The sequence below is a fragment of the Ambystoma mexicanum genome, chromosome 3q (genome assembly GCF_040938575.1).
Source record: "Ambystoma mexicanum isolate Mex_15411 chromosome 3q, UKY_AmexF1_1, whole genome shotgun sequence".
Taxonomy (NCBI): Eukaryota; Metazoa; Chordata; class Amphibia; order Caudata; family Ambystomatidae; genus Ambystoma; species Ambystoma mexicanum.
The window spans coordinates 508,739,182-508,811,270 of NC_090926.1; positions in this window are offsets into that span (position 1 = coordinate 508,739,182).

Consider the following 72,089-nt stretch of genomic DNA (forward strand, 5'->3'; position numbering starts at 1 on the left):
ATACAAGAGGCTGTTTATCCATATCTTTCAAAGACAACTGTCCTCTGTATTTACTGCAACACACCACTCTGCAGGGGGAAGCAATTCTGAAGTGCTTTGGAAGCTATAATCAAGGAGCATGAGAAACACTGCCTCTACCATAGAAATAACACATGTGCAACATCTTTCCCTGCCCACCTGCCCCTCAATATTGTTGCTTGGTGCCTGTTCCCTCATTTCTCTCCCCAGTTTACGTTCTAACCTCTCCTGCAGAAGAAGAAAAAATACATCAAACAGCAAAAGGAAGGTTTCTGTATGATCCACCTTTCATAGTTAAAACATAGAACTACAAAAATCTTATAGACTCCATTTATTTTACATTTCTCAGTAAAGTACATAAAATCCACAAGATTTTCCAACATTTGTGTTATGCTAATGGGAATAATGTGACGTTCATCCTCCGTTCCAGGGATTGGAACAGGGATAACGGCCTGGCAGCCCAAGTTATCGGCCCTAGAGGAGTGAGGTTGGATAATGAGGGCTCTGGACCATTATCCCCCATTCCAGCACATGCAATGGGGGATAAAGACCATTAGCACCCCGGGATTCCAAAGCGGTAACCCGGGGTGCTAAAGAAATATAGGATTTTGCGCTGTCCCAGTGTAGGAAGGAAGGTGGCCACCATGGAAAGTGAAGGTCGGGCTCTGTACAGAGCCCCTCTTCCCTTTCCATGGCAGCCTGCAGAAGGTGAAGAGAGAACCCTATGACCATATTACCACATGCACAATTATTTTCCCCTTTCAAATGTATACCACTTTTGAATAGCTTTACCACATAGCCGGTCCCAGGTGGACATAGCCACTTTAATCCCATCTGTTATCCTGCGTTGTCATGGCCAGTAGCCAGTTTGTCCAGGTCATGAGCTTATGCCATGACCTAGACAATCTGGCCACTGCCCATGACCACAGGCTATACCTCAGTCACCAAAAGTGTATGAATATGTTTTTGTACTTACATTATGACACTAGTCAAAAAATAAAACACAGGCACATTTGCATAACCATGCCAATGCTCCTTACATGAGTTTGCTGGAAATCAGCCCATGTTTTATCTTTTTAAAAAGTATCAAAAAATGTATGTACATACAATAGTCATATAACTTAGCCCCTACTTGACAAATCCCATTTAGACTTTCCATAAACATTCAAGGTTGAGTCTATAATCTTTCTGGAACCTTTTATCCACATTTGTCAAATGGCAACAAAGTTAAAAGCCATTTAAAAAATGTTGAGACCCCGCGTATGAATTACCCGTTCTTGTCCAAATCCCCCAAAACTTTATAAAAACATTTATATCTAGATCTAAAATGTTTTTTGCAAACTTTTGTCTAGATTTGTCCAAAGGCTCCACATTTATAAGCCTTCGAAATATTGTCAGACCACCCTCTAATGTTTCCCCCTCTTGACAGAATCCCACCAAACTTTGCAAAACCATTCAGAATCAGGTCTAGAATATAATTCCAATATCATGCCATTTAATTGAGTGGCGCCAAAGTTATAAGCCATCCAAAAACTTCTTTTCAACAACCCTGTAATGCAGAAATAGGCATAGATGCCCCCGAACATTTAAAGTGTTTGCAGACATCACAGGACTGCACCTGATCATCTGTACTGTTTGCGAAATACGAGGATGAAAAACACCAATACTTTGTCTTCTTACGGCCATATCCCATCCTCATCACCCCTCACCTGCCCAGACATTTTTTGATAAGTTTGACAAGTGCAATGTTGTGTTTTTTCATATGTTTTTACCACAATTTACGCGGAATCCACTGTCCGTGAATTCAACATGGCAGGCATTTCCAAAAATGTATGCAATTCACGCTTTGCAATATGGGCGCATCCGATGTCCTCGGACATCACGTTGTCCTCTTGGCCTATCAGATACCCATCCACGGACTCAACAGGGAAATGAGTCCGCGGACCAAACCCAGACATCAGTAATTATTTTTTTTACCTGCTTTTATTCTGTTTTAAAGAAAACTATGGGACAGATTTACACCAACTTTACAAAAGCACACTTTCCGGACCAGGCCGCCGTTCCTGCTGCACATCTGGTGAAAATCCGCCCAGTGGTTTAGGCTGTAGGCATGAGCACATTTTATTTCCCATTGCGTCTATGGAAGAAAAGAAAATTGGGACCATCTATATCTTTGCCCCCCCCCCTTGACGAAACCTCACCAAACTTACCAAAAAAAAAATCAGAGAGGGCAAATTTTGGTAAGGATTCGTCCAGGGGGAGTCACAATGTGGTGAATGCTTCAGTCAGTCACCCCTTCACAGCACCTTCTTTGGCTGGTGAATAGGGATGGCCTGAAGCAAGGCATCTTGCAGGGCTATCTTTAGGCTAGTTGAATAGCTGGCTGTGTGCTGGTTGCATGCTGCAGCCTGTCCTCACCTGATCACTGTTGCTTGACCCCTCTTCTTACCTTAAGTGTAGCCCGTCCACCACAGCGGCCCATCTGCACTCACTGCGCACCCAGTATTTAAAACAAATGTTCTGGGTGGCCCGCTGCCTGAATGGGGGTATGCCCATTGTCACTGTCACACCCATGGCTCTTTAATATCTTCTGGGTGGGCCCCATTGGCTCAGGGGCCCACCTGCACTCGCCACAGCACCTGCAGTATCCTTTATAATTTTCAGGGCAACACCATTAGTGTGGGGGCTGCCCCCATCACTGGGCAGCCCGCATAGCCATCTTCACTTCGGACAGTGGACCCGTTTTACTGGGCATTCCACCATGCTCACCACTTCCCTCCCCATTGTCATCTTGGCTGCTTGCAGCGTCCCCATTAAATGGGGTTGCCAGGTGTTTCACTGCCGTATTGTTGGGGATTATGAGCCACCCCCTCTGCAAAGCGTCTCAAGATACAGGGGCAAGCAACTGCATTCACCCAGGCTGCTCAGCTGGGGAGTATGGGCTATTCTTCACTGGGGCTGTTAGATGTAGGTGTCTGGGACTTCCTCCTCTGCCTCGTCACCCGTGGGCCATCAAGGGCATGGCTGGGTAGCCTGGCCTGGGCTGCCTCACGCACCTGCCCCTTCTGGGACACCTGGTTTCGTAAATCAGGAATCCACTTTGAGATTTGTCTACCACCTGGTTGTAAATGTCTCCCACAAATGGATTTCAAATAGGTTTCCATTGAATTTGGTGAAATCTTAAACGAGGCAGAAAAAAGAGCACGTTGCTGGTCCCTGATTTATAAACGGAATTCATATCTGTCTACTTTATTAGTGGGTCAGACCATGCACCTGGTGTCAGCTCATCTTGCATTAGCAGAATCTCAGGTCTAACAAAGGATGTTATTCCACAACTTAACAACATTTTCTTTACACACTCCCAAAAATGAGATTTTCTCTCATAGGTCTAGTTTTTTCACACAACCGTCAAATTGGAAAGGCAACATGTTTATTCTTGCACTTCTCACACTACAGTTAAACCAATACACATCAAAACAAATCTGATGGAAACTTAGGCAAGGTACAGTTTCGTAGAATGTACTACCATTTTGTTAATAGTTCCTAGGTTACATTCTGTTTTGTGTGCGTTTCTTTTCAAGTGCAACACACCTTGAAATTCCCATTCATATGCTGAGATACTTCTCTACCCACCGATTGCTGACCATTCTCTACGCTCAGTGTATAGTGTGTGTGTGTGTGAGTGTGTGTGTGTGATTTGCTACTCTTCCTGATGCAAGTGAAGCAAAACATGCAGTTTCACTCTACGGGTACATCGTTTGTAAAGTCAGAAATCCTTTTGTGAACAAGATCCACTCTCTTGCTTCACTGTAGGAGGCAGAAAGCAGACACCCGTGTTCTATGTGACAGTCCAGTTTAAACTGGAAGTGCTTTTTACCATAAACCTACAATTGTTTTAATCATAATTAAAAAGTCAACAAAAGTGACCAAAAAATTAAATATTAGACCAGTAGCAAGCAATAGATTAAGTTGGAGGCCACTAGTGACCACAAACAAATACCACTACCAGTCATGATCGATACATTAAATTACAGGATAGTAGCAATCAAAATATGAAAACACTTGCTGGTAGGCTAAATAGATTGATTGATGAGTCAATTCTGGTCAATGCTTATATTAGATAGGTTGAGTGTTGCTGGTCAGAGAAACCAGGTGAAGGAGGGAAGACCAGAGGAACTCGATGATGGCTTTCCAGAGCACTCCTCACAGACTAAAAAGGTTTCAAAACGTTCTACTTATTATAGACTTAAAGACTAAGGGTGGGGTCTTAGTGGCAGGATATTAAACTGCCACCTAGTAATGGCCAAGTAATGGCCTGAGGCGAAGCCAAGAGCAATATGTTGCAGAAGTGTCATTATCCCAAGCTATAATGAGCCCTCCCGAGGGCAGTAAGGCAATTAACACATTGTGATGCTATGAAATCAAGTGTTGGAGTTTTGGTGGTGAAAATAAAAATAACAGTTTGAAAATGAGAAAGCAAATTGATAAACTTAAGAAGTGAAATGTGTTTTGAAATTCAAATGTTGCCTTAAGTTAAGCATTTCGATAGCAAACTTTGATAACCTGCAGAGGATCTAAAATGAGCATGCATTAGTGGGATTGGACAAGTACACACTTTCTTTTTTTTTTATTATTAATTGGTTGGTTGATAATCAACCTTTCAATTTAATATATAACACAATTAATCACATTGGGCATCAAAATGAAATTTTAAAACAAAATAGAATCAAGCTCAAAATCAGTACTCAGCAAAAACCTACAAACCCACTACTTCAACATTCGATTATTTCACAACAACAGCAAAAGGTGGTAAAATCACAATTCATATATATACATCATCTGAGTTATCATCTAAAAAATCAATCCAAAATAGGTTCAAATTACCACATCGTTAAAACCACTAGTAATCCACCTATGAAGGGGACGTTAGTTACATAACACATATCATCTTATTTAGGGGAAGTTTAGGCTATACATTCAGTTATCTCAATATTTAGTGCTAACAAAAATTGGACAGTAGCTATACGAACAGCTTGGAGAGGTGAAAAGAATATTCTAAACCAAAGTACATCTTTAGTTAGGCAATTATAATTTTCATACAGTTTTAAAAAAAATGTACAGCGTAAATCCTTTAGTGAGGAGCAACCTACTATCAAATGTTTTAAAGTTTCCTCGCACTCTGGTAATTGACAAAACCAACAAATATTTTCTTGTTTTGTTATTTGACCTCTTCGAGATAAAATTTCTCTAGTGGGCCATAAATTGAGTCTAAATCGGAGATAGTTGTTTCTAAAACGGTGCAAGGGAAATTTGAGTAAATAAGAGGCTGTAACTCTCATTCTTTTCGTACCAAAAGGCAGACCGCTGTAATCTTTATACTGCGAGCAAAACTCTAAAGTGCAAATCCAGTCATGCTCATATAGTTTTCTCTGGGCACGATTGGGATTGGTTAAAAGCAGTTCAATAGTAATGTCGGCTTCTACTAAAAGATTGGTAACAACATTTCTCCACTTATTGGGAAAAAAATGTGTGGATTTCAACATGTATATAGCCAATATATAAGATAGATCTGAACAATTTATGCACAGCAAAAATTTCCTCATTAAGGAACACAATTTCCATGCGTAAAACACAAACATTGAAAGAGTTCCTAACTCATATCGTATCAAAGGACCTGGAGTTGAATTCGGTAACTTAAACACTGCTCGCCAAAATCTTTCCTCGAATCGATCCCAAAACACACGGTCCCTTGGTAATTTAGTTTCAGAGCCGTATGTTATTATTGGTAGAACTTTTTGGGCATAGTATAAAAGTATCTGAGAAAATGTAAATTTACCAAATTTATGCAAAAGGACTTTAGCTTGGCATGTTAATGTTTGCAGTTTTTGTTTTATATACTGCACATAGGGAATATCACACTTCAGATTGTTAATAATCACTCCTAAATATTTGTATTGTGGGGTGATAGAGATGAGCTCTTCCTGGAAAGTCCAGATGGACAATTTTAGGGGGCGACATTTTTTATTATGACATTGCATGATCTGTGTTTTGCTTAAATTAATAGCCATATGATTTCTTTGAACATACAGCGAAAGACCTTGTATCAGCCACTGTAGACCAGACGGCGTTTTAGAGATTAAAATAAGATCATTCGCATATAATAACCATGCAATTTGATGAGACCCAAGTTTTGGAGCATCTGAGTTGATATCAATAAAATTCTTACCCATGGCCAGTATAAACAGGTTAAAAATAGTAGCCGCCAGAATACAGCCCTGTTTCAGACCTCTTGCTGTCGGAATTTTAGTAGTTAGATGCCCAGCTAAAGTAGTTCTTATCTGAATTGCAGTATTTGTATGGAGAAGCTCAATCAGTTTAATTAGTGAACCGGGGCAGCCCATTTTAATCAATTTACTAATTAGCAGATGTCTATCAATTGAATCAAAGGCCTCTTTAAAATCTACGAAAGCTAGAAACAAGGGCTGATTAAGGCATTCACACTTAGCTTTAATCGCATTGATTGCTGTAATATTTATTGCCGTGCCTTTTCCTGCAACAAATCCGGTTTGGAATACATCGGCATTACCAGAGGTTTCTATCCATGCTCGCAAGTCTCTAAGAATCAACCGGGCAAAGATCTTGCCCGGTGTATCAAGAAGGGCAATCAGTCTATAATTTGAGGGGTCTTGTCTATTACCCTTCTTGAACACCGGGACAAAAATAGAGAGGGACCATGATTTAGGCAATTGTTGATTGTGGCGTAGAGTTGATATAAAATCTTTGCCCATAGGTTCGGATCTTGCTTCATCATATAATTAGATATCCCATCTGGACCAGGGGCACGCGATCTACTAGATTTAGTAATATAGAATAAGATGTCTGCTACTGAGAATTGCAAAGTAAAAACTCCTGGATCACACTGACTAAGTGGTGAAATTGTAGTCTCAGGACAGGCATACAAATTTGTGTAATGTTCGACCCATTGAGCCTCTGCTACATCATTGATTTGTAATGAAATCTGCATATTAGGGTTGGTCTTATTAATTAGAGCCCATATTTGCGCAGAGTTTTTTGATCCCATCTTTTGGAGCATATGTTCTCCATCAGTTTGGTAAAGAATAGATCGATGGGCCTTCATCCAATTTTTATGTTTTGTTTTCAATGATTTAAGGGCTTGCCATTTCACTTGGGTGGGCAAAGACAAAACTACCTTTTTTTCCCTTCTAAACCAGGACTTTTGTCGCTGTACTTCCCTGTCAAAAGAATGCAAGGGAGAGTACTTTGTCTTCACCTTGTTTGTTGTAGCAAATGTGTGCAATAAGTCACTATACTCTAGTGACTTGTTGGTTCCTAATGTCTTCTCATACACAATTGTTTGTTCAAATACCCTGGCGAATTTCGCCAAATTGTGTTCAGTCCAGTGTAATCTATTCATACCTTTGTTTACTAATAAGGGGTGGTATGTATTATATATCTCCTCTTTTCCCTTTGAAGCCTTACAGTGCCATTTCACATTCAATATGTTATGATCACTGTCCTCAGTAGAGATCACACAAAACAACTTAATATCAGAGAATAATTCACGATTAACATAAATGAAATCAATAATGGCACCAGAGTGACCTCTTTTCCATGTGTGCTGTGGCGGGCTATCGGCCGGGCATGAACCATTTAACATAACCAAGTTTTTTGGCTCAATAAAGGTGTTCCAGGAGACCAGTCTGCTATCCATGCGATTATGGGGAGCATCCAGACAGTGCAAATTTAAGTCACCCGCCAGGATAACATGTGGGTATATAGGGAGTTTAATAATCTCTAACCATAACTCTTCCAGATCTTTAAGAAATGATTTGGTGGACATTGCAGCTGGATTCCAATATATATTTACTATCGCATATTTTTTTTCTCTTATTGTGATAACTATCAATTGAGTATATCGATTTGGCGCAGACTGGTGTTCTAGAACAACTTCTGAGGACTTGCTTAAGGCCACAAGGAGACCGGACATGGGCCGACCTTTCACAGATCGTATTGCAGGATTAAAAACTATTTCAAAGTTATCCCACACCGGCCGCTCCGTAAGCCAAGTTTCTTGAAATAAAATAATATCATGCTGCGATAACTCATTGAAACCATTCCTCAGTAAGTGCCCGTGTCCTCGAGTATTCCAGCTTATCATAGACAAAAATGGTAGGGGATGTTGCAAAGTAAGTTACGACTGCTTTGATACAGATTGAGGCATTGGATGATAATTTTGATTAATCGACTGAGCACATAAGCCCTGTCTCTGATTAGAAACATATGTCTGCGTTGATGGGTTTTGCACCGCAGAAATAGGAACTTGATTTGTCACAGCAGTGAGAAGCTCGAACCCTAATTCATATATTTCTCGTTTAGCAAGCCAGAAAGTGTTTAACACAACTCGTGAGGACACCCAGAACCGTGCAACAGAGAGATCGTTATCGAAGATAAATTCCACCAAATCAATATCGGAGGATTGCAGATCGTCTAACGCAGGAATTTCAGGTAGTATTGCAAGTATACTAGTGCGGTTTAAATCATACTTCGCGTAAGGTATATCTCTGCATCGAATAATCAATGGATATAGCGATTGTTTGGGTGATATTTTCAAGTTTTTTGATGGTAAAGACGGAAACCTATTAGAGTGCAGCCAGCTTGTACCCAGTGAGTGGTTTTGTTGTTGAGGATGTATATCGACCCTTGCAACAGGGCCAGCCGGATAACGGCTCAAATCATTTAATTGTGAATGCATAATGTGCTGGTCAGCCTCTAACTTCGTATGTAATGTAGCATTTTTGTTCAAGTTGGTCATATATTCTTCCACTGCGGTTTTAATTACTTGTTATATTGGCATTTCAGATACATCAAATGTGGGTTGTTTGGTGGTGGGTGTATTAGCAGAATTAATAGGAATTTTAAGGGGAGCAGACATTTTCTTTAAAGAAGAAAGCTCAGGGATCAAGGGCGTAAAGAGTGACTGTGCCACGTGATTCTTTTCTGTATGGACTGTTATATGGGGTATCTCTCGAATATTAGGATCCTTCAGCATCTCTACTTGGGCATTCAAGGGTCTTTATTTAGTCATATAGTAGTCAATCTCCTTTCTGATTTCGTTCCGTCTGGCTTCAACATTCTTATCTGAGATCCTCTCGGGAGAACAAGGTGATGAAGCTGCAAGGGTAGCACCCTTTTTTACTTGTACCGCTGCACTTTGGAGTACTAAGGGAGATGAAGCTTGTGTGTTCACCGCCCTATCATGTTCAGCAGCCTCAACCAGCGCGTCTAATGGATCATAAGCTACTATCTGGGCCGGGCATGTCATAAGCTGGTTACTAGCTTTCTTAGCATTAGCCAAGGCGCTATATTTTTTTTGTACTGCTTCCGCAGCCATGGTGGTGTGCTTCCTAGGCAAGGATAGGGCTTTAATGAAGGCTTTAGTTGCTGAGGTTGTCGTTTTTGTTATGTCTTTACCATTTTTTGTTTTTTTACAAACCAAGTTCTGTTTTGGTTTAGATATTATTTCGGGTGGCTTAGATCCATTAAGTGAGAATATGTTAAACACTTGTTTGTCTCCAGGAACTACAGGGTCCGACAAAGTTTTGTCTTTTGGTTTTTCAATGTTTTGGGGCAGTGAAAAATCGTCGTGAATTACATTCGGGAAGGCAGGTAAAGGCTTAAACTTTATAGCTTGTGATTGTGTAATAGGATCGGTAGGCGATTTATCAAAAATCAGTGATTTGTCAGGATTTGATTTTGTTTTTTTTCGGATATTCGTTTCAATGCTATGTTTAAGCGTTGCTTGCCAATGTAATAATTTCTCAATCTGTTTATCGTGTACCTGCAGTTTTCGGTAGAGCGTTTCAAACAGCTTAAAAAGAGAAGAAATGGCCAAATTCATGGCATGCAACATGGTCTCAATCAAAATGGACGGGGAAATAACTGAAGGCAAAATAGGGTCATCAGATGGTCTGACCGAAATGTCAGGGATACGTCTGGGAGTGGGAGCAGCAAATGAAGCGACCAAACTATGTGCTGCGTCTGAATATATGAATGAGACTTCAGGTAGCTCTAATGAATTCCGACAATCATCCCCTTCCAAAAAGGAAGAGTTCGAGCTTAACTCAATTACTGAAGGCTGAGGATCCGATGAACCAGCGCAGCTTTTGATCAGGGGGAGTGGCGGGGGAACATGGCAATCATGTGATAATGAACTCCCCCCCCCGGCAGGACCTATGGAGTTCTGACATAGTGTTTGAGGCTCTTGGTTTCTATTGGAATTGGTGTTGGACCCTGGGGATCCAGATGCTTCACATATTACAGGCATAGGGTGAAGCTCTTTTTAAAGGGGGATTACGCCCTCTTTAATAAGAGTGTTATCAGAAACTCCCAAAGAATTTTTTACATTCGAGCCTTGGGCGTTCGTAGTGAACTTAAAACAAGGGTCAATTGGTTTACCAGTGAAGTCACAGGATAAGGGTTTAGACTCAAAGAAGTAACGTTTTATATCAGCTGGAGATGTATGCCTATTGAGGTTCGAGGCACTAACAGGGTGATGCCTCCGGGGCGTACTGCCCATTTGTTTTCGCTTGTGGGTTTCGGCATTTTCCTGAACCAAAATTGGGCCATTCGGCATTGTACTTCTTAAGGTACGCATGTCACCTTATAGTAATACTGTTGCAGAGTAAAAATACAATTAGATAAGAATTATGATTAAACAAGTAGATGTTAAAACAGGGTAAGTAAGTGCTGCTTAAAAGAGATGGTCCAAGAATAGGATAAAAAGTTTAAAAATGGAGAGTGGAGCTGGATTCTTGCAAATACGCCAAACAGTACCTTAATTATTTGCTTGGTCAGAATTTGCATATAAGAATCTTCGCCGTCTAGGGAACGCCCGATGGCTTAAGGAGCAGCCTTAGTCCGTCTCTCCTCCCCCAAGACCGGCTAAACTGATAGATGAATTTAATTCTCTTAAAGGAAGTTAAACAAACCGTGGATGATCCGAAATGGGGACAACAGATGGCAAATACTTGACTGCTGACGGTAAAATATCACGGCCAACAGCCGACCACGCCGAACAGCCAAACAGCACCAGCTCTTACTGCCTCCAGGGCTTAACGCCGCAAGGGTGGTTCTGCCGGCAATTTGTGCTTGCTTCAAGTCACGTGCTCCATCACGTGTGCACGCTAGGCTCCGCCCCCTCCAGGGAACGGGACTCGCAGCAAGAGCAGCACGCTCGCAGTGCTGCTGTCAGGGTGAGCAGGAGCACACAAAGTCAAGTGGTCAGGATGCAAAGGACTCCCACCAAGTAACAATAACAGCGCCGCACGGGCGGTTCTGCCGGCAATTTGTGCTTGCTTCAAGTCACATGATCCGTCACGTGTGCACGCTAGGCTTCGCCCCCTCCAGGGAACGGGACTCGCAGCAAGAGCAGCAAGCTTGCAGTGCTGCTGTCAGGGGGAGCAGGAGCACACAAAGTCAAGTTTTCAGGATGCAAAGGACTCCCACCAAGTAACAATAACAGTGCAGCACGGGCAGTTCTGCCGGCAATTTGTGCTTGCTTCAAGTCACGTGATCCGTCACGTGTGCACGCTAGGCTTCGCCCCCTCCAGGGAACGGGACTCGCAGCAAGAGCAGCACGCTCGCAGTGCTGCTGTCAGGGGGAGCAGGAGCACACAAAGTCAAGTGGTCAGGATGCAAAGGACTCCCACCAAGTAACAATAACAGCTTTCTCTATAAAGAAGTGAGCGCATGTTTCTATGTTTTAGCTTTCTCTTTGGTATGCTACATAGGATGTTGCATTGCAAAAACATGTCCACCTTGAGTGGAGGTTTCTAGTGGAAAGACTTCTTGACTGGAAATTGCATTTTTGTTTTCATGTCTACTTTTGAAGTTAAAATGTTAAAATGTTCAGAATGCAGTCAATACAAGTAGGTATTGAATGCATGCTGAACATTTTGTGTGGCTAAACGGAGACCAATAATAATCTGCATCCATCTATCTAGATAGATAGATTGCCTCTTAGAAGTGCTCTGTTGCTTCTTGAAACTGTCTGTGCTCAATACATCGAATGATAATAATAATAATAATAATAATAATAATAATAATAATAATAATAATAATAATAATAATAATAATAATCAATTATTGGATAAGGACTGGCGAGAAAGCATCAACATATAGATTGACGACTCACCTACCTTGGAATCACAAAAAATTAAACGAGATACAACCATTTATCAAATTATCGCCATCAAAAAAAGCCCGAAACTTGTTTTTGAGAGCTAGACTGAATCTATTACCTACAAACGAAATCCTCTCTATACGGGGGATAGATGCAGACTTTGTGGTTTTGCTGAAACGAAAGAGTCTATCCGCCACTTACTCTTGTGTTGCCCTGGTACCCTCAAGCCGAGATCGCTCTACTTGAAGCATTTATTCTCAAACTTTGCGCTGCAGGTTGAAGACGTTTTCTGGTCAAGACTGATGACGGGAGAAAAAACAGCTGGATGTTGGCAACATACAACATCCTACAAGATGATTTAAATAAAACTTCCCCTCACAAAAGGACCTGGTGCCTGAGCAAATGGTTAATTGATGTATTGAGTGATGATTCTTGGTGTAAATTTTATCCTCAAACTTCTGTTCTCTTCTATGAAATTGAGCTACTTCTTCAATTGTAAAAATCGTAAAGATTAAAACACATTTAATTAAAAAAAAAATAATAATAATAAAATAATCAAAATAATAATAATAATAATAATAATAATCATAATAATAATAATATACATTTCCACACCACATTTTGCATAATTACTTTTTAAGACCCTCAGGATATTACTGGCTACCTGACCTTTGGAAACGCCTCCGCTTTCCCTGGATTTCAGCACCCTCATACATGAGATGGTTGATGAAATTGGACCGGAAGGACCGGTCTCAACACGAGGAAAGAAATGCGAGGTCCCATAGAGAACCATGTTTCAAGGCCCTAGGATACACGGTTTCTGGGATGCATGCACACAATGCAACACAATGAACTGCACCATGCCAGGGTGAGACGACAGGTGGAAAGAGAGCACAGAAGGTGCCAGTATGCAGCAGCTCACCTATTCTCACCTGCCCCCGATGTCTGCTCTGAGATATGTCAGCCAGCCACAAGCAGCCATTGTCACTGCAGTTTACTTCAGAGTGCAAAGCACATCAAGCGATAAGCGAATTGGAACAGCAACCTACAGGATCATTGATTTTCAACAAGTTTGCCCACAGAAACCGTTCGAAGTTAATCAACATGTTCTGTAAAGTACAATGTTACATTTCTGCTGTATGAAACGTAATTACAAAACGTGACTACTGTTATCTCTGAATATGTCTAGAAGTGCTGTAAATTTTAAGCACAGTAGGGATAGCAGCTTAAAACCAAAAGTATGTAATTCTTTCGTCAAGAGCATAATTCTCAAGGGTACCTATTGTTGATGAAATAACTGGAAAAGCTGATGAGCTTGAGACTGGAAAACTGACCAAGGAATGCTGGCGATACATTCAGGAGATGTTTCATATAAGAAAGTCATTGTGCTTTAAGGATGTGGTTATGGAGAGAGTTACATCTGTATAAATATATTAAAGGGGCGTACGCATGTATAACAATATGAAGCATATTTAACACATGACATACCATTATGCTCATTCATGATACCTTAGATGCCTGAAAAGATGTGTTGAGTCTCCTGTACACTGAATATCACCAACATGTTTTCTCGTCATGGTGTAACCCTGCTTAAATGGAAATGTGTCATTGCCACCAATGACATGCTGTTTGTGGTTCCATGCTTAGTTCTATACGGGTTTTAAATCCCTGCTTGTATGCTTGCTTCATTTGGAAAGACATTGATGAACTGGTTGGACAACAATACATTCCTGGGTCCCATCGCTTGGACCAAAACAGCTGAACATGGTGGCACACTTGCCAACATTCAACTCGTGGGAGAATTTGTCTGTGTCACTGGAACGTGTGTCAAAAGAGAACAAAAAAGAATTCAATCAAAACTCTGACATAGATACATATATGATTTATTATGCAATAATTCAAGTGACTCCTGTTGAGTATATTTTTAAATTTGTCATGTTCGCGATCATCTGTTGAGTTGGGTACTTTGCAGACAGAACTGTATTCCATTAAGTCCAGAATATCGCCTTTGAGACTAATAAACGTACTTGATTGTGGTTAGTGAGTAACTTGAACGTTTTCAAATTGAAGGGCCCAAGAAGGTAATTACGCTGGTGGATCACAGGGGTGTTGTCTTTATAGCTAAAGGATTCACTGAATCAGAGCTATGATGAAGCACTGCAAGGAAATTATCAATCCGTCACACTGTGAACTTGACCAATGTACTTCACTGGTATGTAAGTGAGTGTATTTCTAAGGTAAAGTGCATTTTGTTTATCAACTCTGATCCATCAGAAGAGGGAGAAATGTAATGAACACATGTTTTACAGGAAATATTCGCTGAAATGTATTACAATGAGCTCTATCTGAAAGTTGCAACTTTCTTAAGCATGATAATGTAAGTTTCCATTATTACAGCTAACAAACATCAAAACCATCAGGGATCTTTTTAAGACATGTGTATCACATGTGCAAAGGGCGGTCTAAAATGTCCAACGTGCCCCAAATAGTTTTGAGGGCGCTCATTGCAGACAGAGCTGTCCTTATTGGACGTGCCTCGTGCTATTTAGTGAATTCCCATTGAATGTCTGCATGCTTTGTATCAGAAAACGTTCACTTGCAAGCTGGTTTTAACTCTGAATTCTGGGATTGTAGTCCTGAATTTCCCCATTGTACAGCCTGTATTACAACTCACAAATTGAAAAGATAAAAACAGGATTGGATTACTGTTTTCCGAATGGAATGGATGATGTAGGCAAATATGACTGGGCGGTGGTGAACAGCTCACGTCAAGTGTACACTCTGCTAGTGGTGAAGTGGGTTCTTAGGGAATCTCCATGCACCCGAAAGAGTGGGGGGAGGTGGTCACCTTGCAAGAGAGTGCTGGTCTATCATCTGATTTGATTTGATTAAAATTATTTGTATAGCACAACACCCAAATAGAATACAGAGGAAATACATTGTGTCTTGTAGCAGGTGATATTGGAGGAGCAATTGCAGAGGAATGGATTGACATTTAGTTAGAACAAAATTCAGGGGGGCCACGTTTTAAAATACTGTAGGATCTGTCAGACATACATCTAATACCAACCAAAAGGGACAGACCTATCTACACATTTTTCATGCATTACACAGAACTAACTCAATCAAAACTTAATTATATGTACCAAGACTTCCAATACCTACGAAGGGATAGGACAAAAAAGGGACAGAAGACACATCTATCTGTCCCTAAGCCCCCACCCCTGACCCTAGGGGTCGGTGATGGGTCACTTATCTATGAAAGAATAGAATAAAACACGTCAGAGTAATCTATTGTGGACAAGCCACAGGTGTAAATGTGCATGTTTTGGTACAAACAAAATTATTCATTAATTCATACAACTCAGGGTCCATTTTATACACCTCAGCCCTATAACAATGCCATCAGGAAAAAAACAACTTAAAAACAAGTGAGTGTCTTAGGGTAGACCCCGCAAATCTATTCTCCCTGGATCATACCACACTATTCATATTAAAAAGGTGTGCCATCCAACGTATATTAGCTACAGGGCACAATTTCCATTAAGACATAGTAAGATAAGAGAGGTCCCATTCTCTCCAAACAACAGTCTGGTTTGTATTATTTTCAAACTTATTCCAAAGAATGGGATTGTCGACCTCTTTCAATGCCCTAACTGCATAATGGCCATCTTCATCAGGACCGTCTTCTAAGGTCCTAGTGTTGTCATATCACTAGGACCAAGTCCAAACATGTTTATTTAGTAAGATGGCACTTGCGTGTTGCTGTCTTCAATGTAGGGGACGAGGCAGTGTTTATCACCTACTTATTGGACAATTACTGTGTGGACCCATATCCACGTATAAAACTTGAAATGTATGACCCCTGCTCTTTTCTCTGCGCTGTCTGTGCCTCGTCCACCAGCTGCGTCTAGACTTAACATGTAGTTACACTGTTAGTGAAAAAATGTGTTTCTAGGTTTCATGTAAAGACTAGTCAGGAGGTCATAGATCGAAGCTTGAATGGAAGATTTTTCCAAAGTTTAGTTCCAGGGTCAGATAATAATTGATCCCCCTAGTAGTTCTATGAGAGGGGGGAATAGTTAAAAGATGTAACTGGTTGAGTGAAGAGGGTGTGATTTTTGGTAAAAGTGAATTGTATCTTTTAACTAAGTGACAGTTTCTCAGCAACTACCGTCTGTAAAAGCAAATGGAAACAAGAGCAGCACATTTCTTAGTGTGGTGCTTTGATGAAATGACTTCTGCCCTTCAGGGCTACAAGAAAGAGTAATGACTAAACTGCTAGGTGAGCCATCACAGGTCTGCAAAATAAGAGCAATCCCAATCATAAAGCTCAATTAGGCACAGGGAATGGATATGACTCCTTCGACTTTCCTGTTAACGTTGACCCAGGGCAGGCTAAACTCTTAAGAGGGCTATAGAAGTGATCCAATATAAATCCAAATGGGAAAGTACAACAGTAAAAAATAAAGGAATGTTCAATCAAGTTTTTAAAGAAATATATATACTTTAATTAAACACACCATATGCAAAAACAACTAAAACCTCACTACAAAAAAACGACCCCTGTGGGAAAAACACGCGAGAGATAAAAAGATATTGCACTCTGGTAATGAAACTGGAGTGAATGGCAATCTCCAACCAATATGTTTGTAAAAGGATATGCCTTTTATGAGAAAATGGTTCAAAATGACCTAGCCAGCATCTAGGGTCCAAATATGCACCAGACAGCAGTTCAGAATCAATAATACCTTCTTGCTGTTCTTGGCTGGTTTGACAACATCAAACCAGACTTCTTTGCATTGCATAAGTGGTTTGAAGCAGGTGCTGTGTTCACAGTATTCCAGACAAGGAGTAAGGGTCCACCAGGGTCTGTGCAGTGACACAAGGTTGTCTTTTTGACTTTATTAGTCTCTTTTAAAAACTCACAGACCCAGTACAAACTATCTTAAATAGAGTTCTGGTAAGGGTTAATACTAATCCCTTTTTGTCTGTTTCTCTTGGAGCATTGTTTCACTCCCTTTTCATTAAGATGTGGCTGGTGGCAGTGGTAACCACCCTATTTTTCCTACCACAGTTATCTTAAAGGCCTTGGTATTGTTTTCGGCTATCTCGGTAGCGTCGAACTTAAACCTGCTAGACCATAAACGTTTTTATAAGGTTCTGACTGGGTTTAGTCACCATTTATTTTTGTAAAAGTCTTTCTTGTGTTTTACTCGGCCCGGCAAACCAGGTTTGGCTCCTTTGTTCACCGTCGTTTCACAGGCTTCTGCAGAGAAGCCCTCCTTAGGCGCCTATATGCCTGGGGGGCACAGGATGTGAGGGAGGGGTTTAGGACTCCCTGCACAGGGTCTCCTTGGAGGCCCATGTCACACTCTGATCTGATTGGCTGTGGTGACTGTCCCGGCGTGATTGTGTGATTGACAGCCAGGCTGTGCGAATGGGGGAAAACTGCATAAAAAGCAGGTCTCTGGGGCTCAAAAGACAGAGCCACCACTGGAACGAGAGACCCGAAGAGGAGCTGACAGAAGAGGACCCCTACCACGACTGAACCTCCTGGTGAAGCCCTGCTGTAGGTCTGAATCTTCATACTCCAACGACAGGGAAGATCTGCAAGGAATCTTCTCCCCTTGAGCTGGTGGGAACAACCAGTTTTCCAAACTGCTCGCGAGGCCTCCCTCCTCTGGTCGAAATTTGCTGTACAGAGCTACAGTGAACTGGATATCCAGGAGGAACTGACCCTGCTTGCGTTTTAATGACTGCACCTTTTATTTGTTGCTTTGCTCTGCTGCTGGTTTCTTCCCTGGGCAGTGCAGGACCCTCCAGTCTTCCTCCTTCGTGTCAGTACGACAGCCGCTTCAGGAACTGTGAGCTTGCAGGACCTGCCAGGAACATTCGCCTCAGCTACAGCCTTCCTCTCCATTTAAGGTACTGTTCAAATCTGGTTGTTCGTTTCGTTCAGCCGCGGTGAAAGTGAGTGAAACCTTTCGCCAATCCGAGGGCTTGTCCTTTTCCATTCTTTAAGCTAACTTTTCTGCCGACCATCTTCGTTCCGAGCTCTAGGCAAAAACTTAACCGCAAACTACCCTGAACTGTGTGATCTTGAGCAAAGACTTTGGTCCATTGACTTTGGGCCAGGCACACTTTAATATGATTTCCTCTCTGTAGGTCTTTTTTCTAGATTGCCCTGCTTACTTACTTGTTGGTTCTTCACAATTATTGTCTAACTTTGTCTTTCTCTCCCTTTTAAATTGCTGGAGTGCCATTTTGCTCACACTTCCTTTTGAGCCTAACTTGTCCAGAATCTATTGGGTGTGGTGTAGTGTATTAAGAGTGTGATTTTTCAACTGCATGACTTTAGTGAAATGTTTTACAACTGATGTGAAAATACATGTATATTCTTTTACTCAGAAGCCTTGAGTCAGTGTTTGTTTGAATCATAGTAATTGCTGTCCTTTGTGTAACTATTGATACTGCTCACTTACTCTTGAGATAAGTCTGGCTGCTCAGCCATCGCTACCACTTTACTGTGTAGTACAGTCTTGTACCAAAGGTGAATTTGTACTGTCACTTGTAGTCCTAATTGTGTGTGGTGTTCCCAAAGGGTACTGCATATATTTCTGCCTAACACTGGTGTACAGCGGTGAGGATCACGTATATTGATTAGACTTAGAGTGCTGCTATTACCGTGGATCAACTAACCACAAGGCTAAACATCACTAAAAAGCAATATTAATCATGTCTGATATGGAAAGCTACAGTCAGGAGACCCTCCTTAGTTAAACTGTGGATTATCTGAAAAATAAATCTGTGTAGAGAAAGGAATCTCTCTGTCAAAGGCAAACAGTCTGAATTAATTGAAAGGATGTTAGAGAAACAAAGTCTGGAGGGTGGGTCTGAAATACCTGACCCCTCAGCAAATGTGGAAAATAATGAGGATGATAATTTGTCTATTATTGATGAGTTAGAAGAGGCAGAGGTGTCTCACAATGTAGGCCTCACTGCTCCCTTACCTGCTCATCAACCTCAACTTTTGTCCACTGGGATCCCTACAAGTCCTTCACTCAGTCCTGGATTCATTGCTCTAGAAAAGATGAGATTTGTATTGGAATTTACATGTTTAAATGCTCAAACTGAACAAAAGCATCAATACCTTAAGCTCAGATAAATGGAGATGAAACATGCATTAGAAAAGAAAAGGTTGTCTATTGAAAATGCTTCTCTCCCAGAGTCTCCTAGATCTTCCAGGACTAAGAGACCCCATATGCCTAAAGAAATTGTGGGTATGTATGAGGTTAAGCTTGATATTTTCGATTGGTTGCCAATGTTTAAATATAACCATGGGATTCAAGGTCTTATAGGGAATCAGTTGCTTCCCTGGCTCTTCTCTAGGCTACCCTCTGTTGCATCTGATGTTGTGATGGAGTTGGGGGAGGTGGATAGGATGGATTATGAGTGTATGAAGCTAGCTTTAACTGCTAGATTTGGGAAGACTCCTTCCCAGTAACTTAAGAGGTGTAGGACCCTCAAAAAGCATGATGGTACCCCTTGGGCTACCTGGGTATGTGAATGCTTGAACAACTTAGATGGTTGGGTTAAGGGTTACAGAGTAAACACTTATGAAGGTATGAGGAATCTTGTTATGTTGGAGTCAATTTATGATGCCTGCTCTCCTGAGCTCAGACAGCACTTGGCTGATTCAAAGGAGATAGATCCCAAGAAGTTAGCTAAGGCTGCTGACTTGTGGGTTGCCAACAGGGCTACTCACAAGGATTCTGGGGCAACTCAGAAGAAGGATGAGGGAAAGTAGCCAAAGAAACATGACAAGGAGAATTTGAATACCTCCAATCCAAAAGAGGGCCACAAACACCAACATGAGGGTAAACCACAAGGGAAACCAAATCAGGCTAGTGCACCATCTGGACCCAAACCAGGTGGCAGTCAGAACAAACCCCCATTCATCAAAGCATTTGGGAAATGTTATGTCTGTGGGTCAACTGACCATGTGAAAGGGGATCCCAGATGTAAGGGTAAACCTTCAGGGGTCCACACTGTCGCCTTAGCCTTCTCCCCAGAGGAAGAAATACCTATGGCAAGTGGAAACTTTCACCTACTGGCTGATGAACCCATGAAAGTCTCAGCTAGTGTTTCTTTAGTGTTCCTGGGCTTGTGTGAACAACAGAATTTAGATGTCTATAATTCCATCTCAGATAATACTAAAGAGTGTTATAAAGATAGTATTCTTGTGAATGGCCAGGAGACTCCTGCCATCAGAGACACTGGAGCCAGCATAACTGTGGTGGATGAATCATTTTTCAAGGGGGAGTATGTTGCTAAGGCACACAAACATCTCACCAAGTTAGCTGGATGACCTGTGCAAATGCTTCCCCAGTTACCAACTCTCATCCAGTGCAATGATATGACTGTCAAAATACCTGTTAGTATGCAGAGTGAAGTGCCTGGGAGAGTCCTGTTGGGTAATGACCTGAAAACTCTTGGAGTTGTGTCTAGTACCCCCAGGCCTCCCAGTAAAAGGAAACAAGAGCTCACTAGGCCCACAAGGAGGAGGACCTTAAGAGGTTCTCCAGAGGAGTTAATAGAGGAAACTATCACTCTCACTCCACAGGAGTTTCTCACTGCTATTTCTGGAAAGAAAGAGGCAAAGGGGAAACACAAGACCTCAAGGAAAACATCAGACAGCACCCCTGTGCTATCAACAACGACATCCCCAAGACTCATCCACCTGCTGAGGCAGAGTGTGAGGTACAACCATGTGTGGTTGATCCAGTTTCTGAAGAGTCAGATCTGGAGGAAGACACCGTTTTGGTTGGAGATCTTGACCCTGTTGACTATCCTGAGTTGCAGTCTTTACTGTCAGAAGGTGGACCCAACAGGGCTGACTTCAACAGAGGACAAAGGCAGTGTCCTACTCTCGAAGGTCTTCGACAACAGACTGCTTCTCAACTTGATGGTCAAGAAGTTGGAAAGCACAGGATAAGCTGGGAAGATGGCCTCTTCTACAGTGAACCAACTGAGTCTATCCCTGGGGACTGCACAATAATTGTAGTGCCCCTTGCCAACAGACTCCAGTTCCTACAGTTGGCCCATGAGATACCTTTGGCTGGTCATTTGAGTTTCAAAAAGACCAAGGGAAGGCTCTCCTTATACTTCTACTGGCCTAAAATGGGTTCAGAAGTTGACACATTCTGTAGGAGCTGTCACACTTGCCAAACCTCTGGCAAGAGTGGAGCCAAGGATGTGGCACCCCTTGTGCCTCTCGCAGTGGAGGGAGTTCCTTTTGAGAGGGTGGGCATCGACATTGTTGGTCCCCTTGACCCTCCCACATCTTCAGGGAACAGGTTTATCCTGGTTGTAGTATACCATGCTATAAGATACCCAGAAGCAGTTTAAGTGATATCCCAGAGGGGATCCAATGTTATGTCCCACTACATGCAAGCCATGTGGAAAAACGGTGGTGTCGCTTACACGTTCTCTACAGCCTATCATCAACAGACAAATGGATTGGTAGAGATGTTTAATTGAACTATGAAGAGCATGATAGATGCTTTAAGGGAACCCCTTAAAAGAAAGTGGGACCTTCTACTTCCATGCCTTCTCTTTGCTTATAGAGAAGTCCCTCAGGAGGGTGTTGGATACAGTCCCTTTGACCTTCTTTATGGCCATCCAGTCAGAGGTCGATTGGCCCTGATTAAGGAGGGGTTAGAGAGTGTTCCTTCCTCCAAGCCAGTCAGAGTGACTGACTATGTGATAGGTCTCCGGAGGAGAATTTCACACATGATGGCAGAAGCTAGTGATAACTTAAAAGCAGGTCAGGCTCTGGTCAAACATTGGCATGACCAGAAGGCCAGCATTGTTGAGTTTACTCAAGACCAGCTTGTATTAGTTATGGTGCCAATAAGGCAGGGGGCCTTGCAGGACAAATGGATAGGACCCTTAAAGGTTGTGGGCAAACTTGGAGAGGTGAACTATTTGGTGGATTTAGGCAGACCTAAGGAGGCTCCCAGAGTCTTTCACACCAACCGTTTGAAGGCATATGTCTCGAGACCAGAAGTGAGAGCTTTGCTTCTGGCTTCAGCTCAAGAGGAGTAGGAGAGTGAACCTCTACCTGGCCTCCTCAGAGGCCAACCATTGGATGAGAATATAGAAGGAGTCAATATCTCTTCTTAGCTGCCATATGAACAACAGGAGGAGTGCAAAGTTCTGTTAAATCAGTTTGCCTCCCTGTTTTCACTTTCACCAGGCCTGACCCCTTGGGGCCAGCATGATATTCTCACTGGTGACTGTCTACCTGTGAAAAGCAGAGGTTACAGAATGTCAGAACATGTGAGATCCCACATCGGAGAGGTTAACACGATGCTTGATATCAGGGTTAACGAGCCCTCTGCAAGTCCTTGGTCTAGTCCAATTGTTCTAGTACCAAAGGCAGGATCCAAGGAGGTGAGATTCTGTGTGGACTATAGAGCTCTAAATGCAGTCACTAAGTCGGATGCCCATCCTTTGCCAAGGACAGATGAACTGGTGGATAGACTTGGTTCAGCTAAGTACCTTAATACATTTGATCTGACGTCAGGCTATTGGAAAATAGCTCTGACAGACCATGCCAAGGAGAAAACTGCATTCTCAACCCCAGCAGGCCTCTACCAGTTTAAGGTTATGCCTTTTGGACTGAAGAGTGTGTCGGGGGGAAATTCTGCCGGGGTCGGCCGGACCGTCCGCAGACCTCCAGGCAGGGAGGCCCCAACTCCTCCCGTGTGTATCCCAGATAAGATGAGATAGAGTATGAGACGCACACAAGGAGCAAGGTGACTCTGCTGTTTATTAGACAAAACGGCAGGGATGGGTCAAGGAGCGCACGCGTTCGTCCTGACACACACTCAATGGTGGGGCTCGCAGGCCCTTTTTACTGTAGTATGACGCGCTACTTGCGTCACTTCAGAAAGTTAACAAAAAACCTATCGCCACTCTTAATTGGGTGTTCGAGTGGTAGGGTTAGTATAGCACACATATAGAGAAAGATATTAGTGGACAAGGTGTAGTCAGGTGGTATATCTGGGTTGTCCCTACAATTAGATACATGAAAATTGTTACATGAAGGCTCCTGAGGATTGGCTAAATGTGCTGGCGTCAGTGATAAGAGCCCCAAGTTCTGATTGGTGCACCCGTGAGCTTCCCAGCCTGGGACCACCGTCGTTCCCAGCTCTCGGTGTACCTGTAAGTTGCAACAATGTTTCACTATGGGTACATGCAGACAATGTGAGGACTTATTCATAGCTAGACGGGGTACCGTTCCCACTGTTGCAGATGTCCATTGAGCCTTTCAAGTGTATCTGCCAGTGTCTCGTAGCGAGGGATCCAGACGCCTCTGTTCTCCAGGGTTTGGCATCTCGTCAGGTTCGGCTTGATCACGTGGGGAGGGACCGTGAAAGAGGCATAATTCTGCACAATTAATATTGTTTTTCTACTGTGCGTCTGGTTTAATTTGTCGGTGTGACTTTAACGTTGGTGCGCGGAGTGCGAGGTTGCAACATCGTGCCTTTGATGATTTGCTCTTGGAACGTGGGTTTGCAATATTGCGACCTTGGCTGGTTGCTTCGCCAAGCTCATTCTGTAGGATCAGCAACTGACTCTTGTCTTGTTGATGTTCACGGGAGCTCTTGTTTGAGGCCTACTTTGGCCCGGTGCATAAGTTGTCCGTTTGGTGCACAGGTGCTTTAAGTTATAGGAGCATATAATTCCATAATCGGTATTGTCTTTATTATATTTTTCATCGTTGTACCTGATTTCAAAGAGAAGCGTGAGCAAGCTAGTAAAAGTTCATGACGCGTCTTGCGTTTCTGCATTCTGAAAACCTATATAAAAATAATAAAGATGCACGTCCGTGAATATGCCTGTCGCCTACGTCATAGCACTGAGTATATTCTTCGTGAAGGTTGGTGTGGGAATGTCCAGTGTGTATATTTGTACAGATGTGCTTCCCGTTGTCTAGGTCGTCATGGCATCTCTAACGACGTGTAGATTTTAGTCTAGTTGATCCGTGCCGCAGGTGTCGGCATGGCCAGTGCGGGCTGCTGGGCAGGCAGATGGACACACCCGTATGTTCCTGTACCAGGGTATCTGGTCGTCTGGTAAATGGGCAAACTCTTCTCGTGGCGGGTGTTTGGGTCGTGACCCTCTAGGCCAAGCGCGAGAGGTGAAGGACGGGAGCCTGGTTTTCCATTCTCCCACTTCAGTCCCCCCTCTGGTCGACTTGTCGACCACAAACATATCCTTCTCGTTATCTCCTCTTACTCGCCATATCTTAGTTATTCCTCCGAGATGTCCATAGTGGTTTACATGATCTTCAAATGACCAATACATATATTCACAGGTACCCCCAGGAGTACAGTATACCCATCTTCCTATGTAGCTCCTGGGGTTTCTTGGGTTCTCGGTCTTTACTGACGGTGGGTCTAGATGGTTGGTAATTATTTGGGTGCGCAGCTTCTCCCTTTCCTGTATAATTACACCTGTATGCTGGCCGTCATCTGCTGGCATCAAGGGGTGCATTCCCACCATTTCCAGCAATTCGTCAGTAGTGCGTGCCTTTCGTGCCTTCCAAAATCTAATTATGATCAGGGTAGCTCCAGCCAATATAGTACAGCCCACTATTATTTTCAGTCCATCTGACAGCCAGGATGGCATCCATGACCATAATAGTGAAAACCAGCTCTCATCCTTGTTCACACCATTGCTTTCATCCGTCATTTTGGAGTGCATCTGAGCTAATTGTGAAACTGCTTCTGTCAGTGTACCATTGTCAGCATCATTGGCAGGTATGAACGTGCAGCATGATTGTCCTATCTTTGCACAAACTCCTCCTTCCATTGCTGTGAGAAGGTCCAATACATATCTGTTCTGTAGTGCTACCATCCTTACAGCTCGCAGCTCCTCTTTTATTGCGTTGAACCCATTTACTGTAGAATTGATGGTCATCATTAGTTCCCATCTAGTTATTTGGAGCCATTTTGCGTTTGCGTAAGCCTGTAATCCCGGGTGTATTATTGAGGAGAAGAACATTGCTGCTCTGCTGAATAGTCTGTGTTCTGGCGGTATTGATGTTAGTGCCGTTTCCGACCTTCCCCACAGGTAATTTCCTGTCAGCGGCTCTCCTTGTCTTTTTCTTCTATTTAGGACAGTGCCATTGCTGTTGGTCCTGTTCACTTGCTCCTCCTGGAGTGGTGCAGATCTCTTTCTTCTCTTATCCCCTTCATTCATTTTAGGAAATTTCGCCACATCAACGTGCTTCTTAGGTACCACTAATGATGGTACATTGACGTGTACCATTGTGCACACACCATTCCACAGGGGAGGCAGTGTATGGTATGCCTTTTCTCCACAGGCCCAATAATGATCCATTATTACTGCTGTTCCTGCTCCCCCCTCAGGTAACTCCGTCACACTTGCGCAATTGGTGTTATACCCTACGTCCACCTCTCCTTTATGCTGGTAACCTACCTTGGGCGCAATCAACGGTAGTATCGTTATTGGGTCTTCATCTTCTTCTACCCATGTGAGCATTGGTACATACTTGATCCACGTCGTCCAACATCGGTGATTGTGTGTCTCGATGGTTGAGATAGTTTCTTTTGTTACCATGTTGCTGCCAATCACTCCTATCTCCCAGCTGTTATCCAGATACACCTTTCCTATTATCGTCAGTAGCGGCCTCTCCCAGCATCCTTGTTTACCCGGAATTTCAGTGGCGTACCAATCACATGGTAGATACTGCAGTGTTACTTTCTGTGTTTCTCCTTTTGCAGGGCCACTTGTTATATATTTGAATGCTTCAGCATGTAAACTGGTCTTGTGATAACTCAAGTAGGTCTTGAGGAAGTTGTTTTCATATGGGTATGAGTCTCGTGTTTTCCATGTCATGTGCACTACAGTTCCTTGAAATCTTCCTTTTGTCTGGAACAGTGCCAAGTATATTATGCACTGTGCTACCTTCTCATTTATTTCTGTGGCAACAAATGTTCGTGAAGCACTCATGGCGTATGGTATTAATGAGCAGACGTAGCAGCTATCCTCAGTTGTCTGCTTACCAATGCGGGTCATGTGTTGGTACCATATATTGTTTGTGACGTGTGCTGAATCTTGTACATAATTATCAATACCTTTATTGTCTGAGTATGTGCTGCGTTTAACTCTATTTTTCTTTGGTGCAATGTTACTACTACCACCTGACGTAACACCTGTTGCAGCAAGGAACGGGGGTATATTAGGTTTGGGTGCAGCAACAAAATTGATAGCACAGCTATACTGCCATACAGAAGCAGCCAAAAATCCGGTGACTATCAAAATCCCTATTATTTTTATTACAATTGCTAATCTCACCGGCATTTTGCTCTTACCTTGCTGCAGTCCTGGCAGCTTATTCTTGCGACGTTAAAGTTGCCCGCCTAAAAATTCTCAGAAATGCTTGTTTTAAATGTTAGTTTTGTTTTGTTTAAGCTCTCCCTATCAAATAGTCATTCAGTGCCCAGGCGAAGAGCTGCTCCCATGCTACTCTAAGTGATTGGTCTCTTAAGACCGGCAAGTATGGGCGGAGGTGGGGCATGTAATATTCTATGGCCAGGAGGAAGGCTGTGTAGTAAACACGTGCCCTTCTTCTTTTTAGGTATGTTGGCCTTTTTATTTCGTATACAAATTGGTGTGACAATTCTTCTGGGTAGTTATCGTCTGGGAGTACCATCTACGCCTGGACAGTGGACTTTGTTAGTTAGCTTTCTACTTAATAATACAATAATACGCAGTTCCTGTATGTGCGAGAGAAAAAAGAGAACATTCACGTGTTTACATGTGTATTTGTGCGGCCAATGTCTTTCAGTTTATGTTTACAACTGTCCTGGGGGGGGGATGGCGTAATTATTTTTACTCTTTGAACGTGTGACCATGGGGTGGGCAGTGTAGTGATCACCCCTTTCTTCGTCAGTTGTTGTCTCTGGGGTGTCTGGGTAGTGAGATGGTAAGGGGACAATTGGGTCGTTGTCTGTGGTAGAACTTCCTTCCGCTGTCAGGGATGTTGTTGCTGTTGTTCCAATGGACCTGTCGTTGGCGCTGGGGCGGGTCTGCAGTTTGTATATCTTTACATCATGTAGGTGGTTCCAAGCACGCTTATCCTTTAGTTTTACTGCTCTTGTTGATACGTCTTCTACCAGATGTGGACCGGTGAACCTTTTGTCGTTCCACCTTCTATTGAAATTGCGAAGTAGCACGTGGTCACCTTTGGCAATTTTGCACAAGTTCTCTTTTTCTAATTCTGTACTGGCGCCTTCTTCTTTATCTCTGGTGGACCCGCCCCGCGTGCGCTCGAGCTGTTGAGACACAAACACAACACTAGTAATCAAAGATGACACATATTGATACATTTCATCACCTAGTATACTCGCTGAACTTTCGTGGTCAGTAAATGCCCTTGACGTTGGCGTTAGAGGAAGGCGCATTTGACGTCCAGTAACCACCTCGTGTGGGGTGAGGTGGTGGTCGGACCCTGGCCTGTTCCTCAGCTCGAACAATGCTAACGGAAGGCAATACAACCAACTTTTCTTTGTTGTTTGTTGTATCTTTGCAATTGCCTCCTTCAATAAGCCATTTAGGCGTTCACATACGCCGTTAGCCTGTGGGTGATATGCACATGCAAATTTGTGCTTTATGCTCAGCAGGGCTGTGATATGTTGGAACATTTCGTTTGCGAAATGTGGGCCATTATCTGATCTTAATACTTCGCACACTCCCCACCTGGGGAAGACCTCTCTTACTATGAATTTGGCTGCTCTAAATGCATCTGGGTGTGAACAGGGCCCTGCTTCAATCCACCTAGAAAATGGGCATACTACTACAATCATGTATCTATTACCTTGACATATGTTGATCATATCAACATAGTAAATGTGGAGGTGCCGAAAGGGTCCTTCTGGCCGGGGTATGGTACCTCTTATCACTTTTAGGGTATGACCGGCCGTAAACTGTTGGCATGTGAGACAATTGCTGATAAAATTTGAAACATGAGAATTTAACTCGGGACAGAACCAATCATCTCTAATTCGTGCTGCAATTATTTCCTTGCCTGTATGGGCTGGGTGATGTAATTGGCTCAGGGCGGTATTTAAAAGTGCCAATGGTATTACAACTTTCCCAGTACCACTCTGGCGCCATAGTGCGTCGGTTGGTGACATTGTACATCCTCTTTTTACCCATATTTCCTTTTCGGCCATTGGTGCTGCTGCTTGTAATTCCATAATCTGTGTGGCTGGGAGGTGGGTATACCCTTCTCTTATTAACATCTCCCTAGCCATTCCCCTCAATCTCCCTCTCTGTGAGTCTGTGGGGTCCCATATCTCACCAAAGTATGCAGCATATTTCGCATGTGCGTCTGCTGCTGCATTCCCTTTTGATACATGGTCTTCACCATTGGTGTGTGCGGTGCATTTTACTAAGGCTAGCTCTTGGGGGTCGTTTATTACTTCAATTACTTCAGCCAACAAGAGGGCATGTTGCACTGGAGTGCCGTCAGCTCTCCTAAACCCTCTTCTCCTCCATTTTGTTAGCCCTGAATGGACAGTGGATGTAACATATGCACTGTCGGAATATATTGTTACACGTTTGTTAAAACTTTCTTTCAATGCCAATATTAGTGCAACTAGTTCAGCGGCTTGAGCAGAGTAATGCTGCGGTAACTGTACACATTTCATGGCCACACACACCGGAGCCTCCATCATTTTTACCACTGCTGCCCCAGTTCTCCGTATCCCATCTCCTTGATCAATAGTTGATGACCCATCAATAAACAAAAGCTCACCTCCCTCTAGTGCATTCTCTTCAACTTTTCTAGTACATGAATATATTTCATTTAGTTGGGTGCAGTCGTGGGCGTAATCTCCCTCCTCAATTATTTCTGCTAGAAATTTTGCAGGGTTAACAGTGCTACATCTAACAATCGCTAGTTCAGCCCTAGACAAAATGATCTCATAACCTGATGCCCTTTGTGTCGTTAGTGTGGACTTGGGTTTATTCAATATTGCAAATAATGCATGTTCCACAAACAGTGTAGTTGGACACCCCATGGTTATTGCTGATGCCTTTTCTACTGCAAAAGCAGCTGCAGCGAGGCCTTGTTCGCAAGGGAAGTGGCCTAACATCACGGGGTCTAAGTGACCGCTATAAAATGCTACTGGTTTATAGCCCATGCTTGTTTTTTGGGCCAATACTGCTTTCATTACTGCTGAGTCGCAATGTGAAAATATAAAAAATCGTCGCTCATAGTCTGGGGATGCCAGTACTGGAGCTGTTGATATCGCGTCCTTCAATTCGTCAAATGCCTCCCTCATTTCCATAGTCCACCCCAACCTTTTCTCCCCTTTATTTGCTTCCTTCAACCCCTCAAGCAGGGGTCCTATGTATGAGCTGTAATCAAATACCCATGCTCTACAGTAGTTGCATAGCCCCAGAAATTGCTGCAGTTCTCTCACAGTCTGTGGCATGGGAGTGCTTGAGATGGCCTGTGCTCTTTGTGGTGCAATCTTTCTTCCATATTGGGATATCAGTTGGCCAATGTAGAGTACCTGTTCCTGACAGTATTGTATTTTTTCCATGTCTACCTTATACCCTTTTTCAGCCAATATAGTCAACATTTTTAACGAGTCCTCTCTGCATTTACTTTCATTTATACTGCAAATTATTATGTCATCCACATATTGTAACACTGTGCTTTCCACCTCAACGTTACCCAGATCCATCTGTATCACTCTATTGAAAATTGAGGGTGATTCACAATACCCTTGTGGTAACCTGGTATGTTTCCATTTAGTATTTCGGTAAGTGAAACTTGTTAGATCTTGTGAGTCGGGGTGTAGTGGTATTGAGAAAAAAGCATTTTTAAGATCTATTACTGTAAATCGTGATGCCTCTGCTGGAATGCCACACAATATTGTGGCCGGGTTTGCTGTTACTGGATATTCTGCTTCCACTATGTTGTTCAAGGGCCTTAGGTCCTGTATGAAGCGCCAAGACCCCCCTTTAGCCTTGCGCACTGGGTACACAGCCGTGTTACATGGTGATTCTGAGGGGACCAATATGCCATTGTTTATAAGGGCCGTTATAGTTTCATATATGCCCTCATCTGCCTCTTTTGACAGTGGGTACTGTTTTACTCTTGGTAGTATTGCACCTTTTTTCAATTTTATCCGTACACCCCCTATGCTTTTAATGCATCCTACGTCATAAGGGCTAATGGTCCATAATGATTTGGGCACCTTTGACATATCCTCCTTAAAGAAGGGGACTGGGGTGCATGCAGGTGCTTCAAGTGCCATAGCAATTTTCTGCGCTATATGTTTGTGAGCCACTCGTAACCATATTTCTACACTCATCATGAACACCATTTCCCACTCCTCTTTTTCTTCTGAAAACAGTTCCTCATCTGACACCTGGGTCAACCTACATCCTTCTGCTAGTGCTATCACTGCCCTCCATGCTCTTCCTTCTTTGTCTTGGGCGTGCACAGCAATATACTCGGCTGTTGTAATAATGCTTTCAATGTCTATTGCAAACACCTTTCCTTCTTGTTCATTAACGGGTGTTTCTGGTCGGAACAGGTAAGCTGCTGGCCTCCTCCATATTTTCCCTTCTATCCCTGGCATCCATGCAATTGCCATGTCTGTCCCATACTGGAATATTTCGCCATCTATTGGTTCCGCCCTAATCGCTGTCTGCCCACAGTATGCTTGCATAATCTGTCGTGCTGCTAGCATGTTAATCCCTGGAGTAGAGCAAATTATACCATCCTCTGTAAAGGAGATTGTCATATTTAACCTATTCATTATGTCCCTCCCCAGTATATTTACTGGTGAGGCACTATAATACAAGAGTGGAACTGACAGATCGTAATCTCCGATAGATAAGGGAACGTTATCAGTAAAAGGAACCAATCCTTTAGCCCCAGAAAATCCTTGGGTGTTCATGGCTTCGCCTGACATCTTAAATTTACCTTCCCTTATGCAAGACCGGGTTGCCCCGGTGTCAACAAGGAAAGATAATTTTTTGTCACCTATCGTTACCTCTATGCGTGGCTCCTCCGCACTATTAGGTGTTACTGACAGGATGGGACACACCAAGGCCGTCTGTGGGCTGTCCTATTGGGGGTACAATGATTGGCCATTTCCTGTGTAAGGGTTGTGTCCCAATACCGTCACCCTACCCAATTGTGTTTGTTCATTTTGGGGTTGTTGTGTTATCACTACTTGTTGTTGTGGCAGTGGCTGTTGTTGTGTTAATTGCTGTTGCTGCAGTGGCTGTTGTTGTGTTAATTGCTGTTGCTGCAGTGGCTGTTGTTGTGTTAATTGCTGTTGTTGCAGTGGCTGTTGTTGTGTTAATTGCTGTTGCTGCATGCCCTGCTGTTCTTGTGGTGGCCTAGGTTGTGCCTGCTCATTCCATGCTGGTGTTCCTGGCCTGACCCTACACGTGCGTGACATGTGTCCTAGTAGTCCACAACTCCAACACACGGGTGGTTCTCTGTTTTGCCATGGAAAGCTCCCTGTGTTGTCCTGGTATACCTGTTGCCCTGTGGGGTATGAACTTCCAACTCCCCCCACCTGCTGTTGGGTATTATATCCGTATCCTCTCCCTCTCATAAATCCTCCTCTCCCTCTGTTATAACCATAATACCCAGCTCCTTGCATCTGGTACCCTCCTCCCACGTTTTGTGCGTGTAATTGTAGTGGCGGCATTTGCTGTATTATACTTTGTCGAGGTGCTATTAGAGCTGGGTCTTGTGCAACCACTATTTGCGTGGGGCTTTGGGCCATTGTTGTGGGCGCAGTTATTAGTGCCCCCTCCATTGTATATTTAGTTAGTTTTTTCTGTACTAGTTTGGCCTCTTCCGTTTTCCTGTCCTCTTCCTTTTGTTTCATTTTTCCTTGCCATATCCTGCAGTGATGTACTATTGTCAGCTGTATTTCAGGCCATGGTTTTACTTCCATTCCCACTACTTTCTTTAGTTGTTTCTGTACTCCTTCTGGGAGCCCTTGTACTAGTATATGATAAAATATGGCTGGTGTTTTATCCCATTGTTCTCTCGTTTCCATGCGCCACTTTTCTTGAATATCCTGTATATAATCAACGGGATCTTCATTCTCACGCATCTTACGGGAAGTGATTGCTCCTATGTCTGATGTGTCTGGGTACTGTACTCTCAGTGCCTGCCATAGCGCATGTCTGCAGTTTGCAAATGGCGCCCCATCATGCGATGTGTTCGTTATTGTTATCCCATGGAATCCCGCTCTCTTCCAGATGTCGTCCGCTCTATCCCCTAATATTGATATTAACAGGCCTTTCACATCTCCTACTGCTAGTTTCTGCCCTGCGGTATGTTTTTCCATTTCATATATCCACTTACCCGCACCTCCACTTAGTGATGGGAGCCTATATTTTATATTTTCTTTATCCGTATGCTTCCATGGTACATACTGCGGTCTAACCCCTCCTCTCTCCAACAGTGGCATTAAGTTGTGTCTTGTGTCACCCTTTATGTTCCATAATATTGAGTCCTCACACCCCTCCTCCTCCCCTATTTCCCTTACCACATCAAATTCTTCCTTGCTACCCCTCCTCCTACCTACCTCTCCTTCCCTTCCCCTTGTTTCGTCATCCTCTGTGCTTAATATGGGTATGCTTATCTGTCTGTCTTGCCTGCGGCTAGGGAGGTCTCTAAGCCGGCACGCATAGGGAGTCACTTCGTCCATGAATGGCGCAAGCTTTATTTTGCGCAGCGTGCGTGTGGTGGTTGAGCATGTAGGGTGCGATGGGGGAGGGCGTGATGGAGATGGGGATGGTGTGGCTTCATGGGTTTGTTTTTCCACTAGTTGTTGCACCCTCTCCTCACTTTGTTCCAGCTCCTCCCTTCTCTTACGGATCCATGGCGAGTCTATATTGGTTCTAGTGAGGTACAGCTTATCTAAGCTTTCCCTTTCACTCTTTCTTCCTACCCTTTCTACTCCTTCTTCCTCCTCACTGCAAAAATCAGTCATAGATGGTATCCCCCACTCTGTTCTTTTCCCCTTTACTGTTACTGTTTCTAAGTCTATTAGCTCCATTTCTCCTCTTCCTTTGTTACCAACTGTTCCCCCGGGTGTTGATGTTGTTGCTACTTCTCTACTTCTATATACATCCCCCCATCTTTCACTCTCCTTATTTCTCCCTCCTCTTTCCCCTTCACTCCTCTCCTCCACTTCCCTACTATTTTCCTCCCTTTTCCTTTTTAATTCCTCCATCACTTCGTTGCTCATCTGTTCCAATATTCTTTCATCTTCTTTCTTTCTTTCCCATTTCACCCTTTCTCTTTCTATTGCTTTCTCTTCTTCATATTTCTTAGCTGCCTCTGATACTACCCTCCTCCTCCATATTTCCAATTCCCTTTCCTTTTCCTCTTCTTCCTTCTTTTTTTCTCTCAATACTACTCTTGACACCCTTTCTGCTGCTGCTCTTACCCTTCCATCTTCTATCCTTTGCTCCTCATTTCGTTCCCTTAATTTGTCCAATTCGTTTTTACCCTCTTTCCTTTTCCTCACTCTCTCTTTTTCCCCCTTCTCAAGCTGTGTTAGTAATTCATTCTGCTCATCCCTTAGTTTTGCCAATTTTTCCTCCAAAATCTCTTCTCTTTGTATTAGTAGCTCCTCCCCCTTCATCTCACTCTCCCTTCTACTATCCTCACCTGTTCTCTTTACAGCCTCCCTTTCTTCTCCCGTTAGTGAACCCCGTAATTTTAATAATATCTGTGCAGCTACCCACTCATCATGTCCTATCTCTACAATCTGTTCTTCTCCAATCCTCCCCTCCCCCACTATCTTCCTGTGAGCCACATATGGTGGAGGGCTGTAAGCCGGGTTCGAGTATCCTTCAGCCGCCCTTAACTGTCCTTCCATTTCTCCTAGTTCTCTTAAAGGGTACAACCCTTCTCTCTCTGTTTTCACTCCCGGTGTTATGGGTATCTCGTTGCTCGGTTCCTTTTTTATGTCTTCTAAAGTGTCAATCTTTTCTCTTCCCTCTCCTTCATTCTCCGCATTCTTTTTCCTTTCACACCCCTTTTCCCCATCCGTTCCCTCTTTCATAATCTCCTTTACTTCCGGTGTTTCTCCCACAGAGAACATTCCATTTGGTCCTGGTCGGGATCCCTGGAACATCCTCCATAAGTTAAACACCTCCATATGGCTCGCCAACTTCTTCCCCTTGTATGTATTGTGCAGATGGTTTAGCAATGAATGTTGGGCATATGGATTGAAACTACCATTAGGCGGCCATGGTGTTAACATTTTGTTATCCGTCCCCTGGGTCCACTCTATGCTGTACTTAATTAATTTCTCCCTATGGGGTGGCAGTGTTGTGCATATGTGTTGTAGTGGGGTAGTGAGGGTGTTCCCCCACCCTCCCGACCCTGTCCCATATGACATAGTCATGCCCCACTTGTTACTCCTCCCTTCGCTATCAGTTTGCAATTTACAACCTTATATTGTTTACTGGCCCCGTAAGTGTGGGGACTTACGACAATCCTTTACAAAGTATGCAATAATAATAAAAAACAAGAAATAATAAAACACAAATATGTATAATTTTGTATTGTATATTCCTTCCCCTACGGCCCCCTGCGGCCGAAGCGCACGCAGCCCCCTGTGACTGCGTACCCCTTACAACGATCTTATACAGTCGTCCTTTATTCCTCGTTCTCCTCCCCCTTTTACATTTGCCGTTGCTGGCGTTCTCCGTGCTCAGCCACGCCCCTCTCCCCTTCTCCTCTTCCAATCCACTCGTTTATTGCTTATCTTCGTACCCGCTCCCTCATCATTTTTCTCTTCCCCACCACTTTCAAAACTCAATGTTCCTTGTGCTCGTGATATCCTATAAAATCCCTACTGGTGACGTCACCGATGTCTCTACGCTACTAGTACAGTCTCATTATTAGTTTCAAAATACACTTGCAATTTACCCCCGCTAACCCTACAGCTGTCTTCCTGTCTCTCCTGGAACAAGGTAATCTCATCAATAATATAATTGGACTGCACACGCTGCGTCGCCTCGCGTGTGATACGCCCCTCAACAGGAGGGCTTAACCAGCCAATTATCTTCCGTATTTGGCAACTATGCAACTAGCTACCCCCTACAGGGAAACGTCATCTACCTATCGAGTTTCTTGCTCGAACAATAGGAAACCTCATCTACCTATCGAGTTTCTTGCTCGACCAATAGGGAACCTCATCTACTCATTGATCAATAAATGCCAAATCGTAGGAAACCACACACGCCCACCCCTACACGTTAGTCGCGATTTAGGCCAATCAGTGTCTACGAGCGGCCACACGTGATGTTTCGTGCTCCGCCCCCCTCTTTCACGTCACTGCTCTCGCACTCTTTTCACTCCCTTTCATTCCATTGCCAACACTATATTGTCAAACCTTCGCCGCGCACCTGTGTAACACCTCCCTCATTTAATTCCTCCCCCCTCCCTCACAATTTCGCATTGCTCGTTGTGTGTGTCATGCTCACCAAGTTCTCTCGATGCAGGGCCGCTCGACTGCGTGCACCCCTCCAAGCGGCTCGCCACCTCCCCTCGTCTGGACCACGTCTGGACACTCGCCAACCGCGGGCGGGATACTTCTCAACCGGCTCCCGAGGGCCAATATCCGGATTGCGCTGTCCGGTCTTCTCGCAGCTCCGCGATGGTCCTGTAGTCCTCAGAAGGGGGCAACGGCAGAGGGGGCCGCGCCGCCGGGCCTCCTCGCAACGGGAGTGCCTGGAAAAAGTAAAAATAAAAGTCGATCTTAAACAGATCTCAGCAGTGCCTCCAACTTGTCGGGGGGAAATTCTGCCGGGGTCGGCCGGACCGTCCGCAGACCTCCAGGCAGGGAGGCCCCAACTCCTCCCGTGTGTATCCCAGATAAGATGAGATAGAGTATGAGACGCACACAAGGAGCAAGGTGACTCTGCTGTTTATTAGACAAAACGGCAGGGATGGGTCAAGGAGCGCACGCGTTCGTCCTGACACACACTCAATTGTGGGGCTCGCAGGCCCTTTTTACTGTAGTATGACGCGCTACTTGCGTCACTTCAGAAAGTTAACAAAAAACCTATCGCCACTCTTAATTGGGTGTTCGAGTGGTAGGGTTAGTATAGCACACATATAGAGAAAGATATTAGTGGACAAGGTGTAGTCAGGTGGTATATCTGGGTTGTCCCTACAATTAGATACATGAAAATTGTTACATGAAGGCTCCTGAGGATTGGCTAAATGTGCTGGCGTCAGTGATAAGAGCCCCAAGTTCTGATTGGTGCACCCGTGAGCTTCCCAGCCTGGGACCACCGTCGTTCCCAGCTCTCGGTGTACCTGTAAGTTGCAACAATTTTTCACTATGGGTACATGCAGACAATGTGAGGACTTATTCATAGCTAGACGGGGTACCGTTCCCACTGTTGCAGATGTCCATTGAGCCTTTCAAGTGTATCTGCCAGTGTCTCGTAGCGAGGGATCCAGACGCCTCTGTTCTCCAGGGTTTGGCATCTCGTCAGGTTCGGCTTGATCACGTGGGGAGGGACCGTGAAAGAGGCATAATTCTGCACAATTAATATTGTTTTTCTACTGTGCGTCTGGTTTAATTTGTCGGTGTGACTTTAACGTTGGTGCGCGGAGTGCGAGGTTGCAACATCGTGCCTTTGATGATTTGCTCTTGGAACGTGGGTTTGCAATATTGCGACCTTGGCTGGTTGCTTCGCCAAGCTCATTCTGTAGGATCAGCAACTGACTCTTGTCTTGTTGATGTTCACGGGAGCTCTTGTTTGAGGCCTACTTTGGCCCGGTGCATAAGTTGTCCGTTTGGTGCACAGGTGCTTTAAGTTATAGGAGCATATAATTCCATAATCGGTATTGTCTTTATTATATTTTTCATCGTTGTACCTGATTTCAAAGAGAAGCGTGAGCAAGCTAGTAAAAGTTCATGACGCGTCTTGCGTTTCTGCATTCTGAAAACCTATATAAAAATAATAAAGATGCACGTCCGTGAATATGCCTGTCGCCTACGTCATAGCACTGAGTATATTCTTCGTGTAGGTTGGTGTGGGAATGTCCAGTGTGTATATTTGTACAGATGTGCTTCCCGTTGTCTAGGTCGTCATGGCATCTCTAACGACGTGTAGATTTTAGTCTAGTTGATCCGTGCCGCAGGTGTCGGCATGGCCAGTGCGGGCTGCTGGGCAGGCAGATGGACACACCCGTATGTTCCTGTACCAGGGTATCTGGTCGTCTGGTAAATGGGCAAACTCTTCTCGTGGCGGGTGTTTGGGTCGTGACCCTCTAGGCCAAGCGCGAGAGGTGAAGGACGGGAGCCTGGTTTTCCATTCTCCCACTTCAAGTGCATCTGCTACATTCCAAAGGATGGTCAATCAAGTTTTAAATGGGATGTAGGACTTCTGCATGGCATACTTGGATGACATTGCAGTGTTCAGCCCTACATGGAAAGACCATATTGATCACTTAGGATATGTTTTGCAGGCTCTTGAGCAGGCCCATTTCACCATAAAGGCAAGCAAATGTCAAATTGTTCAGAGCAAGTGGTCTACCTTGGTCATGAGGTAGGAGGAGGTGAAATAAGGCCATTGCCTAGCAAAGTACAATCTGTACAAAACTGGGCCACCCCTACTACTCAAACCCAATTGAGTAGGAAACTGAAGGAACCAGAAACAAGGCGGGCAACCATAGAGCGTGAATGTTTTGCCATTGTGTGGTCTCTGAAGAAGTTTAGGCCATACTTGTATGGATCTACTTTTGTGATTCAGACAGACCACCAACCCTTGCGATGATTAATGCAAATGAAAGGGGAAAACCCAAAACTTCTGAGATGGTCAATATGCCTGCAAGAGTTTGATTTCACCATTGAGCACAGAGCAGGATGTCACCACCAAAATGCTGATGGTCTCTCTAGGATGTTCTTAACCGACTAGTGGTAGAGATTCATCCAGGAGTGGATTCAATCCTCCTGTCCCTTAGTCTGGGGCAGGAGGCGAGTGTTAGGAAGACTTCTCCAAAATGGCTAATTTGTTTTTCAACTGGTAAGAGTGTGAGCCACTTTTACATGTGTTTTGCTCTGTGTTTTTAACATTTTCTTGTGTTCTTAGACTGTGGAGCCTCACATAGTCCATAGGCATCATCTTTTTAATGTGTGTTACACAGCACGTTCAGTGCAGTGACACAGGGTTATCTTTTTGACTTCCCAACTCCGACTCCATTTTCTGGGACTGACTCCTGTCTCCCAGAACATGTAAAATTGCCATTGACTTTATTAGTCTCTTTTAAAAACTCACAGACCCAGTAAATATGTTAAATAGAGTTCTGGAAAGGGTTAATATGTATCCCTTTTTGTATTTTTCTCTTGGAGCATTGTTTCGCTCCCTTTCCATTAAGACTTGGCTAGTGTCAGTGGTAACTACCCTTTTTTTCCTACCGCAGTTATCTTAAATAGCCTTGGTATTGTTTTATCTATCTTGGTAGCCTTGATCTTAACCCCGCTAGACCATACACATTTTCATACAGTTCCACCCGGGTTTAGTCGTCATTTATTTTTGTAAAAGTCTTTCTCATGTTTTACACTGCGGGCCAAACCAGATTTGGTTCCTTAGTTCGCCGTCCTTTTGTGGGGTTCTGCACATAAGCCCTCCTTGATCGCATGTATGTCTGGGGGGACAGGATGTGAGGGAGGGGTTAGGACTCCCTGCACAGGGTCTCCTTGGAGACCCATGTCGAACTCTGATATGATTGGCTGTGGTGACTGTCCCGGCGGGACAGCCACCCTCCTGTGTGATTGACAGCCAGGCTGTGTAAATGGGGGAATACTGCATAAAAAGCAGGTTTCTGGGGCTGGAAAGGCAGAGTCACCACTAGAACGAGAGAACCGAAGAGGAGCTGACAGAGGAGGACCCCTACCATGACTGAACCTCCCGCTGAAGCCCTGCTGCAGGTCCGAATCTTCATACTCCAACGACAGGGAAGATCTGCAAGGAATCTTCTCCCCTTGAGCTGGTGAGAACAACAAGTTTACCAAACTGCTCGGCAAGCCTCCCTTTTCTGGTCGAATTTGCTGTACCGAGCTAGAGTGAACCTGATAGCCAGTAGGAACGGACCTTGCTTGCGTTTTAAGGAGCGCACCTTTTATTTGTTGCTTTGCTCTGCTGCTGGTTTCTTCCCTGGGCAGTGCAGGACCCTCCAGTCTTCCTACTTCGTATCAGTATGACAATCGCTTCAGGAACTGTGAGCCTGCAGGACCCACCAGGAACGTCTGCCTCAGCTACAGCCTTCCTCTCCATTTAAGGTACTGTTCAAATCTGGTTGTTTGTTTTGTCCAGCTGTAGTGAAAGTGTGTGAAACCTTTCGCCAATCCGAGGGTTTGTCCTTCTCCATTCTTCAAGCTACCTTTTCTGCCGACCAATTTCATTCGAAACTCTTGGCAATGACTTAACCGCAACCTACCCTGAACTGTGTGATCTTGAGCAAAGACTTTGGTCTATTGAGTTTGGATCAGGGCCATTTAATTTGATTTCCTCACTGCAGTACCTTTTTCTAGATTGCCCTGCTTACTTACTTGTTTTTGCTGCTCAATTCTTGTCTAACTTTGTCTGTCCCTCCTTTTTAATTGCTGGAGTGCTATTTTGCTCACACTTCATTTTGAGCCTAACTTGTCCAAAATCTCTTGGGTGTGATTTAGTGTATTAAGAGTGTGATTTTTCAACTGCTTGACTTCAGTGAAATGTTTTATAACTGCTGTGCAAATAAATGTATATTCATTTACTCAGAAACCTTGAGTCAGTGTTTGTTTGAATCATAGTAATTACTATCCTTTGTGTAACTATTGATACTGCTCACTTGATCTTGAGATAAGTCTGGCTGCTCAGCCATCTCTACCACTTTACTGTGCAGTACAGGCTTGTACCAAAGTTGAATTTATACTGTCACTGTAGTCCTATTTGTGTGTGGTGTTCCCAAAGGGCTCTGCATATAATTCTGCCTAACTGTTAGGAAAGATTTCTTAATTGTAGGTAAGTTTCCTTCCATGTGGTAACCCCTAATCGTTTTGCTGTTGTTTTCACCCTGATCTAGACTTTGCCAGAGAAGTGCAGCCTTCCGCCGTACTCCTCTGGGCTTTCGCTCCATTCTTACGGGGAAACTGACATGCCCTTAAAACAGTCAGTACCGGGAAATGTTGTTTTCCGTAGTTCTTTTATCATGTTGCAGCTTTCGCACAACATGACACGAGAGTGCACTGTAAGCTAAATTACTGCTCTCTTGGGTCTCTAGTCACTCTACAGGCCCTAGACACTCTATTTGGATTGTTAACGAACGGTGCAAGTGAATCACGGACGGGACTGGTGGCAGCGATGTTTCTTTGTGTTTTGAGCTCCTTTTGGCTGTTTAAGCGCGTGTCCCGCCCTTAGCCCAATATGGTGGCTTGGCTCCCAAAATGGCCAGACCACAAGGCTCTTTGTCCTGTCCGTTGACCGTATTGACCCTTCACCTTCCCCAGGTCGAGCCGACCCGGGGCGATCCTTATTTCGGCATGTACTTTCCCGCGAAACACAGATGCTTTCGCGGGCTTCTGCATGCCTTGTGTGCGCCTCCAGGATGTGGGCTGGGATGCCAGAGATTCTAGTGTGTCTTGAATGCCTGGGAGCACCGTGGTCCGTGATAGGTCCACGTATGGTGTGAGTGTTTTGTGAGCAGATCTCCCATTGGGTCCTCTCCGTTTTGGTGTGAAGGGAACTCTGGATAAGAGGAGGCTGGAAACACCACTACCATGTCGATCTCCTGAGTTCTCACGAACGACGGATACTGGAGCCAAGTATCCTGCAACTAAGAGGCTTAACCGAGGAATCGCTGGTGACCCGCTGAAGGACTGCTCCTCTGCACTGCTGTCGCCCTGTGAAACCATTCTGCCTCTGATCAAACAAGAAGGCCTGTACTGGTACTTCGACCCTTTGGAATAGTGGGAACAACTATTCTCGGCATCTTCATCATCTCCTGCAAGTAAGCCTTCGGAAGCATCTCTGGGTCATCCAGTGGACTGACCAGCTTACCCAGGATTCTTGCTCTGTAACTGCCGTCAGGTTGCTGCTGTATTCCGAGTCCTTGAAACTCTCACACGATTCGTACACTTGGCATTCCCAGGTCTGAAGTGAGAAGTGTACATTGGGCTGAAATACACACAGCCACTTTGTTGCCCTGCTGTGGTAGCAATCTGTGCTGGTTCACTGTGTTTGGGACATTCTCAACTCTAACTTCTGCTGCCGCGGAATCTACACGACGCCGAGACGTCCCATGCTCGTATCTGAACCTGCCAGCACTGAAACTGACGCGGAGAAGCCTGGGTCTGCCTGCATCGGGGACCGGTGAGTAGCAACGCTAGGAACTGGTCGCCCTCCTGCAGTAGCCCGTAGCTTTTCCTCGCTGTGTTAAACAGCACACCTTTTTCGCATTTGCACTCTGCTTCTGCCCGCAAGTGGAGGCCGCGCTTGAGTAGCAGAGATCTGTTCGCTCTCCTTTGTTCACCACTCTGAACTGCCTGACTTCCTTGAAGAGACTCCCCTTGGCCTATCGGCACCAGCGTACGCAGGTACTTTTGAGCACAAGGCTCCACTCTTCGTAGGGCCCGGACTTACTTCTAGTTAGGTGGCCTCTGAAGGCGAACTGGGTCTAACGATTACTTGCACTGCCTGTTTTCCTCCCCATCTAGGTGGTCTGCATATTTCGTGCTTTGAACTCTTTAGACCCTTCGGTAATTGTATATATATTGTATTTGATTGTGATGTGTTGGTTCACTTGAGTTTTATCGTGATTCTTTGCTATGGTCAATATTACAAAGACCTTGTAATAAATGTGTCTATATTTTTAATATAACACCTGCTTGGAGTAATGTGTAAGCAACCTTGCTTTGTGTGCTCATTGCGGGCTTTCAGTCACCCTCACCCCTCTTGAGACCTAGTCTTGACCGCTGCGATCACTACCTTGATTGGTCTGGCTTGTCCAGAGGTTACCCTGTTCCAAGAAACTAGGCTGGCCTTCTGAACCTCTGCGCCTCCAGGACAGAGTTCAGAAATCCATCTTAACACTAACACACCAGGAGGGATCCTTCACCTACAGTGAGTTCCTTTGAACTCGAGACTGGAGTAGCTGGCAAAGAGACAGGACTTGCCCCATCAGCAAGTCACTGCAAATGCACCCTGGAGATGGCGAGGGAGCAAAGCCTGCCTCTATCTTGGATCACCAGTCTTCTTCTGGAAGTCTCAATATCCAAAGATGAATCAAAGGAATGGGGGAACCCGCTCTTTTATAGGGAAAATTCTGCATTTGATAGGACAAAAACAATCGTGCTTTAACAGGTTAAATTCCTGTTTGTGACAAGTGGTCATTCCGTTTTTGCATCATACCCAAAGTGCTTATTGCTAAAGAAGTGGGGGACACAGCAAAAAGACAGAGCTACAGAGAGAAACTAAATAATTGAACCCCAACTGTCCTGAACTCCCTCTCGCTACACTAACTCTGGCCCCTTCTCTTACCCATAGCATCAAAGTCCATTCGGTATGCAGCACCCTGGTGTGAGGCTTGAACCTTTTTATATTCTGTCCCTTTATTCTTGTTTCCTAGGAACCATCCCAAAAATGTTCTGGCCCACATGCTGACTTGTGTATAATTCAATCAGATGTGGATTTTTAATAATTATGTAAACCCTCTACCACCATACCATAGTGTTATGGCCTATATTTCCAGATTACCCTGCAACCCAGTGGGGGTGGTTACCATAATCATAAGACATTTGGAAAAGAGGTGTCAACTTAAATGCCTCCTCTGCACTGCAGTGATATGGCTGTCACAGCAACTGTCAAACAGGGCACATATTACTTCTCAACCTGCTCTGTGCCACTGGATAGCATGAGCTGCAGATCAGGAGACTGATGCAGCTGGTCACCGGTGTATATTATACTTTTGGCATGACCCTTACTGAAAGGGAGGTCTAATTTCCCAGCAACCTTTTCTGAGATGGACTGCCCTGCATGATATTATTAAATAATAAACATCAAAAGAGGCTGGATTTCAATACCTTTGAAAATTGCAATGTCTCACATGCCCCTCCAGCCAAAAAGGATGAGAACCACTGTGCCATAAGGTAACCCTGAGATTACTGAATCTGGTGCTAACACCATAGTCACCTCAGTAGCTGAGATGGCACAACAGGGCACTTCAGGCCTGGACTGGGAGTTACCATGAGACTTGTCACATGCACTCTCCAGCTATGGAACCTCAGGGTCTAGGGCCTTAAGCAGTTTCTGCTTTGCTGTTTTCAGTATGTTGACCAGTAAACCCCCTTACCAGATAGTTTGGTCCTGGTATGGACTGCCATACCGTAACCCATTGTCGACTGATAGCTATGATACTCACAACAGTATCTCACAAAGTGGTAGACTTTTCCCCATTTGTGGAAATAAGGCCATAATATTTCTTAGTGTTGACGGGAATTAGAGCATCCTTAAAGGACTTAGTACCATTCCCACTCAGAGCAAAGGAACCTCCAGCCACACCATGGAGTAGTTGGACCCCATCTTTTAAGATGCCCACATTGACTAGGGCCTCCTCCATACGACCAACAGTCACCATGGTCTCTTTGGTTGTCCTCTTACAGGCCATATCTCCTTTTCTATGTGTCATTTGCCCACAAAGAAACAAACTCTGGGTATTGAGGGTGGGGCTGCCTCTGTGGTCGAGGTGCAGTACCTCTTTTATTCTGTGGGAGTTTACGAACCATGAGACTGGGATTTATATTATTGTTTTGGGGCCCTTTTCTGGAAGGATAGTCAGAACATCTTCCCTTTCCCTCCCTGTGTTAACCGTTATGAAATGCCCTGCAATCTGACTTGGTTGCAGTTGCATCAGCCTTTTCTTGGGCTTATATATCTGTCTATAGCCTATATATGCTGCCTTTGGTCTTTGATACTTTGTTCCACGAAATGCTGTTGTAACTCCATCTCACAATTATTAACGATTGTCTTGCAGACTACACATTTCTACATGCACTTAACTATGTCAAGGTTGTTACCCATGACAGATTAATTCCAATACACCAAGGAATGTTGTGTAAACCCCTCTAATGTTGTATTATCCTTCTTTTTGAGCTCTCTTCAGCTCATAAAGTACAGCGCTTTAATTTTTTCAATAATGGGCCTTTCCTCAGGAGCTAACTGAATGTGAACATCAGTTTCAGCTGCTGGTAGACTGATTATAAGTGATGCTCCCATAACCTTTTGTCTACCTCCTGGAGGTTAAAGGCGAGTTGCAGTGCCCCACCACGCAGGGTTGGATTAAGTCCCTCAGAATGCGGTGCCTTGGCTTCCCTTAACACTGCTAAAGCTGATTCTTTCCCTAGTTAGCCTAAGGGCATCTTTCTGGTACTCCAGCTGAAGCTTGCATGTAGCACAAAACCTCATTGCTTCCGCTCCTCTAATGCAGTAACCCCCCTTTCTCTTCACTCTGCTAAAGTGGTGGCATTCGTCAGATACCACCTCACATCCCTATGCTTCATTCCTCTAGGGACACCCTCCTTTCCACTAGGAGGTACTTCCTAAACGCCAACTTGCCCACAGTGAGTCTCTTCTGTGAACTAATGGAAGCTCTGGGTGTAGCTTGAGCACAGGACCTAACTGAATCCCAAGACAGACAGGACTCCTGAACTCTATGAGGAACCGCACTACTGACTCTCCGGGGAGAGCGGTGGGAAGGTTACCATTACCATTGTCCCATTTCCATTTCTATTCCCCAGAGTGAAGGGTAACTGTGCTGGGATCTCTAGAACTATATTGATTCCTCTAAATCCCTAACTTCCAAAAACGTGTGGTTGCTCTTGACATTCTAGCCATACTGCTGCAGGGGAGTATCCTCTCCTGACACAGCTCACATATCCCACTTGCTTTGAAGCTTCGTGCAATGCTTATGTCAAGAACAATTGCAGCAATAATAAAATGCATGGTGGTGACTCTAAAGTTATTGGATGTGTTTTTGAAAAATGTTTCTGACGACTAAGCTGTAGGCATAGTTTGTATGAAATCAAACCCCTGCCACCAGTGTGACAAAATTAATCTGGCCCACAGAAGTACAACAAAGCTTAGGAGCTGAACTGCCTGCTCAGCCCTAATACATTTACAAAACAAGACATATCTCAATCATAAAGGTGAAACAGGCACATATATGAGCTATATCTCCTTTAGCTTTTGTGGTAACATTATCCGAGAGCAATCTATACGCATAAGAGGGGCGGGGAAGTGGAAGGTACAAACCCAAATAATAAAGTACAACAGTTCAAATGAAATGAATGCCCAATACAGTTGTATTAAAATATGCATATATACTTTAATCAAGCACACCATATGCAAACAAACTAAACAGAACAGCTCTACAAAAACACACCTATGTGAAAAGAACACAGAGTATGCAAGAAAATAAAAGGATGAAGTAATGAAACAGGAGTTAAAGGCAATCAATATCACCAACATGTGTGAAAGGATATGCCTTGTGCAAAGAAATGGCTCAAAAGTGAACTTTCCCACCTGTAGTGACCTAAGATAGCCCACAGGGGTAATTTAGGAGTTAATAATACCTTATCACTGTTCACGACCTTTTGACAGCATCAGTCCTGGATTATTTGTGCTTTTTGAGTGGTTCCGATCATGCTTGAATGTGGCAGTCACAGTGTTCTAGACAGGGAGCAGGTGGCGCGTAGGGGTTGAGCTGAAGTTTGCTATGGCTTCAAACAGTGTCTGAACAATGCAGATCATGAGGTTCACCAGGGTCGATTTAGCGGTTGGTGGATGTTTTTGACAGTCAAGGTGCTGCTGACTGGATGCACAGTTAGAGACAATGGGCCTAATTACACGGAAGGCGGTAATGGTACTGGTGACCGTTAACCCTTACCGCCTCACTACGAGGTCCCTTTGCGGGTTGGTACTTTAATGCCTGCTTTTTAGCAGTCGTTAAAAACCAACCCGCAAAGGGACCAGGGTGCTAATTACGGTACTGCAATTTGCGGTACCATAATAAGCACCTTCACCATTCCCATTATGCCCTATGGGGCAAAAATGGGAATGGGGAAGGGCAATGGGGGAAGGGGGAATTACTGCCCCGCCAACCTTGCAATAGGGAGGTAATTCCCCTTTCCTCCAAGGTGGTGCCGGTATTTTACCGGGCAGGGACCATGGTGCTAAAAGCACCTTGGTCCACCGCCTACCGTGTAATGAGGCCCAATGTGTTTTGATACAGCATTCCAGCTTCCGGTCCTATGACGCTACAAAAGTCAGATCATTGAAGAAGAGACTGATTCGAAAGGCTGCTCAAAAGTGTCTGTACCAGTGATGATCTTCTAGTTGGTGGCGAGACAACAGTGTGCTCAGCTTACAGAGTGCAACACTAAACTTGTTCAACTGTGCAGCATAGACTATTCAGCACCAGAGAGTCCTATTAGTTCAAACAGGGATGAACACATTTCAAAAGACAGATCGTAGCAGTTGAACAGTGAACCAAAGTGATCCTGGCAGTTCTGCCTCTCAGGTTACTGTGAGTCTTTGTTCTTGGTAAACCAAACACAATTTAAGCTGGCAAGCACTTGCAAGGTATACTTCACCTCCAGTGAGGTCTGGGTTATCACTGTAGCTGGCAGAGAGGAACGTCTTACCCCAGCATCAAGTCACAACCAATGTGCACTGGTGGTGGCTTGGGAGCAGAGCTTGCCTCTGCCCTGGATCACTTGCCTTCACCTCAACTGGAGGTCTCTGAAACGATTGCTGTTCCAGCAGGGTCCAAATAAGTTATTCTAGATGTCTTCAAGTCCAAAGATGAATCAAAGAAGGAGTGGGAGACCCCCTTTTTTTATAGGAACATTTCCACATTTGATCAGGCAAAAGCAAGCCTGATTTAAAGGGTCCTTCCCTGTTTTTGTGCTAAGTGGCTGTTGCCTTCTTGCATCATATCCAAAGTGCTTTGTGCTAAAGGACGTGAAGGAGACAGCACAAAAAGAACTACAGAGAGAAACAAGATGATGGAACCTTTCTCCAATTGTTGTGAGTTCCCTCTGGCTACAATAACCATGTACCACTTTTCAGACACAAAGTATCAAAGGCCTTTTGGTATTCACTTGCCCCTCTTGCATTTCTACTCTTTTGACTGCTAACTCTCTGTTCTCTCCTCCTTTCCTTTCTCCCTTTGCCAATCTCCTCCCCTTACGTTCTTCTATGCACTTACTCTATCAGAATTGTCCTTGGACTTAGTATGATAGCAACCTCGTCTGTCTCCTCCCCCTTACTGTTTTTAGCCTCCCAGCCCCGCTCCAGCACTATCTGAAATGTCATCAGGCCTAGTATGATAGTTGCTTGTTTTGTTCCTCCCCTACCTTTCTGCACCACTCTCCCTCACCTCTTGATTTTCTCCAGCTCTACCAGAAAGGTTGGCAGGCCTAGAACGGTAGTCTCCTTTCTGTTTCCATTTCCTTCCCACTCTCCCCTTCCCTTCCTTATCTATGTCTTAGCTCTTGCACTATCTGAAATGTCGTCAGGCCGAGTACGATAGTTAATTTCACATCCTTACTCTTCATGTCCTGTAAGAATGTCATTGTATTTTCCCTTGTTCCCTCCCTTGCCTTGAAGCACTTTGAACACATTGTGTATAGGCGCTAAATAAACTATCATATCATGCAACACGTTGGTTTGAGGCTAGTCCTTTTCTATAAAGATTGCCTTTTTATGCACAGCTCCTACTGAGAGCTTTCCTGGCTCGAGGGAGGTGCTACCCAACCTCACAAAATATCAAAGGATAGGCCCAGTCTTTCAGTTTCAAGTCATTCTGGTTGACAGGTACAGGCTGTCTGATGGGAATACACACAACATTTCCAAAGCAGGTCTGGACACATAGTGCTGACATGTGTATGCGTCAATCAAATATGGCTTTTAATAATTATGTAAATGCTCCACCACCATACCACATGTTATAGATTACCAAAGTAGTGGATACACATATCTTTTAAATGAATAATGTCAGATGCTTGAGTGACATAAGATACACTGGTATGTGTATCAACTATCTGTGTACTGTCTCAGGATGATGCAATGAATGCATGTGTTTGCATAATGACTGCAACATCTTTTCCTTTCTTTGTTGAGTTATTGTACATATGCCCATTTAATTGTTTGATATGTATTCACACGTTGGTTAATCAATGTTTAGTAATGATTGACTATGTTGTGTTAGTAGAGGTCCTTGGGGTTACATTTTAATAATCATACAATTTTTCTATTTAATGTATTGCGTTTTTTTCTATTGTTCTTAGCCTAACCAATTAATAAGAGATTCATGTATCCACTACTTGAGTAAGGATAACTATAATCTCCCCATTCAATTGAAATTATATACACACTATATGGTCTACAAGTATTTCTTTTAAATATATTTATGGTGGCCTAAACTTGACCTCAACCATTGTTTTATGCTGACCCTCTATTGGTGTCATTGCCGGGCAACTTGGAGTATCCATTGGCATAATCATGGCAATGTTTCATAGTGGCAGTGGGGATGAATATTGTATCCTCTTGAATTTGCAAGATGGTGGTGGGGAAATGTAGGAGATAGAGTTGGTTGGATGAGGATGCCAGGCCCAGGAATGGATCTGAATGCAGGAAGAAAACATTTGGCGGGTACAATTCTGCATGTCAAGCCACAAAACATGGATGTCTACAAAGAGGGTATATGAGCATGAACGATCACATTGAGTCTGGATTCCACAGTTAAGTAAGGAGATAAAGGAAAATACAGGAGTCCCTAAAGAGGTTGGAACCTTAAGGAGCTTGTTGAACAAAATGGCGGAAATCAAGGTTTTGGTTTAGCCATTTTAAGGTGAGAGGAGTTATTCTGACTAGTCAAGAGATTAGTCTGCAGCGGTCTTAATGGACTGGCTACATATCAGAACACAGCAAATGTGATGAGGAGATAGGGGAAACATATAAGAGAAGGGTGGTTGGTTGAAGTGTTATAATATGGTAGCTAAACTACTTCTGTTTTTACAGATTTTCCAGCAAAGTGCTATACAATGGTGCTGGGTGAAACGAGGGTTAGAAACACAAAAGGCCATTTCAGGTGTGAACATGGAGTTGTAGAACTCAGCATCAGTGTTCAGTGAATATGTTGCTGGAAATGCTAGGGAAATAATATTTGAGTAGGTGCAATGATTAAATGGGAAAATAAGAAGATTGGGTTCTTGAGGAACACCTAGTGAGTAGGAGGTGCCTGATAAGGTGGAAATGTCAATGAAATGAAAAATGAGAGGTGTCTGGAAGGTTTATGGTATCTTGCTGAGGGCAATGCCCCTAAAGGCAATTTCCTAATGTCCCAGAAGCCAATGAACAAGTGAAGGATGATTGGCAGTGTCAAAGGAAGCTGGAAAATCAAGGAGGGCAAGGATGGATAATTATTTGGTAAGCAGATGTAAGTAAGTTGGAGTCATTTGTGTATGTGTTGTCCATATAGTGATTGCTGCAGAATCTGGCTTATAGGTGGTCTCAACGTGCATTGAGACACAGCAAGCAGTAATGAAATTGAACAACACACACTCCAAAAATGAGAGCAGGGAAGATTAGAGACTGCCGGTCTAACAAAGATGGAAATTGTTGTGGCTTTCCACTGATAGGATCTCTCCCAGTGCCAATAAACTGCACCACAATTGCAGACATTTTAATTTAAAATCCTCCCTGGTATCTCAGCAGCTATCCATCTGAAAAACCGGGTCATCTACTAGGTTATGTTGATAGGCCTTTTCCACACAGCAGATTGAACTCTGCTTTTAAAAATTATCCCTCAAAGTGCCATACAATGGTGGATGGCATGGCGATTAGATAGTTGGCGATTTAAGAGGCCAGTGCAGGTTTGAAACTTAAGATGTATAACTCACTGTCTGTATTTAGAAAATATGTTGCTGGAAAGCTAGGGGAAGCATCTTTGAGTGGGTGCAATGCCATTTCCACACAACACACCACATTCGGACTGAATGTATAGCAGCTCATGTCTCAGAGGACGGATGGCTTGCAGGCATTGCACAACAGTCTGAAAGAAAGCACTAACATTGCTGAACCCATAATACAGCACAAATCCTAAGACTCCTTAATGCCAATGCATTGAACACAACAGTATTTCCTAGGCAGCAGCCATTTTATAAGCACTTAATCATTGTGTCATTTCACCATGTCAAAACTGATAAAAATGCCACCTTAGACACAAACAAGTATTCTAAATGTATATTAATTGAAGCTTCATTCCAGATAGCGAGGCATGTCAAGCTGATTTACTCATCCCCTGATTCAGGACAATAATATACCTCAAGACAATCTAATGCCCTTAACCGCATATCATTTTGTGCCTGTAGTTAGGTAATCTTTTTTATAGCAAAGAACAGTAGTGGCTGCAGCATTTATCAATCCAGATGCTCTCCACAGCCACACAGTCAAGCAGGGAGATTGCAAGGAGTGCCATTTTTCAGCATCAGTCACTGCCCTTTATCCCCTGAACACATTTTATCTACGTCTTCATACCTCATATACTAGTTGCTCCTTCATTTCTAGATTTTCTATCATCATAAGTTTAAAATTGGATGCATTGTTCACATGACAATCTGCCATAGTTCATTTGGTTAAATCCTAGTGGGGGATTAGAAGGATATCAATATCTCATGTATCACCGATCTAGCTGGATTGAAGACTTCAGTTCCAAGTAATGTCGCCAGAGTCTTCCATTTTTGACATTGCAAGGATGAGTATGTCAGATTGTGCAGACATGTTGCGGATTTGTGCATGGATCATCAAAAGACGTACCCCATTTCCTCTACCTTGCCCACATTATAACAATTCAAGGAGTGAGTGGGTGAAACTGATGATTGCTGACCTCAGTATCAGACAAATATAAGTGGCTGATATTGTTGCCTGTTGACAGAGCCCAAAATTGGCAGGTGTCACAGATGGCACCATAATCTCTCCAAGTCAGAAAGATGTTTCAAGATGTTTTTACTGTCTTGTCTGTGGGGCCTCAGATCATTCCTCTCATTCTCATTTTGTTTGTACAGTCCCCCTTACCCAGGCATCTGTGACCACATGTTCATGCTACCAGACATTGGGCCTCATTACGACCCTGGCGGTAAGGGGTTTACGCCAGCGTTAGCTGCGCCGACCCCTTACCGCCAATTACGAGGTCCCTTAGCGCCATGGAGGTTTTAACACCCGCTTTTGGCGGGTGTTAAAATCCATGGCGCTAAGGGACCATGGAGTTAATTACGCCACCGTAATTTACGGTGGCGTACTTAACGCCTTCCCCACTCCCATTATGCCCTATGGGGCAAAAATGGGAATGGGGAAGGGTAAATGGGGATTGGGGACTTACCGCCCCGCCAAGATCGGAATGGGGCGGTAAGTCCGCCAACCACCATGGCGTAAACGTAGTTTACGCCATGGTGGTAAAGTCACGGCCCAGGCGGTAACTTACCGCCTGGGTCGTAATGAGGCCCATTGTCTCCTACTCGCTAAAAGCTGACTCATACTAGAGATGATGATCTAAATGGGCTAGCTATCTAAACTCTCTCAGGGACATCACAAATGCCCCAACTCTATCCAGTTATTAGTGGTCTAATGGGTATGAGATGGTGCCTTACAAATACTCTGGTTTGGTGATTTAAATGTTGCCTAACATGCTCACTCTCACTTCTCCCTTTACTACGCATTCCACTTGTTTACTCTGCTTCAGTCCTCTCACCACTCTTTGGTCCCATACATGTTTGAACTATGCTAGATTTGATCTGCAACCTTTGATGTTACTCCTCACTTCTTCTTACTACCGCTCCATCCTCCATACTACTAAACCTGACAACTCACTACTCATCCCACAACACTAAAACTACCTTCTCTACTCTCCTACTTCCTCCTACTATCACGAATACCTCCACACTACTTCACTGTACTACTCCTCCATACAAAGCACTGCCCCTCCCTACAAACTACTACTCCTTCACCAAACAACTACTTCCCCCTTCCTTACTCAATCCTCCTTTCTCTCAGCAGCATTTGCTTCACAACCACTCTTTGCACTTCATTATGTACCTACTCACTATCCCACCACAAACCTGCAAACTCTAGAAGCACTTTCAATCCTTAACCAATACCTCACCTGCTCCACAGATCGTGTCCACATTCTGTGCTGCTTCCTTTCCTCCTGTTGAACTCTAGGTCAGCCTCTGCATCAACCTCTCACCTCACCATAAAAGAAAATGCACACTGTCTGTTTCCTACTCCTTGCTTATACCCCTTCCTGTCTGTCAGGATTGGATCTCTCTGAGTGGCCAAACGAGCCTTGTCATTCCCACCTAGGGCATGCATATATAGCCAAAGGTCACAGCAAGGGTACTAAGCCACACCACCATTATCCATACTAGCAAGACATGCACTGAAGATGGCATCCCGGAAAGGTCATTGATGTTCATCTTCAGGGACCAGATGCTTAGGGTTTCTCAATACATCTGTCCAGGGAGGATGTGTCCTGCTCTCCTGTCACATATGGGAGTCATTGCTTCTTCTGACTGCCGTGGCTTACTGCTCCACATCTGCCACATAGTTGAAATTTCACTACTAGGTTAATCTCTCTCTCTCTCCTTTTCTCTCTCTCTCTCTCTCTCTCTCTCTCTCTCTCTCTCTCTCTCTCTCTCTCTCTCTCTCTCTTTCTCTTTGTAGATGCCGTTGGTCTTTCTGGTCTTCTTGTTCAGACATGTTTCTGAAAAAGATAAGAGAAGACTGCTGAGAAATGTTTTGAAGGTATGGTAAAGCATGAGTGGATTGGGGCCCTCTCTGCTGCCACTGTTGACCCCAGGAGCAGGACTGGCCCTAAATGACTACCTGAAAGGCTGCAAACATCCAGCTGAGAGGGGTTCCCATCCCCTCTTGACAAGGTCAAAAGATTGCCTTATCACACAGTGAGGACAGGTGTTGTTGCTCTAGGATAGGACAGAAAGAAAAATAGTATAACTGAACCATTGGTATCTAAGCAAATGCCCATGATAGCATTTCTCAAACCATGCATTGCACAAATAAACAACAACATGAGCAGGATATAGGGTGATATTTATGACATCAGGGGGATAACAGATACAAATGGAATATCAGACTTAGAAATCTGAGAGGGAATAAATATAGGGTATGACCAGCTTAACATAATACTAGGTCCAATAACTGATGCACATGCCTTCCTTCTTAGAGCTTCAGATCCTGTCAATTTGCTAGGGAATAATTTGCTGTGCAAGCTTTAATGTACTATTTATTGCACATCATATAACCATTTTCTAGCCTTCCCATAATAATACTGATGCTTTTTAGCAACCTTTCAGATTGCTCTGGAAGGAGAGCTGTTACCGTAAAGAGAATGGCAGGAGATGTGAAGACATTAATTGATTCTATACCAGATTCCAATGGTCCATGCATAATCATTTTAAATACATCCACATTGTCGAACCTGTTAAAATTACCATCGGCCCTCACAAGCAACTACACTGCATTCCCCATTACCCCTTCAAGTCGCAGGAAGAACAGGGGATTGCTACTGTTTTTGGATACCTCCTTAAGCAAGGTATACGTGTCCTATTACTAGCCTTTGTAACACTCAAATATTGCCTTTCAAAAAGTCAGTGAATGGTGCCTATCATTTTGTGCAAGGTCTAAGAGCCACAAATGCAATAGTGATCCCTTCTTTGCCAGCACTGCCAACCCCTGCTGCAATACTCTCCTGTATTCCTTCCAATACAACACACTTCACTGCAGTGGATTTGCATTCCACTTGCATTGCAGTTTACACAGAAGGCCGGTGGTCAATATTTATTCACATTTCACAAAGGAAGATTCAGTACACCTGGACAGGTTACCACAGGGGTAGGTTGAGTCTCCTAACCTGTTTACCAACGGTTGAAGACAGACTTGGAAAATGCCAAGTTCCCTAGACAGTCAGTACTGGTTTCATATGATGATGACTTAATTGACTCGTAGGAGAGAGAGTGCTGGGTTCTAGATGGCGAACACGCCTGTGCTGAGCTCTGTGTATAGTTCACTTGGATTTGCAATGGCTCTGCGAGATCACAGGTTTGAAGAGGTAAACCCTATACCTCTTGAAGAGAGAGTTTTAATAAGAATGTCCTGGTTACCTCGCAATAACAAATTGGGTCCTTGCTTATAGAAAGGATCTATCTCACTTGTTTCCGTTATGTTCTTTACATGAGTGTTTTTTTTTCTTTACTTGCACTTGGATTATTATCTAGAGATTTTGTCTTGGGAGTAAAGGTCAGCCGACACATGTTTCAACCCATAAGGGTCTTTCTCAAGGCAGTGGGGACAGTATTCTGAAGGTAATCCTCTGATTCAAGGAGCCAATGGCTATGAAAAGGTCCAGTTTCCTGGATTGTTGTGGGCTGATGCCTGCGAAGCTTGTTGCTTCTCTCCGTTATTCTTAATTGACTCCCCTTCCTATAAAGCAGTCAACATGGACGATCAAAATATTTTATTTGTATTTTTTTAGGTTTACTGTTAAAGTCAGAACTTTTAACCACCATTACAGCATAATACATTCCAATTTTAAAATAGTCAATTAATTGATTAAAATCAGCAATCACAATTATACAAAATAACATAGACCAACTATTATAAGAAAATACTAGAGTTAACAGTTACATCACATTTTCATTAGCATCACACATAAAATGTTCAACATAAATCATATTGAATTCAGTGATAAAAACATATTTCACATCTACTAATGTTAGTGATGTGTATTGAGCACTTAAACAAATATATAACCATTTCTCCTGGGGCAACAGTCTATACTCCACTTTCATTTTTCCCAAAAAATGACACCTTTGCTCCTCCATGGCCATTCAATCTTCCTACAAATTAATTAATGACTCTCGGCCAGTTGAAAAAACCTTCAATTCACATCAAATAAAGGATTTTATGATCGAATCACCAACACGTTCCAAGTTAGTAACACATTAAATCACCTTCTTAAAAATATATCACAAAAATGTAAACACAGGAACTTCCCTAAATAATTTGGCAACTCATTAAAAGTTTTAGATTCTGTAAACAAATGTTTAAATACTTGATATTTTTGTCATGAAGCCTGAGTAGCAAGTTAATCTGCTATCCAAAGTTTTGTTTTGGCTTTGTTTGGGTTGTTCAACAACGTATCCATAGAAATAACTTATTATTTCATAAGAAGCCAACAATCGTTTTTCCAGGTTTAAATCACACCATCCCCAGTTTTACAATTTTGATTTTAATGAAACAGAAGTGCTAAGAGGACCACCAGCTTTTTCTAAAAAGAGACAGTTGTTTCCATGCAATTATGCCCTGCAAAGAAAAAGAAGTCCCAACTCATAACGAATAAATGCAATCGGCGTACTCGTAGGGAGTGGTAACAATTGCTTCCAGAAGATTCTTTTGAGATATTGTCACTTCACTATCTCCGCATTAATCAACAAATCTGATCAGTGGGTAGTAATCATGACCACTTTTAGATTATGAAACATAAGTAAAGGGCATGAAGAAAACTTGCCATATTTTGTATTAATAATAGAAGCTTGCACAGCTAGAGTTGAAATTTCCAGAGTCAGCTTGTCCATACGAGTGTATTGAATTTATTCAGAACAACAGATACCGGTACTCTTGCATTATTAGAAGCTACTTGTTACCCAGTGACCAGCACAAGCCTTTCAACTTTCCCTTCTTAGAGGGTTGAATTTCCATCACATCCAACTTGGCAATATTGCTAGTTAAACTTTTGATTGAAGCATAAGTTCAAAGAGCATCTAACTGCCTCTGCAAGCCAATGGGAGTTGGGTCTATCAACACCAAGTCATCGGTTTATACAAGCCATTGACCCTCTTTAAGACACATTTTTGGGATCAATATGCCTGAGCCGATTCTAGATGTAAATTCAGATCTACTAAAAATCATTTTAAAAACACTAGAGCCAAGGAGCAGCCCTGCTTCGATCCTCTAAATAGCAAAATGGGATGGGAGAGATCTCCATGTTGAAAAAGGCAAATAGTAATTGTTGTATCTGTATACATGACTTGAATTAACTCCAGCAGTACTTCCAGACAAGCACAAGCTTTTCATTTCTTCCAAAGAGCACCTCTCGGTTGCTATCAAAAGCTAATTTAAAATCAATAAAAGCCAAATATAAAGGAGTTTTGGATTTAAAAGCCCTAGCTTTAAAACATCTAATAAAAAACAATGTATCTATGTACGTTCTCGCTTAACAAATCCTGACTGATTAGAATCATATACTTTTGCTGCCACAATCCAGGAATTTAATTTGGTTAAAAGCAGAAGCGCAAATGTTTTCCCTGCTGGGTCTAAATGTGCTATTGGGCAATAATGTTCAGTTAAAAGCTGATTGCCCTTTTAAAAAATTGGGATGATAATCGATGGTAAAAATAACTGTGGTATTTGTTTGGCCATAATAATTTTATTGAAATTGAAAATTAAAACATCAGCCCATAAATCTTGGCTTGCTTTTAACATAGTGTTCGACAGCCCGACCAGTCCAGGTGCTCTTGAGGAACTACTGCAATTGATTAACATCAACATTTCTTATTTCTCCATTACTATTGCCTGTACGGCTATAGGAAGCCAACCCTCTGACTCCACGGCATACAGTTTATCATTATATAAATTAATAAAATATGCTGACCAAGCCGCTGGGGAGATCAGATTCATTTGGAGAACTATTTGAGATTCCTTCACATTTCTGCCTTATTACTGGATCCCATGGCCCTAACCATTGATTCAGCATCTTGCTGTAAAATCATGGACTTGTGTCCTCTCAACTACTGAGAATATTTCCGTTTGATCTTTAATCTTTGCACCATGCAGCTCGGCCAGTTTGATCTAAAAAGATGACATATTACCTTTCTCATTAATCTTTTTCTAGTCAATATTTCCCCATCAAATGTATCTTCATGTGTGAAGGATGGCTTAAACATCTTCAACTTCGAGGTAGTAAATAAGTGCATCACACTAACATACATGTCATTTGGCAAAACTCCTCGGCTCAAACAAAAAATGTATACACTTAATTCAAAGAGCGGAGGAAAAATTGCAACTTCAAGTTGTCCCATCTCTGCCGGTTACGACCAGGTGCGACTTGGAGGTCAAAGGCATACCCCTCACCTCTCACAGGTATGTTTGTAAACCAACAAGTTGAGGACAAAGCACCATGGTCACTATTCACAGAAAAAGAACCTGTCATATCTAACAAGTTATGTAAATTGTAACTAAGACAAATATATAATCATTAATAGCAAACAGCATATTTGACTTGCGTGTCCCATTTAGTAGTTTCATTCAACATTACCAAATCTCACAAATCTGTAAGGATAGCAGGACATCACCTTTGTCCAGTTGCTAAACCTCCATCGATTTTGGCAGAAAGCCTCTTCTAAATTTGAACACGCCACATTGAAATCCTCTGCTAGTATAATAAAAGAGATGGAATCATCCTGGAGACAATTTTCTAGAACTTCTGCAAATGTTTTTGTAAAAGGCTCCAGCAGGGAGGATAGAGGATTCCAGTACACAGTTCTATTGATCTCTGTATACAAATTCCCCACTCTGGCCAAGAACGCTTAGTTAGTTGAATGAATTAGGTACAGTGCATTCTTCTACAGATCAAGCCAGAGAGTTCTGTACTGCAGTTAGAGGACCTGAAACTGGTCTACATCTTAAACCTTGTATTACTGTTGTCAAAAGGACAGTTAAGACATCCATGACTGGGGGAGAGGTAGACCAAGTTTCCTGCAATATAATCACATAATGCTTCCCAACCTGCTCAGCATCAGCCCATAAAAGATGAGAGAAACCATGTGTATTCCATGATAACAAAGAGATCAACAATTTTTAGCATTCTGCTGGCTAATCTTCCAGATTAATATTCACTAGAATTTCTGGAAGCCAAGACCAAGCATTAGGAGCTTGCAGCAATGTGGGACGCATGTTACATTCCATAACCTGCCAGAGTCCTCCCTCTTTTAAAGATTTGGTAATTTGTAGAAGGGCACAACCTCTTAGCTGAACACTGTTTGGAGTAGGGACATTAGAAATAGCAGTGATAGGGGCCAACATCTCACCCCGGTTCACCAGCTTTAAATCATATCCCATAGGTAGGACTATATTCAGCATATCATTAAAGATAAACTCAATGTCGGCATATTGTATACTTCGTAGAAGAGGAATAGCCCCCATTAATTTCACAACATTGGAACGGTTCATAGTCATCGGTTCCATTGACACAGGCAATTGTTCCAATAAAAAACAATTGGAGTGTTGAAAAATATCAAATCTGGAAGGAATTGATACTTGCAATTTTGCATCCGGAGACTTCACCAGATGATGGAGAGACAAGCTTTTTTTTTCCGACATAATAATATCCTGCCTCTCCTTTACTTTTACTTTATTACATGTATAGTGCGCATCCATAGACCCGTGGTTGTGAGGGCGCGGACAAAAGATGAACATGACAAAAAAAAAACGAGCAGAAGCTGTCCAGGGACAAGAAGGTTGCCTAAGAGAGGCGATCAGATTGAGAGCTAACTAAAGAGGAAGGTTTTAAGACCATTTTTGAAGATACTCAAAATTGAGGAGCTTCTCAAATGGCTGGGTAGACCATTCCAAAGTGCCGGTGCCATGAACACAAAGGCACCCAGTTGCGCGTTTTTGGTTTTGAATCTTGGCGGAAAGAGAAGATTTTGGTTGTTAGAGTGCAAATTTCTAAGGCATGTTTTTTTTCTATGTCCCTTTGTAAGTAAGGTGGCATAGTGCCCATGAGGCATTTGAAGATGATGACAGAAAGTGTGAAAGAAATGCGAGCCTCCACAGGGAGCCAATGCAGGGCTCAACGTGCTTCCGAAACATGGGCCCTATAAGAAAGGCCAACTAAGACTCTAACCGCCCCATTCTGAACTACCTGGAGACGATTAATAGTAGCTTTGCTAGAGCCAGCCAGTAGACTGCAACAATAATCAAGCTTAGCTCCTACAATGTCTCAACCTTGTCTTTGGAATATTGGAGCCAGACCAGGATTATTAGATAAAGAACTTGTTGGGTCTGGCTGAAACAAAGGTAGGTTAGATTGGACTGCATTAGAGCTTACAAGTAGGAGGTAAGACCACCAGGGTAGGCCCAGAGACAATGACACAATGGGAGGGTGTTGCAATATCGGAGACACTTAAGTAGATGCTGTAATTCTTGTAGGGGAAGAGATCATGAAAATTAATCAACTGGATGTTGACTGAGGTTCTTTATCATTTTGAATGACTGGCTGAGCTGTGTGCAGTGGTATTCATCAGTTTAGGAGCATCATTTTCATATGAGCAGTGGGGTTTTCTGTGCCTCTTTCGATCTTCCTTCGCAGAACAGATTGGGTTTTGACATTTTCCTCTATCCGTGGGTCCTCGACCCACCTCTTCATACCCTGTCTTGGAGCAGGCAGTGGCTCTGATGCCCACACACTAGCCTTTCCACTCAACTTCAAGATACAATAATTGTAATGATTGTTGGATCAATTCTGAGTTGAGGATGGTTCAGATGTAATAGGGTTCTTAGAACATGGCAATTTTTCAGATGCTTGAGATCCAAAAAGAATACTTTTTGGAGTATACTTGGTTCTGTTGGTGTAGGTGTTGCCCTATTTTGCCATTTGGTGTTATGGTCACTGGGTGCACCCTTTGCAGGATGTTTTGTTTTAGTTCACATGATTAACCAGCCCTTCTGTTGTCTTTCAGTCACAGTCCGTGCAGGGGGTATTTTATTTATTCTGTTAGCTTCAAATACATTTCCATTGTCTTCTCTTTTAGGTAATTCATCTAGCACCCTTTCCATTTTTAGTTGGGTTCTTTGATTGTCAAGAAATGATGTTCCAGTAACCTCCATTGGGTATTGTCTCCCAGTGGTTTGGACAGTGGTGCATATAGAAATCTAGGATCGAAAGAGACAGCTGCATTGGTATTCTATGCTGTATTTTCTGGACCATATTAATGGGATTGAAATGTGTCTAATATTTCACTAAGCAATTTACGCTAGGTTGTGTGTCATACAGCCATCAGCTTCCCAAGTTGTCAGTTGTGTCCTAATAAGTGTCTGTCACTTTTTTGTCATATCCATCATTTCTGCAGTCTTTGGTACACTGTCGGATTTGCACCTTCACATTAATGGCCCTCCAAGCACTTACACCAATGTCTGCATGTTCATGTTGTGGTCACAGCTATGAAATGGAGGGGATTCAGGTACTGCTTGGTGTGAATTCACTCTATGGACGGTGTTATGACGAGCCTAGGCAAAGGTAATTGATTTAATGTTGTATTGTTTTGTTTAAAAAAATGGACCTAGATTGAGAGAAGTGGCACGCTGTACAGAGTGTCGGTAGCCAGCATGTGGACGGGCATCTTTTAATACATTTTTTTGGTGGTGGCTGTCAGCCAATGGAGTCTTCTAACCTTTTACCTTCGCAAGACTGAGGATCATATCCTCTTTAGGAAAACTTTAAAAACTCGTCTTTTTTGTAGACTGGTTTAGGAACATTTTTCTCTTTCTCTTCTTGGTGACTTTTTTAATCTTTTAGTTTGTTCACGCTTCTGGATAGGTTTTTAATGTACCAGGATACCTTTGTGCAACTGCTGTGCACTAAAAGAGCTCTTAACAAAACATGATATAAGATAACAAATAGTAGCACCGTACTGTAAACTGAAATCTGTGTGCCGGTATGAGCGTTTATCCAACTAGTCATTGGTCAACTGTTGAAAAAGCCATGTTTTAAGAGATTAATGAAATTGGGGGAATGTTGGGGGCATTCCGAGCCATCACGGGGATCGAGTTCTACAGAGTGAGTGCGTGACAAGAGAAGGACTGTTTGTGGGTCTTCTTTTTGCAGGCAGGTTGTGATTCAAGCAGGATGGACGATTTGCTGCACAAGGAACATGTGCCACAGATATGCCAACAAGTATGCTTGTTTGCTACCTGTGGCTGCTTTGTAGCTGATATATGCTGTCGTGAACTGTATCCAAGCCTTCTTAGGAAGCCAATGTAGTTTGCGTAGGACTGGAGTGATTCAGTCAACCTGGGCATTTCCCCAAACAATGGTCTGAACTATGGTCTGAAAGTCCTGCAGCAGGATGAAGGATTTGATTTTTTGATGGCTGGAGATTTGAAGCCAGGCTTCTTAGGCCTTCTAGGCTATGTGTTTCTGAAAGGACAGGCTGCTGTCAATGGTGAGGCTTAAATATGTTTCTGAGTAGTGGATGAAATCCTTCTAGGGCGCTTAGCATTGTTCCATTCTTGAACAAGTTGTTGTTTAGAGGGGGACCAATGAGGTCACATTCAGTCTTGTATGGGTTTATTTTGAGTTAGGCTGTTGACATCCAGAACTGGACAATGACTAGGTAATCAAGGAAATTGGTGTGTACTACATGCTATTTACTCTCATGTCCAACTGAGTATCATCTGTGTTTCGGCGGATAGCTATTCTGGGATCTCTGATGAGAGTGCCCATAGTCTCTGTGTCAAGGTTAAAAATAAATGGTGAGAGAAAGAGTCCTTTTGGAACTCCACAGGAGTCCTGGAGTTGATTTGAAAGCAACAGGTTTATCTGGACATTCTTGTGTCTGCCCGAGAGCTATGAGATAAACCAATTTGGGATAGTGCCAGACAATCCCATCCTGTCAGCAAGGAGAAAGGGGGGATATGGTGGTCGATTGTGTCAAATGCAGCCCAGAGGTAAAGGAGAACAAGGAGGTATGAGTCACCCTTATCCATGATTTGGAGGGCATCATCCACTGCCTGGATATTGGGTGTCTCTGTGCTTCGACACAAAACACCTTTCTACAAAGACTATTTAGAATACAATCTACAGTCTGTATTGGTATTTCAAAAGTAAATGCATAATTTTTTAATAACAAAAGGATTTGGGACAAAACAAATAAGACCGTATGCAGCAGTAGTTTATAACATTAATAAAGTTTCAGTGCAAAAAGCTTAAAGTGAACATTCTGAAGTGCTCCGTGCAACACCATATCACCCTAACAAATGTAATATTTCATCATTTAATAGGCAAAACACAGAAGCAAAAAAATATATTTTTTAAATCTCCCAATCATTACATTCAATCACAACCACTCACAAACACACTCAATAAAACCAGTTCATATGCTGAGCATAATTACAAATGTGTGCTGTTAGGAAAGATTTCATATGTGTATGTAATTTTCCCTCCATGTGTCAACCCCCAAACGTTTTGCTGCTGTTTAGGCATACCTGACTGACTTTGCCAGAGAAGCACAGCCTTCAGCTGGACTCCTCTGGGCTTTCGCTCACTTTTTATGGAGAAACTGACATGCCCTTAAGACAGTCAGTACTGGGAGACTTTGTTTCCCTTAGTCCTTTTCCTTATGTGGCAACTTTCGTGCAACATTCAGCAAGTGTGCAATGTATCTTACTATACAGCACACTTGGGTCTATAGTCATTTCCATTATTGTCAACCCTTTCCTGCCATGTTACCCGCGTTAACCGCATTTGGCACAAATAGGTGGCCTGGCTTCAAAATGGCCATGCCACAAAGTTCTTTTCCCTGCCCTTTGGCCACCTTGCCCCTTTACCTTTCCCAGGTCGAGTCAACCCAGGCCTTGTTTGGTCATGCATTTTCCTGCGAATCCCAATGCTTTCTCAGGCTTCTGCATGCCTTGTGTGTGTGCCTACAGGATGTGGGCTGGGATGTCTGGTCCTAATACACATTCTGGGTGCCAGAGAGTCTGGAGTGTCCTGAATGCCTGAGACCACAGTGGTCTGCGATTGGTCCACATAGGAGTGTTTTTGAGCAGATCTCTCATTGGGTCCTCTCCATTTTGTTATGAAGGCAACTTTGGATAAGAGGAGGCTGGAAACACCACTACCATGTCGATCTCCTGAGTTCTCACTGAGCAAAGGATAGGATCCAAGTATCCTGCAACTACGAAGCTGAGTCGAGGAACCGCTTATGACCCGGTGGAAGGTTTGGCACCCTGCACCTGCTGTCGTCCCGTGGGACCCTGCTGCATCTGGTTGCCTTAGAAGGTCCGCAAAGACGCTTCAACCAATTGGAATAGTGGGACCAATTATTCTCGGCACCTTCACCAAAACCTGCAAGTAAGCTTTCTCAGAAGTGTCCCTGGGCCAACCAGTGGGCTGACCAGTTTATGCAGGACCTTTGCTCTGTCTCCGCTATCATTTTCAGGAGGCCCTCGAAACTTGGTGTACTGCTAGCTCTGTGTCCACGGCACCCTCACACCGAATTTCGTACACTTGGCATTCCCAGGTCTGAAGTGAGATGAGTGCGCCCGGACCGTAGTAAATGCGGTTATCGTGTTGCCCTGCTGTGGCAACGTCCTTTGCAAGTCTGCTGCATTTGTGACCATCTTACCCCTGAAGCCTGCTGCAGTGAAACTGGGGCGATTCATCCACCCGGTGCGTAGGTCATCACTGTCCCATTTGGAAATCCTCGCTGGAACTCAGGAACTAAAAGATGCCGAGACATCCTTTTTGCCGCCGTCGAACCTGCAACCGATTTAGACTAACCTGCTGAAGTTTGGGTCTCCTTGCCACAGGGACCGGTGAGTAATCTTTACCCCAACCGGTGGCCACTAGCGCCAGAGCCCAACTTTACACACGAGTGGTCCCTGAGGCCCCCTCTCCTGTCCACTGCTATTGCGAAATATCGACTCCATCCCGAACCCTGTAACTGCCTCTGCCTTCAAGTGGAGGTCCTTCTTGAGTAGTGGGAACATATTCATCATTGCCTTATATTTTTAATATAACACCTGTCTGAAGTAATTTGTCCTCACTCTGTGTGCTCATTGAGGTCTTTCAGTCACCCTCAACCCTCCTGAGACTTAGTCTTGACCGCCTGCCATAGCTACGCTGATTGGTCTGGCTTGACCAGACGTTACCCTATTCCAAGAAACTAGGTTGGCCTTCTGAACCTCTGCCCCTCCTGGACAGCGTTCAGAAATCATTCTTAACATGTGCACATAATGTTAATGTGGCGGATTATACCTCTACTTATCCCAGTGTTTATTCCCTCAGAATAGTTTTAGTTGGGCATGGCAGCTGTGCTCCCCTTGGTCCTTCCTTTAACTTAATTTGATTTCTATCGTGATTTCATTGCATTTTGGTTCCTTTCGTGCCTCGGACGTTTGACTGGCATTTGACTGGTTGACTTTTAAAATGTTTATTTGAGCAATCAGCCTTGTGGTTGATTTATTTGAACTATTCACATTATTTATTGCTTGTATTTTCATTCTTTCATTCCTTCTAGCCGCATTGCACAGACCGAGGTTGCCCGGCCTCGTTCATTGCTGTTCATTACCCCCAGGGCTTGCTCTCGGCGGGTTGGCTTTCTTTTTATTTCATTCCTGCACACCCATCGCAAGTCTTTCCTCACTGCTACTCAACTCAAGCCGATTGGCTGATTGTGCCTCTTAGGGTTTCCCTGACTCATAAGTAAGTTGACTAATTGGACGTGGCAGCTGTTCTCCACTTGGTTCTTTCCTTAATTTAATTGTATTTCTATCATGGTTTGCTTTCATTACATTTTGGTTCCTTTTCAGAGACTGGGTTTCAACCGTGTATTGGGCATTTGACTGGGCACCTTTCCTCATGTTTATTTCTGCATTCAGCCTTATATTTGTTGTGTTTTAACTATTTACAATATTTTTGCTTGTATTTGTAGTCTTTCATTCCTTGTTGTCGCATTCTGTGGACTGAGGTTGCCTGGCCTCATTCATTTTCCCTGGTGCTGGCTCTCGACAGGTTGGCTTCCTTTTTATTTCACTCCTGCACATATATTGCAAGTCTTTCCTTGCTGATACTCCTCAACTCAAGCTGATTGGCTCCTGGTGATAGTATGGAGGCACAGCAGACAAGTGCAGCAGAAGCGTCTTTCCTGTGCCAAGGTCCCACTAAATTCCTGCCCATCTGTGCACATCCATGCTACACACGGGCTTTGGGTGGTTGTCAGACCGGACCCTGCTACCCAGTAATCTAGGAGGGATCTGTTACTGTTGGCTCCATCTGGTAACTTATTTCCCATTGGGTGGGTTCTTCCTGCTGAGACCCTCCTTCAGAGCTGCTGTCAGCAGTTAGATGTCTCCTCTTCAACGGCCGCTCAATGCCTGGTCCCACTTTGGCCTGTTATGAACTTCTATGTGATCACTCCACGTACTTAGTTTGTGTGAAGGAGACTAGGCTCAATGGCTTCTCAGGCCCTCTTCTGGGCCAGGCTCTTCCACTTGGATATAGTAACCTCTGACTTGATAGGGATGCTTGGGGTGTCCTCACCTTGATCTCTCAATCTTCATTCCTCTGTTCTTCTATTTCCCTCTCCTACTGCGTCAACATGGAGGCCTTTTTGGTTCAAATCAAGGTTTCTCCCTCCTGCACACTCTATATGCTACTAGTTTAACCAACACCAGGGCATGAACCCATGTTTATTCTGTCCCTTTTGGATGTAGTGACTGGCTTGAAAATGCTGTCACTTACTAACTGTCCCTTGATGGGACATATCTTCCAACATCAATAGCCTTCTGGCCTCTTGTTCGCTTGAACTTGCATCTTTTTTTCTGCCACCCTTACATCTACAGTTGACCTACTCGTACCACTGAAGCCTGTTAAACCTTGGGGCTGTACCTCTGAGCCCTGGTTTACTCCAACGCTCACTGCAGGCAGAGTGCAAGTGGCATATTTTTTTACTACCCCATTGCCCGCTTGGCATTCGGTAAAGCCTCAGCTGCTTTCCAAACAGTCATCATTGATGCGGAGTGCACCTACTACACTTCACGGTTTGATGTGGTGGTTATTTCACATCGGGAACTGTTTAAGTTGGTTCAGTAGCTTTCACTGCCCCCCGCCCCCTTACCAGTTGTGTTCTGCCATTCCAAGGGTTATATGAGTCTCTCTCCCATTTTTTCCATGATGAGATTATGGACACTGTTCACAAGATCTCAGAGTCAGGCTAACTACCTACCCTTGGGGTCAACAACATAACTCCATTGGTCCTGCTCAGGTTTGGGATAAATTTACTGACTTTTAGGCCACAGACATCATCTTGGCCACCAAGGGTCTGAAATCTGAATATTCAGCTGTTTCTATTCTGCTTGTTATTCACACATCCCACCGCATTCCACTCGGAGCAGGAGCTCTGATCATCTATGGGCTGCAGGAGCAGCCTACCGACTCTCCACAGCTCATCCGAGCAGCTGAAGTAAGCCCTGAGGCTTCGAAGATAACTACAACTACCAAATCATGTTGCCGCCTTAAATCATCAATTTGCGCTTTACTAGCCCCTTTACCCAGCCCAGCCGCACTGAGCCACCATTAAGGCTGTTGGTAACCATAATCTGCATATATAGTTTACCACCATTCCTTGGTGTGTGGAATAATCTTTTCCAAAATGGCCACACTCTTTTATTTTTGAATCTGACTCTCCTGGAGACCAGCACCGACGCCTGATTGGCCCGCCCTGGCTATACAGCCAATCACAAGGCACTGCTAGGCGTGAGCCAGCCTCCAAGGAAGGCAGACAAGAAAGGCTCCTGACCAAGCCTGAGCAGAGGCCAGGGACAAAACTCTTCGCCACTTTAACTATCTACACAAACGATCTGGTAAGCGCTGCTCCAGCGTATGCTGCTGCAGTCTACATTCTATGTCAAGTGATATTGCAATCCTAACCTGAGTGATTAACCTATAACCATACTGCACAAACTACCCTGTGGCTGCTAGCCCACACCTCTACTGCCTACGTACAGCGTGACCTTCTACGGCGCAAAAGGTACTATTGTCAATACGCTCAGCTGCACAGATCATTGGCCACCGCACACATGACCTATGAGTGAATGTCTGACTCACTAACTTTACAACGATACTCACTGATCTCCAAATCCATGCCGCCTGTTGACTTGCGCATTCATCCCTCAGCCGACCGCACAAGTTAACCGACCTGCTTGTATTAATGCCAGACAGCCTATTGCTCAATTTTATCCCCATCCACATTACAGAGAAAACAACTGTTAGCCAACTCTATTCTATTCACTGCATCAAGCTGCTTACCTCTGAACTAGCCCAGCTACTGCCTATTGCTGACGATCAAACTAGCCTATTTGTTGCCTACTGTCTGCTGTTAAACTATCCTAATCCCTGCCTACTTTTTGCCATTGAACTAGCCTATTCTTTACCTACTGTCTGCTGTTGAACTAGCCTAATCCCTGCCTACTGTTTGCCATTGAACTAGCCCCTATTCTTTGAGTACTGTCTGCTGTTGAACTAGCATAATCCCTGCCTACTGTTTTCCATTGAACTGGCCTATTCTTTGCCTACTGTCTGCTGTTGAACTAGCCTAATCCCTGCCTATTGTTTGCCATTGAACTAGCCCCTTCCATCTATACCTAAGTGCTTGCTATAGTACTAGCCCAGCCACTGCCTACTGTTTAATACTGAATCAGCCCAATCTTATGGCCTTCTCGGCTACATAATAGCCCGGCACTAGACACCATCACCCCAATCTACTTATTTATAACTATGCTAGACTGGTGTCCCGTCATCATGTTCCCCTTCTGCATCATCCAGAACAGTATCCTTTGCATTGGGAGCTATAATATCAGACATAAAAACGGCCTCTCCAAACTGCCCTGTAAACGGCATCATCCTATCCCATGCCCTACTCTTTCCTGCCTTCCATAACCCCTTTCCCAGCCTTCCCATACCCTTCACAATCTACAACACCAAAAACCTTACTCTTGGCGCAATACCTATCATCACTCGCCATCCAGATAAGTTACTACAGACCCACATCACTTCAGAGCAACCCCTATCTCACCCCATATTTAGGAAGACTAGACTCTATCGATTAAGATCACGTACCAAGCATCATCCTATCCCATGCCCTACTCTTTCCTGCCTTCCATAACCCCTTTCCCAGCCTTCCCATACCCTTCACAATCTACAACACCAAAAACCTTACTCTTGGCGCAATACCTATCATCACTCGCCATCCAGATAAGTTACTACAGACCCACATCACTTCAGAGCAACCCCTATCTCACCCCATATTTAGGAAGACTAGACTCTATCGATTAAGATCACGTACCAAGAATCACTCTTGCGACTTCCCTTGAGCCCCCAAAACACACAGACAGACTCCACCAAAAGCACACCTATACCCTTGCAAGCCTAACCCTAAAACTAAACTAGCACCTACCCCACCTCCGGCACAGGCCCTCACAGCCACAACCACTCCCAAGTAGGCTCTCCTCACTAGCGTCCAGGGGGACCTCATCAATGCCCGATCCTTAGGAGCCCACGCCATTGAAATCCACAATCTCATCATCGAACACAATCTTGACCTCCTTGTAGTCACAGAATCCTGGCTCCACCAAGCCACTGGCCCTTTGCTGACACTTACCATCCCACCAGATTATACCGTCATCAGAACTGATAGATCCCACTCACACAGTGGAGGCGTTGCCATTATAGCAAAAACATCACTACAACTAAGAGTCTGCCCCACTGAAAATATTGCAGGCTATGAAATATTCCTAGCTAAATTTGCCTCTAACCAAAAAACCACCATCAACCTTGTGGTAGTTTACAGATCACCTAGCATCAACAACCATCCTGAAACTGACATCCCACTGCTGTTAGCTCCTCTCATCAAACCCAAAACCAAATGTGTCATCCTTGAAGACATGAACCTTGGTTTCAATGACTCCCAAGACCTTAAAGCAGAAGCCCTACACTCTGCTCTGAAAGATATGAATTTCACTCAACTGGTGAACGACCCCACCAACATTAAAGGAAGAACCCTAGATTGGTTCCTTTCTCTCAACACCACAATAAACATAGATTCAATCTCCCCCCTAAACTGGACTGATCATTACACCATTAAGTTCACTCTGATTCCTGAAGAACTAGGCCCCTGTTCTACTAAAATAACCAACACCTAAGAAACCAGAAATTTGCACAAGCTTACGCCTGACAACCTTGTCCCATTACTCAGCAAATTGCTAGATACCATACCAATCACCAGTGACAACCCTTGTATACTCGCTGACTCCTACCATAAATGTTTCACCTCGACTATTAATGCCATAGCACCTGTAACCACAAAAATGAAACATTCAGATAAACAAACCTATTTCTGGTTTAACAAAGACTTAGTTCTACTAAGGAGAACCAAATGTGCCCTAGACCACACCCATAGAAGACATCCCTCCATTGAGTCTCTAGCTGCCTTCCAGGTAGCTAATAAAACCTACAAATCTGCCATCTTCACTCATAAAGACAATGCCTAGAACACTCAGATTAGCAACGCTGCCTCAGATTCCAAAGACTGGTTCTCTATCGTACTGGAAAACCCCACCCCAACCACAGTAGTCACCAACTCCAGTAAATACTGGAGTGCACTACTATTCAAGATGCCCTAGCCACTAAGATCACCCTCCTGCAAAACAAAATTCTATCGAAGAAGCAAACATTAGCTGACAAACCAGCTACTAGCAACTCCTGCAAAACCACTAACAAGAACAATGACCCCTTATTTTATTTCGCCCCAGTCACCCAAGAATTAGTGCTTGACCCTATTACTAAACTAAAGGCCTCGAATTGCAAAGTTGACAATGCCCCAGCGCTAGTAGTTAAATCATGTGCTAACACTCTCACTCCCATCATAACTAAAGTTGTTAATGCATCCTTGAATTCCAACCTGGTCCCAGCCAGCAATAAAGAAGCCTGGGTCACCCACCTCCTAAGAAAACCAACCTTAGACCCAACCGTGCCCACTAACTACCGACCAATAACGACAGTCCCCTTCCTACTCAAAATCTTAGACAAAATAGCCTACACTCAAGTTCAAGCCCATTTAGAACATAATCAACTCCTCGGAACCTGTCAATCCGGCTTTAGGCCCAATCAAAGCACGGAAAAGGCCCTCCTGGACCTAAAAATCCAGATGGATTCCATCAGCGTCACAGGAAAAGTCTGCATCCTCCTCCTGCTGAACCTCTCATCAGCATTCGACCTGGTGGATCATGAAAAGCTCTGTTCCACATTAGCTGAAGATTTCAACTTATCCAAGGGTGCCACCTCATGGGTTAAATCTTTCCTAAACAAACAAACCTCCAGGGTCTCTATAGGTAAAGAAGTGGCAGATCCTTTCCCAGTCCCCATCGGAGTACCACAAGGATCGTGCCTATCACCCACACTCTATAATACATATACCAAGCTCTTCTTCTCAGCTCTTGACAACATGGATTTCATCTACACCAACTTTGCAGATGACACCCAGATCTGCATACCTCTCTCAGGGAACTACGTCCAAGACACATTGACCATCAATAAAATCTATGCCATAATACAACATGAATGGCCTTAAACAGCCTTTGCCTCAACGATGAGAAGACAGAGATTCTCATTGTAGGCTCCCAAACCAAAATATGTGCTCTACACCAGGATTACGTGGCCATCAACATTGATGGTGCCATCATACCCGTACTTAAGCAAGTCAAAACTCTAGGAGATACATTGATGCCAATCTTACCATGACCAAACATATAAACACACATTCTTCTACCACCACTTACACCACCAAACTAATAGCACTAAGCCGGCAATTCCTGACACAAAACAACTGCATCACCTTAGCCAGGGCTCTGATTTTATCAAAGCTCGACTATTGCAATGTCTTACTACTTGGAACTTCAAATTCCAACCTCAATAAACTTCGACTTATACAAAATAAAGCATAACAAGCCACCCAAGGCATAACAAAATTCGACCACATCTCCAAGATAAGGAGAGATTCCCACTGGCTACCCATCAAAGGCAGAATCATCTTCAAAACACTATGCATCACATTCAAATGCATTACAAAAAAACACTCATTTACCTGAACAATGCCATTGATAAAAAAGAATATGCCCAAGTGCTCAGATCCAATAACCAACTATTAATGGCGACACCCCGCTATAGTAAATCCAGAGCCGGGGATAGCAGTTTCCAATGCCTAGCCCAGAAACGTTAGAAATTCCCTCCCGCTCAGCATCAAAAAAGAAGAATCACTCACCTCCTAAATAACTGCTAAAAACATGGTTATTCAACCAATACCAATGAAATCATACTTCCCATAACTAATACCACCCTCTTCCTGCACTAATGCTCTCAGCAACGCCGCAATACTGGAAATACTGTTGCACTAATGAGCACTGTAATTCTGTAAAAATGCAAACCTGCTGTATATTTGATCATGACGTTGTATATTTCTGCAATCTGTGTAACTACTATTTTACTAAGCTGTCTGTAACCTTGCCGCAATACCTCAGGGTCAGGGCCTTGTAACAAATGTAATAAATAAATAAAAAATAAATAAATAAGGAGGTTATCCCGTTTATATCAGATCATTTTCCCACAGCCTGCTCCCCTCTGTTCTTAAACGCACTTTGGATATCCCCCCTTCTTTAAAAAAACGAATTGAGTCATCGCTCTTTTCTAATTTCCACTCTGTTTCTATGCTCTGCTTTCCCGTGAAGCTTCTGGTGTCCTTGGCTACCCCTCTTTTTCGTTCTCTCCTGGAGGATTCAGGGTTTATGTATCCCTTTCAGT